This window comes from Nicotiana tabacum, chromosome 22 (assembly GCF_000715075.1).
Source record: "Nicotiana tabacum cultivar K326 chromosome 22, ASM71507v2, whole genome shotgun sequence".
In the NCBI taxonomy this organism is placed as follows: domain Eukaryota; kingdom Viridiplantae; phylum Streptophyta; class Magnoliopsida; order Solanales; family Solanaceae; genus Nicotiana; species Nicotiana tabacum.
In genome coordinates, this window is record NC_134101.1 from 141122203 (window position 1) to 141194291 (window position 72089).

Below are 72089 nucleotides of genomic sequence, written 5' to 3' on the forward strand. Positions count from 1 at the left end.
GAATGCCCTTGTTTGAGATATTCAATTTTACAACTTTTGGAACATAAACATATTTCTCTAGGAAGACTCAAATCTCAATAGTGAACAAAAAAGAAAATGATAGAAAATCGGCAGTTATTTTTTGATATTTTATTCTTTTTTTTTTTGTTCAATTGATATTCTATTCTATACTAGTGATGGTTAGCCCGTGCTGCGCACTGACCCAATTTCAGATGGTTGACTCTGTCTTTGCAAATTTAGATATGATTAATAATTTTAAATTTTTGATTATGATCATTAGAAAACTCAAGATAATGTCTATTTTGCTATATTTTTAGTTTCTTTTTGAGAAAGGTATCTTTATGACATTTGTATATAAGTTCAAAAGTTATTCTCTCGTTACCAAACTTAATTATTACCTTTCTAAATGTTAGCTTGTTATTTTAAATTTTAAATTTTAATTTGATTTCTATGTATTCATAAGTTAACATAGTGTAATACATGATATAACAAACATTAATTTTGGGTAATAATAATAATTTCATGATTTTTTCAATATCAAAACTTAAAAACCTATCCGCCCTTTAAAAAAAAAATTACAAACCTTTTCAATATCATTAGAAAGAAAGTGGGAAAACGTTAGAAATCTGTTTTTCAACACTCCGCAAAATCATGAAAAAAGTGGTTCAACATTTATAGTACCAAAAACTTCTTTCTACATTAAATGTTATTTGTATCTTGAACAAAGATAAAAGCAAAGTTTTACTTTGCTCTTCAAAGTCAAAGATGTAAAGTTTGTAGTTCATATGCTTTATGAGTTTATTAACCTGTATTTGTTTTCCAAATTAACCACAGGCAAGACCGGCAATACTGACTTTAAGAATGTAGTTAAGACATAGGTCTAACTTTGAAATCTTTTTACAGATGAGTAAGACAACTTTTAAGCAACCAGCTTAAGTAGAGATGTTGACTCTAAAGTAAAGTTTTACCTATTTAAATATTTTTTAGATGTACTCATTACGTATTAATTTTTCTTATGTAAAAAAATATAATTCTGCAATTATTTTACTCCTTTCACAATTTTATGAGTATATCTTGTCCCATTATATGCACAACTAAAAATCATGACTACAAAAGGTGAATCATTTTCCTGATTTGTAAAAGGGAGTCAACTTCAATGAGGAGTAAATGCTATTCAATGATGGGGTAGCAGTTCCCGGGATTTTTCCTAGTAAAGTTTTAACGAGACACATTATCTTTTAATGAACATCTAGGGAGGGATGTTATAAATATATATTATATTATGGATGTTCATTTAGTACTCCGTTGTAAATAAGCTTCATGAAAAAGTTTATTCATATGGCACTCCGCCGTAAATATGGTTATCTGTTTAGTACTCTATTGGAAATAGGCTGAAGAAGCTTATCATTTCGGTACTCCGTTATGGATAAATATTACCCCCGGTAAAAGATTATCTATATCGGGTACAATAACAACTTACACAGCAGCTTGCAGTAGCAGCTTACAAGCAACTTACACAACAACTTGCAGTAGCAGCTTACACGGCAGCTTACACAACATCTTGCAGTAGCAGCTTCACAGCAGCTTCCTTTCTTCTATAAATAAAGGAGGTTTCAATTCATTATGTACATGAATTTGAAGTTGAATAATAAATCTCTCTCCATACTTATCTTTGATTTCTTTACTTTAAAGTCTTTATATTATAACAAATAATAATATAAGAAACAAGAACTTCTTTCTTAAACATAGTCATACTATCAGACCCTACACGATTTACGAAAAGATATCACGGAGAAAATCTTGATATTTCTATTAACTCAGTAAAGAGTACAACATTATTATGCACCATACACCACCCTTAAGCATATTGCTTAACTAAAAGCTCAGCTGAGCATCATTTTTACCAAAATACCCTGAATTACCGAAGCTCTCTCTTAGCCACTTCTATAATAGTAGTAATGTAATGGATATATTTATTTGTACAAAGAATATAAAATTCACATTCTTGTAACAAACGAGTGTCACCGATACTCAAAGGTAAGCTTTATAAAGCGGTAGTTAGACTGACCATGATGTACAGGGCTGAGTGTTGGTCTGAAACTCACATATCTAGAAGATGAAAGTAGCTGAAATGAGGATGTTGAGGTGGATGTGCGGGCACACTAGGATGGACAAGATTAGGAATGATGATATTCGGGAGAAGGTGCGCGTGACTCCCATGATGACAAGATGCAGGAAGCGTGGCTCAGATGGTTCGGGCATATACAGAGGAGAAACCAAGATGCTCCGGTAAGAAGGTGTGAGCGGCTAGTTGTGGAGGGCATGAGAAGAGGTAGAGAACGGCCTAAGAAGTATTAGGGAGAGGTGATCAGGCAGGACATAGCGAGGCTTCAGATTTTCGAGGACATAACACTTGATAGGAAGATGTGAAGGTCGAGTATTAGGGTTGTAGGTTAGGAGGTAGTTGGGTCTTGCATTAGTTTGTTCCGTTGCTAGAGTAATCTTGTAGGGTTTTGTCTAGGTAACGGGTGGCAATGCCGTGTCTTTCTATTTTTTTTTAGTGCTGGACCTATTTACTAGTTATCGTTTTTGTTTTGCAGCTTTCTTCTGGATTTTATGTTATTCCTGTTTTTCTTATATTTTCTTATGATTTCTGTGATAATATTAATACTGTTTCCTTTTGTCTTTTATTCTTCTTGAGCCGAGGGTCTTTCGGAAAAAGCTTCTCTATCCCTTCGGATAGGGGTAAGGTCTACGTATATATTACCCCAGACCCCACCGGTAAGATTTTAGCGGGGTGTTGTTGTTGTAGTACTCAACTACCACGTAGGCTCCACTTCCAGCTCAGTTTCAATACACATTTTCAAATTTCCTCTTCATTTTCTTCTTGTACCATAGCTGGTAAGTATAATCGCTTAAGCAATAGGGTACTTACAATAAGCTAGTATGATTTCATACGCTAGATTATATAGAAACCCGAATCTTCCCTCCCTAAGATATTTCCCGGCAACATTTTAAACCCTAATTTTCTAGTTGTATAACATTATTCTCCCCGCAGAGACCTAGGGTTTTTCACCGGAGCAATTTCTACTATAATAATGCCATCCCAACCGTCGCCGGGGAAAATCCACCGGCTAGAACTAGAAAACTTCAAATCCTACAAAGGCTTTCAAACAATCGGTCCATTTTACGACTTCACAGCAATTATAGGCCCAAATGGAGCCGGAAAATCCAACCTAATGGACGCTATCAGTTTCGTCCTCGGCGTTCGCACTGGTCAGCTCCGTGGTGCACAGTTGAAGGACCTTATTTATGCCTTCGATGACCGTGAAAAAGAGCAGAGAGGTCGAAGAGCTTTCGTGAGGCTAGTTTATCAGCTTGCTACTGGTACTGAAATTCAGTTTACTCGAACTATTACTGGTGCTGGTGGTAGTGAGTATCGGATTGATGGTAAAGTTGTCAACTGGGACGAGTATAATGCCAAATTGAAGTCCCTTGATATTCTCGTCAAAGCACGGAATTTTCTCGTCTTTCAGGTTCCCCTTGCATTTTCGTTTCATTTTTCTTGTGCGGGTTATTTATATTACATGTAATTAGTGTTAAAAGTCAAATTTATTACCTATTGGAATGGAACGAGCACAATTAGAGCGGAATATTCATATAGATGACGCCAAGTAGTTTAAGGCATAGTAGTTGAAATGGTTTTATGAATTAATGCTGCAGATATGATATTGAAATATCAGCAAGTAGCCGTTTGTATGGTTTATGAAAAGTTCTGTCAGTCCTGCTTGCAGTTTAGAACAAACTGGGGAAAGAGAAAGATAAGAAATATTATTCCCGCCGTCCAATTTTATATGATGGTATTTGAGTGGGCACATAATTTAAGAAAGAAAGACTTTGAAATTTGTGGTCTAAACAAACAATATGTATTTGTGTGGCTATAAATCATCTCATTAAGAGTAAAATAGTAAGTTTAAAGTTGAATTGTTTATAAATATAGGAAGATGTCATTCTTTTTGGGACAAACTAAAAGGAAAGAGTGTCATATACAATGGGACCGAATGAGTGGTTAATAGTGCAATTGCACCCAAGGGTGTGAGTTAGTTGTCAATTAAGTGATTGAAAACCGTGGATGAGCATAGTTATCCACTACCCGTGGTTGTGGGAGGTTGTGGGAGGTAGTTATTCAGTAGAATATTCAGGTGCCCGCAAGCTGGCGGGGGCGGGCACCACTGTTATTAACAATTGAAATATTACGGGAATTTTGTGTATATTTTATGGACTGGAATTCAATATGACCCTGATGGGGTTACTTCTTTGTGTTCTGTGTTTCTTAAGGGGTGTTGAATATTTAATTGTGTGTTGCTTACGTCCTCTTTGGGGTTTGGATGCTTTTTTAGTAAATTAATTTCCGTAATAAAAGGAATTTTTCAGAAACCATCCATTTCCGAGTATAAACTGCAATGGTTATCGAGAGGATACTCAGAATGACATGGATTAGCACATAGAAGAACAAGCAACATTATACCTCTAAAGTATTTATATAATTTAAGAAGCATGTTTTATGGCTCGTCTAAGTTTCCCAGCAACTATTTTTAGGCTTACTAGTTGCTAAAGGAATATTATTTTGAAAATAAAAGATTAGGATCTTTCAATTTAAAATGCTTATTTTTTTCTGGATTTAGTTAAAGAAAAAGTCAGTTTCTACCTTGTATGTAAATAGACGTCTCTTCTCATGATGACTTTTGATGCAGGGCGATGTCGAGTCAGTTGCCTCTAAAAATCCAAGAGAACTTACTAATCTTCTTGAGCAAATATCTGGATCTGAAGAGTTTAAGAGACGGTATGAAGAATTGGAAGAAGAAAAGGCAAGAGCTGAGGAGAAGAAGGCATTGGCTTACCAGAAAAAGAAGACTGTAAATATGGAGCGGAAGCAGAAAAAGGAACAGAAAGAGGAAGCTGAGAAGCATCTTCGGTTACAAGAACAACTGGTATCAGTTTTAATATATATGTTTTGGCTGCAGCATCTTTTGTTTTTATCCAACTGTAAGACTACGCTTCTGGTTTTCTTGATAGATTCCTATATGCTTTTAAGTCATGCCCCTGATGATTTTGCTTTTCCTGAATATTTGTTCTTCAATAATGCTTTTTCATATGTTTTTGGTTGGTTCATGAATTGTCTTTGAATTTACCCTTTTTCCTATGAGATTAAGCATAGCCTCTTTTTCTCAAAACTAGTTAGTCTATTATTTTTCTGCATAAAAGTTGGGGTAATATTTAAAATGAGAACTCGATATGTCTTTTTCCCCTATGAGCTGCCATTATACATACTTCCGTTGGTATAATTTTCCTGTTATAATAAGGTGAGAGTTTTATCTTCTTACACATCCTTGTCTGTTTTACTTTCTATTAGTAAAAGGGAAATCGGGCCTCAAAATTTTGAATTTTTGGGGATATACATACATGCGTAAATACATATATGTATTTGTGTGTGTGTGTATATACGTATGTATACACGTGTGTATATGTATATGATAAATTAGGGAGGTACCATATCTGGTGGAATAGTCAAGGTGCGCAAAGCTGGTTCGGACCCCACTATCATTAAAAAATGAAAAAAGGCCAAATATACCCCTCTACTTCCAAATATTGTTTAAACCTACCCTCCGTTTCACTATCTCGTTGTCTGAGCCCCTAGTGTTATAGGATATACTATGGATCAAATTTGCTCTTATTTTTGACGGAGGGGCACATGGCAGCGTAAAAGATCCACCCCCAATTTAATCTACCTGGATCCATACTAACCCGTCCGGAACCCGACCAACCCCCAACAAGAGAACTATTCATCTAGAAATGAATCTAAGCTGGCACTTGTGCTATAAGCCCTTCTAATTGTTCTGGTTCTTGGCATGAGTTGCGCACAAGATTGAGACCTATGTAAATTCAAGAATTGGGGACCAAAAGGAGCAGTGATTTAGTTCAATCTTCCGATGCAATATTGAATCAATGTTTTTGATAAAGTGGTAAGCTCCAATATAGTAATCCAAAGCTAATCTTAGCAGCAAAGTTCTGTGAACCCAAAACTTTCGAACCAAGCACCAGCAACATTTTCTACTATGAAGTTAAGCTTGAATCCACTTAATACAATGATACCCAGCTGAATTTCTTTAACAAACATTCAGTGCTTTGAAAATTTTAGGTCCAACATTCAGTAACCAACAGACCCGAAAATCCTCAAACCCAAAAATTCTCAACAATGTCCTTCGTGGTTCTTCATGAACCATCTTTGAAAATTCAGACAGATCCATCCTAAAACTCCTCCAAACTTCCTCAAATATGATATTTGAGCTCCGTAGAATATACCCAATATTTTAGAATACCCAATCCAAACAAAACAACTATTTCGAAAACCCGAAATTCAAGTTCGAAGCTCCAACTTCTTTAATGGAGTTTTTGTTTTTCAAACCTGCCACCTTCAAGCAATGGGTAACCACGATTTTGGAGCATAAAGATTTTTTTTCATTTTGAAACTTCTTCTTTCTTCAATTAGTAATTTTCGAGCTTCGTTACACACCCAAGCTCAGATTTCACGAACACCATGTTTTAATTTCAAACCTAAACCAGTCACAACAGTAAACTGAAGCAACTGGATGCGGTGGTGCCAGAATGGGACGAGCGGCAGCGGCGTTCACTTCAAAAGGGCGGCGAAAACAAGGGAAAGGAGAAGAGTCCATAAGGGGTGGGTTTCTTAATAAGGATTTGGGTCAGGTTACGGGCGGGTTAGTATGAATCTGGGTAGATTAAATTGAGGATGTCTTATAGTAAGGAGCTGCCACGTGGCCCTCCTTAAAAAATAAGGTTAAATCTGATCCATAGTATAACGATAGGGGATCAGACAGCCAGATAATGAAACAAAGGGTAAATTTAAACAATATTTAAAAGTAGAGGGTATATTTGGCCTTGTTTCGTTAAAAAAAAGAATGCATATGATAAATTAGGAATATTTTTATGAAAAGTATTTATAGGGACGTATTCTGTCTTCCCTTTTCCAGTAGCTATTCAGGAGAAAATGTACTTGTTTGATAGAAGTTGGTGGACAAAGTTTAATTGATGTTTTGGTGTTTCTGATTTCCTTCCACATTACCAAGTTCTCAAGATTTATCTAATTTGCCGATCCTTAAATCACTGTTCCACATAGGTATTCCATGCCTTGCACTTCTTTTGATTATTCAAACATGTCATTTTATTGAAAGAACCAAGTTGGTGCCAAAAGTTGCATTGCTTCCAGTACTTGCCTTGAGCTTCTAAAAAGTCTATCCAGCTATCTACACAGAAAAGTGTACTATTATCTTAACACCAACACCACCAACAACAACAACCCAGTATAATCCCACTAGTGGGGTCTGGGGAGAGTAATAGGTATGCAGACCTTACCCCTACCCCGAGGGGCAAAGAGGCTGTTTCCAGGAGACCCTCGGCTCAAGAAAGCGACAAGAGACGATATATTAGTACTATCCATAGATTCATAATAAAATAACATAAAACAAAATAAAATAACATACCATAACATAAAATAAAAATAACAACAGTATAAAAAATATAGGAAGTACGAAAAAATGGAAGATATAATAATATTCAGCAGATAAAGCCCTACATCACTAATTGACCAGTAGCATCCTAAGACTAACTCCTAACTGGTTAGTCTCACTTTAGTGCGCTGTAGAAATACTCACACCTTCCCCCTAGCCTACAACCTTAATGCTCGACCTCCACAATTCCCTGTCAAGGGCCATGTCCTCAGTAATCCTAAGTCGCGTCATATCCTGCCTGATCACCTCTCCCCAATATTTCTTAGGTCTCCCTCTACCTCTCCTCGTGCCCACCACAGCCAGTCGTTCACACCTCCTCACTGGTACATCAGTGCTCCTCCTCTGAATGTGCCCAAACCATCTGAGTCTTGCTTCCCGCATCTTGTCCTCCATGGGGGCCACACCCACCTTCTCTCGAATATCTTCATTCCTAATCTTATCCATCCTTGTATGCCCGCACATCCACCTCAACCTCCTCATCTCTGCTACTTTCATCTTCTGGATGTGTGAGTTCTTAACCGACCAACACTCGGTTCCATACAACATGGCAGGCCTAACCACTGCTTTATAAAACTTACCTTTTAGTAACGTTGGCACTTTCTTGTCGCACAGGACTCCCGATGCTAACCTCCACTTCATCCACCCCACCCCTATACGGTGTGTGACATCCTCGTCGATCTCCCCGATCCCCTGAATAACTGACCCAAGGTACTTGAAACTATTCCTCTTAGGGATGACTCGAGAGTCAAGCCTCACTTCCACTCCCGCTTCCGTCGGTTCAGCCCCAAATTTGCACTCGAGGTATTCCGTCTTCGTCCTGCTCAACCTGAAGCCTTTAGACTCAAAGGCCTGTCTCCAAACCTCTAGCCTCTCGTTGACACCGCCTCGTGTCTCATCGATTAGAACTATGTCATCAGCAAATAGCATGCACCATGGCACATCTCCTTGAATATGATGAGTTAGTGCATCCATCACCAGGGCAAATAGGAAAGGGCTGAACGCAGACCCTTGGTGTAACCCCGTAACAACCGGAAAATGCTCGGAGTCGCCTCCTACTGTCCTAACCTGAGTCTTAGCTCCATCATACATGTCTTTAATCACCCTAATGTAGGCTGCCGAGACCCCTTTAACCTCTAAGCAGCTACATAAGACCTCCCTAGGAACCCTGTCGTACGCTTTCTCTAGATCAATAAACACCACGTGGAGATCCTTCTTCTTATCCCTGTATTGTTCCACCATCCTCCTCATAAGGTGGATAGCTTCTGTGGTAGATCGCCCCGGCATGAACCCAAACTGGTTGTCTGAAATAGACACCATCTTTCGCACTCTCATTTCTTCCACTCTCTCCCAGACTTTCATGGTATGACTCAGTAATTTGATACCCCTGTAGCAACTACAGCTTTGGATATCGCCTTTGTTTTTATACAACGGAACCATTGTACTCCACCTCCACTCTTCAGGCATCCTATTAGTTTTGAATATAACATTAAACAACCCAGTAAGCCATTCCAAGCCTGCTCTACCCAAACACCTTCAAAGTTCAACCGGAATTTCGTCTGGCCCGGTCGCTCTGCCCCTTCTCATCTTATGCATTGCCTCCATGACCTCATCGACCTCAATGTCCCTACAATAACTTAATTCATGGGGACTGTCGGCATTCCTCAATTCACCTAGTACAATATCTTGATCCCCTTCTTCATTTAGAAGTTTATGAAAGTAGTTCTGCCATCTCCTCTTAATCTGGTCATCCCCCATCAAAACTTTGCCGTCATCATCTCTTATGCACCTCACTTGGTCCAGATCCCGAGCCGTCCTCTCTCTCACCTTAGCGATTCGGAATAACTTCTTCTCCCCGCCTTTGTTCCCTAGTTCCAAAAATAACTTCTTAACACCAAAAATACATAAAAAACACAAGGGAGCTCTTGATCTTCCATGTCTTGTACCTTTTCAGTTAGCATGCTGCTACCTGTACTGATAAAAGGCAATCTACTCTGTATGTTAACCTGCAGAGCTGTATTTGCTGATGTCTCTGATTTCCTTCTTTTGTTTTATGCACCACATGTAGTAAATGATCTGTGTATTTACCTTCTTACTTTTCTGGTCAGCTTGCTACCCGGTGATCGGAATGCCATCATCTATCTTGCTACTTCCCCCCCCCCCCCCCCCACACACACACACAAAAAAAAAAAAGCAAAGTTAAAAAAAAATGATCTACTTTGCGCTATCTGTTATTCTGTGCTGGCTTTTCCAAACGGTAAGTCACAGTCCTGCTTCTGTTGTCTTTATTGCAGAAATCTTTGAAGCAAGAATACTTTCTATGGCAATTATTTAACATAGAAAAGGATGTCACAAAGGCCAATGAGGAACTTGACGCTGAAGAAGCAGTTGTCAAAGAAATTGTGGAGAAGCTGGGGGAATATGAAAGTGCATCTAGCAGCCAGAAGAAAGAACTAAGTGGATATATGAAAGAGATTGCAATGTACGAAAGGAAGATTACTGATAGAAAGAACAAACTTGACAAGAATGTAATTTCTTCAACCTTATTAATCTTGCTTTTATAATTGTTATTATGCCTGATGTTAATGCCTTGTCATGTGTGCCTGGGAGTTGAAGCTTCAAGTTACATTTCAAGTTTTTGTGCATGATACCCTGCATAACTTAATGTCACATGGACCAGATTTACTGCTATTAAATCTTCGAAATTATGATATTCATCACTTGTGTTTTGGGGGTAGAGTTATTGAAAAAGGGAAAGGATGCAAGCTGATCACCAATCTTGGACTGGGTTTTGAAGTATAGGTTCCCATATAGCACTCATTTTCAAATTTGACCATGGGATGGACTCTGTAGGATTTTGGCGGGGGGGGGGGGGTTCGCATCACCTCTAATCTTCCAAGAATATAATCTTGATGCCATCACACACCTTAGAGCTGGTAATTCTTCAAGAGATGTTCTATCTTGTTTTACCCACATTTAGATAGCCAAGATAGCCAAAACTGGAGAGTGCAAAATAAGCCACAGCCTATTGGGCTTTAATTGCTAAGCGAGATTAAATTATGAGTTTTAGTGAAGAAAGGAACTAATGAAGAAAAAAAAATGTAATGCAAGGAAAAATAGCTATTAACACAAACAAGACTATATGGACCAAAGAATTGGAATAACTATAATTAAACAAAATATGAAGTAAAAATCATATCAATCAAGTTTATAACCCTTTACATTTTTGACTTAGATGATAGGATGTAGCTTTATGTTCTTTTGAGCTAGTCTGTTTATGCTAAATTTTTCTGTTTCTTATACCTAATCATTAAAGATTCAGTCATAACGTTTTTTAGCAGTTAATGTAGATCATTATACTGACTATTTATTGTCTAATACTATCTTCTTAAAGATAGAGCCAAGGCCAAAGCTCACAACTTGGATTTAACTGAGCTTAAGGGCTCAAGGGTGCCTAAAATGAGCCTTTAACAACATTTCCCACATCATGTATTTCCCTTTCTTTGACTCAGTCTATGCATGCACTGACTTCATAAAGTATTACCATATTGTGTTAAGATTAATGAATTGCCTAAACTCCAAATAGATTAACCGATACACAGACTCTAGATTCTAGGGTTGATGCTTATTTGTTGCATAATTTAGTGCTAACATGAAGGATGATGACAAATCCAATTAATTTTCTAGTTATCAGAATGTATAAACTTAAAGGATAATGAGAACAGTGGAAACCGTCTATGTTGGTGATGGCTAAAATGATTGTATATTTGTATGTCAATTTGGTGTTTCCATTGATTTCCAGGTGAACTGTGGTCCTGTATCCATTATGGAGCATCATAAGCAGTTTGTATGTGGTATTCTTGTGAGAAATAAGGACATGAGAGAAAATATTATTAGAATCTGTCAAGATAGCTCATATGCCGAGTCCTTTTTATATGTTTTCCTGATGTAGGACGCTAATATTAGGTATAATATTATCCACCTTAAGTGTGTATGTAAAATATATAACACTCCCTTTCAAGCCGGTGCATACAAGTCGGTTGTACCGAGCTTGTTACAAATGTAACTTATTCGAGGATCACTAAGGAGCTTGGTGAAAACATCTGCAAGTTGATTGGTTTTACAAATTCAACCGACTCTCGATATGTTTAGTCCTCTCATGAAAAACCCATTTTGATGCAATATGAAGAGCAACTTGACTATCACATACGAGTTCCATCCAAGCCAGTTCAGAAGTTGCCACAAATATTGTTTGATATTTTGCTTCTGCACTAAATTGAGCAACCGTGTGTTGTTTCATGCTCTTTCAAGACATCAAATTCCCTCCAACCAGGTCAAATTATCTAGATGTGAAACATCTATTAGAAGGTAGTCTTTCCCAATCTGCGTTTGTGTATTAACAATCTGCTTATGACCTCAATCCTCAAAGAATAATCCTTTCCCTAAGGTTGTTTTAATATATTGAAAATAAGGTCAACCACATCCCAATGACTGTCACATAGAGAGCCCGTAAATTGACTTACATTATTCACCAGAGAGGCAATGCCAGGTCGAGTTACTATGCAGTAATTCAACTTAACAACCAATCTACTATACCTTGCAGGATCAGTAAGGGGCTCCCTTGATTTTACAAAAGCTTAGCATTTGGAGTATGAATGGGTCTACAACCTGTCATTCTTGACTCCTCAAGAATGTATAAAGTCTACTTCCATTGTGAGATGACGATACCTTTTGAATTGAATGACCTTAATGCTAAAAAAACTACTTCAATTTGCCCAGATTTTTAGTCCAGAAGTGTTGAAAAAAGGGGCGCTTCAATTTAATGATACCATCCTGGTCATTATCACTGTAACTATATCATCAACATAGACCACCAAGTAAATGAACAAATATGGAGCAGAATGTCGTTAGAAAATAAAATGACGAGTTTCACTAAAAGTTATGCCAAACTCTAGAATAATCATGCTGAACTGACCAAACCATGCTCAAGGAAACTGTTTCAGATCACATGATCAGTGCAACCAACATACAAGACCACTAGTATCTCCCTGAGCAACAAAACCAAGTGTTATATTCTTCATCCTCAAGATTTTCTTGGAGATAATTATTCTTAATGTCTAAAGAGGCAATGGTGAATATTTGCCATGGATTGATAAGTATTTGCCTAAATATTTTTGTTTTCCTTATAAACAAAGGAGGCCAATGGCGAACATTTGCCATGGATTGAAAAATATAGCGTATGCAATATTAGCCACAAAAAGAGAAAGTATAACTGTAATCAAGTCCAAATAATTGAGTATATCTGGCAACAAGATGCACCTTTAGTCGAACAATTTTACCATCTGGACCAATTTTGACTGCATAAATGCTCTGAGAATCTATAATATATATACGTGGAGGTAGAGTGACACGCTCCAAGGTACCACCAACATGCAGAACAATTATCTCCTCAATGATATCTTGTTGCCATCCCGAATGAGAGATGGCTTCCTTTTTATATCCACACTGTACAATGTACGTAATCATGTTTTCTGGATGTACAACACTAACACCAAGTATAACTATATACAAGTTAACTATGTACATTAACTATCTAACAATTCTATTCAGTTGCATCACTAACATTAACAGATGTTGCTCTAGATAAGCATTTAGAAGATTATACGGGTTTCAACATTTTGAAGGAGTTCTATTCATTGGCTTCCTGAGTGACTTGTTTTGGTCTCACAACTACATCGCTTTATCAAACATGTATGCTTATGTATTTGATTATTATTCTATTTTAGTTTTGTGTGGCTACTATAAAGCTTGAAAAAAGGACAGTGTGATGTACCCTACTGAGTGAGCTCGTTAGAAGTAGCCAAGGTATCTGATCTTTTCTCTATGATAGAAAGAAATGGATCCAAATTATCATTTAGTAGATGTACACTTGTTTCACAATTACTCTGTCTTCCCTATCATTGTGAACTATACATATTTCTAGGTAGTTGATGATATGGTTACCTAATGGTTTATGTTTTCCGTCCATAGCAACCTGAAGTTGTAAAGTTGAAGGAAGAGATGAATCGGATTGCTTCAAAAATAAAAAATACGACTAAAGACCTTGATAAGAAGAGAGAAGAAAAAAGAAGGCATGCGGATGAGGTGAAGAAACTTCAGAGTGACTTGAGGGACATTACTAAGCAGCTTGATGAAGTGCGTCAGAAAAGTCAAGAAGCAGGCGGAAAACTTCAGTTAGCTGACAGTCAGTTAGAGACATATCACCAAATGTAAGTCCTTTGATCATTGAAAAATTCTTATTTACGTGTACAAGTGCGAGTAACTGTAGTTGTTCAAAGTTGATCTGGTGCTTTTTTCTGGTTTTGAAAAAAATCTTTGGGTAAAATAGTTTGAGCATCTAGGCAGGAATTATCTTTCCAGTTCTCTTATTATCATCCTTTATTTTCCCACTCTATTTCTTATTATAGTTGGAAATTACAGCATCCCACGTTCTGTCAAATATGGAAAAAATCTGCTCTTGTAGTTGTCTGAAGTTGGTCACACCTACAACACTCTACCATGTTTGTATCACCTTTATTTTAAATATTCTTGGATTGTGCATCACCTTTATTTTGAATGACTAACTAAAGTTAACAAATGTAGTAACTGAAACTCAGATGACAAGTAGATGATGGTTGCTTTTGTATCAGTTGAATACAATTTCTCCAAGAACCACTTTTACATGCATATGCTCTTTATGGCCTTTGTGAGCATGTTTGCACCCAAAGTTCCAGTCCGTTGCATCTCTATTCCTCGGTGCCTATTGAGGGTTGGACAAGATATTATAACATGTATGCAGAGGTCATTTCCTATTTGCTTTGGTTGTTTATTAGATGGGCTATCATGGGTTCAGTTTTTTTTTTGCTTTCTCTGTCTGTCTCTCTCTCCCCGTTTCTCTTTCCCTCTCCCTGTTTCTCTTTCCCTCTCTTTGTGGCTGCCCTGGTAGAGGATAAGAGGAGGATGGCATCAAATGCTATGCTTTATCAATTATTATTTCATTAGAAACACAAATGTTTTTTTCCTTTACACATGCTTGCTATGTTGCTATCATTGTTGATCTTTTAGTTTGTCGTTTCTGAATAGATTTGTACATCCATAAAATGAGTAAAGGACAATGGTTTCATTTGATGAAGCGATATGAATTTGATTTTACAGTAAAGAGGAGGCTGGCATGAAAACTGCGAAATTAAGGGATGAGAAGGAGGTTTTAGATAGGCAGCAGCGTGCTGACATTGATGCTGAGAAGAATTTGGAAGAAAATCTTCAGCAATTGGAAAATCGGAAGCATGAGCTGGAGTCTCAGGAGAAACAGATGCAAACTAGGCTGAAGAAAATTCTTGATGCAGTTAAGAAGCATGATGAAGAACTGAAACGGGTGAATGAAGAACAGCGTGAGATGAAAAATAATCTTAGACGGTCCAAGTTAGTCAGATGGAGATTTAACATATACTGCTGAATGACATGATTTCTTCTTAATTTATATGCTTGTACACGTTACATATGCAAGTGCATATAATGGCCATTTGCATTTACTTATATTTATGTACATAATGTGGAATCTCTTCTTTCCACAGAGACAAATATGACAATTTGAGGAAGCGAATGGATGAAGTAGAAGATCAACTTCGTGAACTGAAGGCTGAGAGACATGAAACTGAGAGGGATGCCAAATTTTCTCAAGCAGTTGAAACTCTGAAGCGTTTATTTCCTGGTGTTCATGGTCGGATGACTGATCTCTGCAGGCCAACACAAAAGAAGTATAACCTTGCTGTAACTGTTGCAATGGGCAGATTTATGGATGCAGTAGTAGTTGAGAACGAACAAACAGGAAAAGAATGCATCAAGGTTCGTATAATAACTCTATCTAGCATGGCAGCGACGTGTCTAATGCATAGTAGCTCAGAGTGCTAAGTCTGTTTTCTTTTTCCACAATTTAATATGGATCTTGCTTGTGTTCCCCCCTATGTGTTTGTTTTTTAGAATATGCGGATTTCCTAGTTTGGCTCTGTCAACTTGGATGATGGATTGGTTATATTGAATCTGCTGTTTTGGGTATTGTTGACCTATAAATTAAGACTTTCGGAGATGTAGAAATGCTAATAGTATAGATGGTTAAATTTTTGATTATGAATAAACTCTATAGAAGGGGATCCAATGTCTATCAGGCCTTTTTCACGATTCTCTACTTAATTGTTTTCTTCTTTTCAGTAATTGGTTGAAACATATAGACGTTTCCCATAGTTGTTCCTGGTCTTTTGGAGGGGAATAGGTCTTTTCTTTTCTTTTGGTTGATAACTAGAAACTTTCACCAATAGCACCCAGGCGTAAGATATTCCCTATCGTGAATGTCACTCAGGCATAGTCATCTGTCAAGTTGGAAATGACATCCTAGCTTGTTCCAGTGACTCAGTTTTGCAATTTCAAAGTAGCTTCTATCTTCATTCATTGTATGATGTGTGATTACAGGATTGTCGAGAACGTGGTCATCAATAGGTGCTGATTAGTTTGCAGTTTCTGTTTTGAAGAATTTTTTGAAATAATAACTTAATGCAGGGACCACTAGTATCGTGCATAAGCTATAGTTGAAATTTTATGTGTTACTGCAAAAACTATTTTGATCAGAAATCGTTATTGTTAGGGTTTTGAGCTTGAGTTTGTGATAGTACTAGATTTCTTGTTTTATTCGACTGTGTCTATAGGTTTAAATTTAGGCTACAATTTACTTGGAAATAGGGCTAATTGTGTCATCAAGGGAACAGTACAGAGGAGATTAGCATAACCCATGCTAAAGGATGATAAACACAAATCAAGAAATGGTTGTTATCAAGAGAGAATGTGGGTTTAACAGGTCTTGTTTTCTTGATTTTATTAATGGGATCTTGATGTGATGTGACATTATTTCCTGCCTCAGCCTTTGGAATGCTTGTGCAGTTTTGAATACGTTTTTGAGAAATCCATAATTCATCAAAGAAAGTTGTGTGATCTGATGGAAACATATTGCTACATTGTGGTTCTGCATCAAAATAAGGACAGAGGTGCAATAGTTATGTGTGCTTCTTTAGTGTCCTCTGGATGAAATGGTTCATAAGTTGGTTTGAATCCTGAGATGCTTCCGTGTGCTAGGGAATTCTATTAGTGCTTGCATGATGGGTTGCCATGCATTTGGTCCAAGGTGAGAAACAAGTTTATGCATTTGCTGGAATGCTGATCTGCAGTTCTCCTCTCAATCCTCTGCATCTCTTGTCGATGGACTTGTCTCTATTTTCAATACTTTCCTCTTCTCTTCATAGGGACTGCCATGTATATGGTTTCTTTTATTAGAGAAAAAGGTTAGAATTTTTTTTTCCGTAGTAGAGTCGTGTAATTCTCTGCAATGTTATTTTATGAGGTAGAAAGGCTAAGTTTGCTATGTAATGCTCAGTGATCATGCTTTTTCACTTCCAAGTAGATGAAGCTTCACTGACTCTTGTTTTAATTTAGTTTGGATAACTTCTAATTTTGCAAAATAACAAATTGGTCATTGCAATAACTATTCTCTGCGGGCTTCATTTGTGTAGTATTTGAAAGAACAAAGGCTTCCTCCTCAGACATTTATACCTCTTCAGTCAGTCCGTGTAAAGCCAATAATAGAGAGGCTGCGTACCTTGGGTGGAACTGCAAAGCTCGCTTTTGATGTCATACAGTATCCTGTCTTGCCATGCTAATCAATGTATCTAATATTTTGATTATCTATGACTCTTCACCTATGAACAACTAATTGCAAAACCCTAGCAGATGCTATTAGTTTTGTTCTTAACAGTAAACAGATTTGATCCCTCATTGGAGAAAGCTATTTTGTTTGCTGTTGGTAATACCCTTGTCTGTGATGACCTAACTGAAGCTAAGCATCTTAGCTGGAGCGGGGAAAGATTTAAAGGTAAGTTCTACGCTGTTAACAAACACAAAAGGCACTTCCCTCGTTTCCATCTACTGGTTACTTTGGATTAAAGTAGAAAAGGTATGCTCTTCTTGTACTTACAAAGAATGTATGAGTTTCTTGTAGTTGTGACTGTTGATGGGATTCTGTTGACAAAGTCTGGTACAATGACTGGTGGTACTAGTGGTGGCATGGAAGCGCGTTCGCATAAATGGGATGATAAAAAAATTGAAGGTTTGTGGAATTCATTATCTATGTTACTTTGGTTGGTTGCATGGTTCTGAACTTTTCGTTTTGTAGGGCTTAAGAAGAAAAAGGAAGGTCTTGAATCGGAATTTGAGAAGCTTGGATCGATAAGGGAGATGCAGCTAAAGGAGTCTGAAGCATCCGGAAAAATCAGTGGACTTGAGAAAAAGATTCACTATGCGGAAATCGAGAAGGTCATTGCTTATCTATTCATACAAATTTGTGAACAGAATCTCCATCCTTTTAGTTCTTAAAGAAACTTAAGGCAACCGCAATTTAATTGGATCAATCTTCCAATTAAGACACTTGGATCTTCTTATCTGACAACCTAAAAATAAAGCTCATCTCTAAATGCTAGGATTTTAAGAGAATTCCTGAAAGTTACTGGTGATGTCATGTCGATATTTTTGTTAATTATTTATATAAATTATATAATATATAATACTCCCTCCGTTTCAATTTATATAAACCTATTTCCTTTTTAGTCCGCACCAAAAAGAATGACCCTTTCTATATTTGGAAACAATTTGCCTTTATGCAATGATTTATAGCCACACAAAATATATATGCCTTATTTTATACCATAAGTTCAAAAATCTTCTTTTTTTTCTTAAGCCCTGAGCCCAGTCAAATAGGTTCACGTAAATTGAAATGGAGGGAGTTTAAAAACTTGAGATTTGTTTTTTAAAAATATATTTTTGATTGCTAATGTATTATGTCATTAAGTTGGTAAATCAGATGTTCCAAGAACCGAAGGGATTTAGTTGACTGCAGATAATTTTGGAAAAATTGGTTTATTTAATTGTTCAGAGTTGAAGGACAAATTGTTCTTTGGCTCATTACCTAGTTTGCTAGTGTCTTACTCTCTTTTTGCATTGCTTTGATTCACGTATCCTTTAGTTTAATGACCGAGGAAAACCTTCACTTCAGGTGAAATAAGAAATTTAATCATTTTGATATAGAGTCAACTTCTGTTTGATGTGGAGTCCACTGCATAATTTAAGTCCTAGATTTTCCTACCTTTCACTCCTTTCTCTTGGAACCAACTTCTGTACTGTAGGGGGTGGGACAAAATGTTGAGAGTGAGCTAGAGATTACCGGAGGAGGCAAAAACCTCAGTAGCTCCTAGGATTGTAAGTTTTCCATCCATGATTCCCAGGGTTTTTCCATAATGTGTTTTGTCTCTGACTCTCTGTTGTGCTGTGATTTTAACCTTGACTTCCAAGGTGTGCACCCATTTCATTGACCACTAGGCCTAGGGGTGTGCATAGTGTGGTAAATACTGAATTACCATACCGAAATTTTTGACTTTGGCATTATGGTATTTTGTTTCAATTTTTTTGGTATTTATTACTCCCTCCGTTCCAATTTATGTGAACCTGTTTGACTGGATATGGAGTTCAAGAAAAAATGAAGACTTTTGGAATTTGTGGTCCTAAACAAGTCAAAAAGGTGCCCCGAGTATTTGTGTGGTTATAAAAGCTTCTCATTAAGGGTAGAATTGTAAGTTTAAGCTAAATTGTTTCCAAATTTAGAAATGGGTCATTCTTTTTGGAACGGACCAAAAAGGAAATAGGTTCACATAAACTGGAACAGAGGGAGTATAACATACTGAAATACTGAACCCCTTACCAAAATGTTTAATTAGATATACAATCCATTATATTATATTATTATATAGCTAGTATTAATTTAACCAGTTCAAATATAAACTACTAAAAGGCCCAAAATCCTAAAATCCATTGGGCTCAAAGCTTCTTGTCATTACTATTATGTATAAACTAAATACTTAATTACATGTAGTCATATACAATACCGATTACTCAAACTTGAGTGTCATTTCTGGCCACGTCTAGATAATTTTAGTTCATTTCAAGCATGAGAGCCCACCACTATCGAAGTCATAATTCTCCACTGTATGTAAGTCGAGTCGAATAAACCGTAGTTACTGACTTACCGTACCGCACAAACCGAAACTGAAGTTAAAAAATACCGAACTTACGAACTAATTCGCTATGGTTATGGTAGAACATTTTTGAAAACCAAAAACCAAAATTACGGAACCGAAGTTTTAAAAGCCATACCATACCATACTAGGCCTAGGCCACACCCTTGGGTGCTACTTTGCCTCGTACGTAATGGTTTTATTCTTTTGTGTAGTTACCAAATTCTCCTATTTTGCTGGAAGGTGAATATAGTCCTACTTTCTTCCATTCAACTTCTTCAAATACTCTTTGTATACTTAATCAGAAAATTAAAATGAATATAAATAAAACTAAGAAAGATTAAAATAAATAATTAGAAATAAAGCTTGAAGGGACAACAAAAACCTTTTCATCTATTTTCTAATTTTATTTATATCTTTTCGTTTTTATTCTCCATCATTGTTACGTAGGGATATAGTTTAAAGTAGCGGAGTGACGTGAGAGAATTGAATAGTGCATTTAATAAGGTAGTCTTTTATGATAATTAAAAGAATTTTACCGAGCCATCTGCTCTACCCCCGGTGGGCAGGATTATCTTAGCACCCTGTGCTTGTGGGTTGGACTCGCCAGGTGAATTAATCGAGATACGTGTAAGTTGGCCTCTACACCATTATAAAGAAAGGTATTGTGATGAAGAACAATAAGAAATAGGTGCAGATTATGAGAGGATAGGAGCTCAGTCCTAATAAATGCAATAAAGCTGAGAAAGTCTAACAGATTGTCTGTGTCATATACATTTATAGCAATTTACCTCAGAAGAGAAAAGATACAAGCATATACATGAAGCTTTTTGACACGTTCTGCTCCTCGAAAATCAGAAGAAAGATTGTATAGGCAAACTTTGACTGAAATACCCCATTTCTCGGATGCTTCCACTTTAAGGAATCAAAGACTCCTTAGTTTCCTCCCTTTCTTGTCCGTTTAATATCTAGGTCATCCTTTGAACCTCCGAATTTTCACAATTTGTTTTGAAAGTTAATGGCCATAGTTTTGTGATATATAGAAGTCTAGGCTATAGTTTCATCAATTCAATGCAAGAGCTAAATTTATTTGGGAATAGGGCTGTAAGTGGATGGGTTGTGCTAAATTTTGCTGGGTCAGAAGGGTTGAATCAACAAAGCACAAATGATTTGGGTCATAATCCCTCGAAAGTTTGCTTGTGTCAAGATGAGCTGGTCAATTTGGGCTAAATAATGGGGTCATAGCCCAAAGTCCAAACTACCCAACTCAAACCAACTTTTATCTTTGTGTTTGTTTTCTTATAATTTGTTTAAGTTTCAAATAAAACTAATACTCCCTCTATCCCAATTTACGAGGCACTTTTCGCTTCTCTAGATTTAAACTATGTGAACTTTGACCAACATTGAAATGTAATTATTCATCATACTGACATGAGAAGATTTGCAATTTATAGTACTTTTCGCATAATTTTTGAATATCTAACTTTTAATTTTAAAATATTGAGTTGATCAAATTGACTCTAAAGAAGTGAAAAGTGCCATATATATGGGACGGAGGGAGTAAAACTTTTTCTCTTTATTTGTGATAGGTTATTTTGAAAGTCTTTTTATGGGTCAAAAAGCTTCGTTGATTAAATAATATTCGCCTTTGATAACATTGGCCCCTACTGGTAATCCTAGATAAGCTGTGGAGAAAGAGCCCACACTGCACCCTAGAAGATTAGCAGGAGTTTGACTATTCTCAACTCCATTTACAGGGAAAACAGCCTCGTTGATTAAGTAATATTCAGCCCTGTTATTGCTTCAAAGAACCAAAACGACCCTTAAGAAGATCAGTTGCATCTCATTAGCTTCATAGAAATTAATCATTTTATCTACTTGCCTTGTTGGGTTTTTCTCTTTCTCTATATATGCATCTTGTAATACTGTTTGAGTTGTTGCTTGCAGAAAAGTATTGAAGACAAGCTTCTAAATTTGGAGCGTGAAAAGGGTGCTATTGCTAATGAGATTGGACAAATCCAGCCTGAACTTGAGGAGGTATTACGCTTCTTGTGTTTATGATCTGATTCTGGTGTTCATTTATAACTTGGTGCACAATTTGGGTTTCTGCAGTTGAAAAGAAACATTGATACGAGGGCACGCGAGATCTTATTACGAGAGAAAAGGATCAATGACATTGTTGACAGAATATATAAGAAATTTAGCGAATCTGTTGGGGTGAAGAACATACGGGAGTATGAAGAAAACCAGCTCAAAGCTGTTCAACAAATGGCTGAAGAAAGACTTAACTTGCATAACCAACAGTCAAAGCTAAAATCTCAGTACGTGTGCCTGCTGATTTAAGCATTCATTGTGCCATCATAAAAGCTAAAATAAGTTGATGATGTACTGAAACTGTTAGCTATCTGAGACTCAGATAATCTAGTCTTTCATTTTTTTGAGAATGGTAAATCAATTTTCATATTTCTGTACGCCCTCCTTGACAAAATGAATTTCCAACATTATTTCTTGGATCATCACAAAGTATTTTCCACCTTTTCTTGAATTTGAAAATTATGCTGCTTATTGTGCTTGCCTCTATCAATGTCGTTTAACATCCAGAATGTCACATCTTCCTTAATTTCAAAGTTCAAAATTTGCACTGGCTTTTTTCTTCTTCTTCTCTATTTAGAAAGTAAGTTGTGGTTCTCTCCTATTTCCACATTTTGCATTAAGAATACAGATTTGAACTTCCATATTACTTTAGGAAGTGCTACGAGTAAAACCAGGATGTCTAGATTCTGGCGAAGAAAATTATTAGCCATCTTTTTACAGTAAGTGTTTTGGGAGCCATTGGTTGACTAGCAATTACATCCTATCTTTCTTCTTCAACATGGTCTGCTGAATGTTAGCTGGACAAACAAATCTGGTAATAATAATTTCCATTTAGAATGGTGATCTAGATAACAGTGGACATGACTTCAAGTACAGACATCTCGCTCTCGCTGTTGATGATTTTGCTGTTTTATATCTTTTAATTGGTAATTAATACCCTTAAGCATTTTTAAAGGGTGTGGTTCCTTGATGCTTGTAGCATTTTCTGTTGTGCTTAAGCTTAACATAATGCTTGTAGCAATGGAATCTCAAGTTGTGTGCAATTCTCTTATTCCTCGAGACACTTTCACTTGGAGTATTATGCTTAGAGCTGCATTCTGAGCAAAGTTTTGGGATCTGATGAGTAGTCGTGGGTCTTTGTGAAAAGAAACCGTTAAGCTAGATTGTCAAAGTCTAGAAAAGATCAACAAGAACTGATAACCTAGAATTCATTGTGATTTTTGTTGGATATGCAGTCTGTTCCTTTGTAGGCAGTAGGATGAGATGGTAGGCGTCAATGTATAGAGGAATACGATCATATATCAATGTTATGCAGGGGGGTGGCATTAAAAATGATATCCACTGAAAAGGTCTCCTTTTTGCATAGAGGGACTTAGATGGCAATCTAAAGTCTAAATAACCCTTTTCCTGTTTAACGAATGGTGTTTGCTGCTTTCCTGTTTTATTTCTGAGCCTCGCCTCACTGAGGTGCTGCGATTTTAAGAGATCGAGGATAAGAAGTATGAGTTGTCCTTGCATCTCTCGAGTTGCCAACTCCGAAACACATAGAAATGTTTTTTCTTTGTTGTTTAGAAGTTAGAAGTTAATAATTAGAGTTTGTTTAGATTTTGAAAGTTATATACTCTTTATTTCAATGACTTAACTAACTTCTTCTGTGCTAGAGATGTTTACATAATTCTGCTACTCTAACCTTATATTACCTTCTTCTAATACACTGGTTTTGCCATCACATGCAGAGTTATTTTCTAGACTCTTTTGATTTAAAAAATTTTCAAGTTTGATTTCTGCTGTGTCAATTCAACTGACCTTTTTCTTGTAAAACATTATGTTCTCTAGTTTTTGCATAGTTTGAGTCCCTAGCACTCCCTGACTTTCATTATGTGACAGGTTGGAATATGAGCAGAAGCGGGATATGAATTCACGTATTGTGAAACTGGAATCAACTCTTGGTAACTTTAGGAAGCAATTGGAAGAGATTGAGGGCAAGCAGGTGGCGCAGAAGTCAGCCATGGAGAAAGCAACTGAAGAGATTGAGGGTTACAATGAAGAAGTGTCCGGTAAGTTTTTTCAGTATTATTTTTGAGTTTAAGTTGTGCCAACTTTTCAGGTTGGTCGGACCAGATGTCAGCTTTCATTTCATGAATAGAAATTCAATGTAAAAAATGTCTTCCCTACTCAGAGAGCTAGATCAGGGATAACATGCATTCTTGACTTGGAGAATTGTTCGTGTTAATGAGATGTTAATTTTTTATATGGATAAGTGTAGGCTTTTGGTGATAGGAAGTTAGCAATAACATAAGTGAGATGTTAATTTTCTGATTCAGTGTAACATTATTTTTATACAGGACTAATTAAGTAATTTTTAAACCATTTTTCAAATTGAATAGTGAATCATTTTTGAGTTACTGAATATGGGGTGTTAGCATGCTGTCTCTAACAAAAGCTATTAGTTTACAGTGTCAAACATTTTCCAGGATGTTGTACCGCATTCAGTCCTTCACCTTCTGGTACAGCTTTGGATAAGGCCTTTGGGGGCCTTTGTTTTTTTTTTTTCCTTTTTTATTTGGGGGGTGGGGGTGCATTTCCTGGCAGAGAGGTTCCCTCTTCATTTATCGTCTCTCTCCCTTCATTTCTTTGCCGTATTTTGTTCTGTTTAGTGCTTTTTCTAGTAATATCATTCAACTGAAAGCACTCCACTTGTTTTGTTTTCTCGGACTATAGAATCAATTGAAAAAGACAAGAAATCTTCTCTTCTTTTCTACAGATTTGAGGTCTAAAGCTGAAGTGTGCGAAAAGCATCTGCAGGATTGGCAGAAAAAGATTTCTGCTGAGACAACAAGCATCAGCAAACATAACCGTCAAATTAGGTCAAAGGTTTGTTGCTTAATGATGATTTTTTCAAATAGTTCTTTATCAAAGGAGCATGGGGAAATCCTGAGCCGCCATTCACAACTTGATTTTATAGAAATAGAGATAGTATTAGTAAAGAATTGGAGGATATGATTTGCTTTCCGTCTTATTTTGCAGGAGGCACAGATTGAGCAGCTGAATTCAAGAAAACAAGAGATACTGGACACATGTGAATTGGAGCAGATACCCCTTCCCACTATCTCTGATCCAATGGATACTGGAGAGTCGATGCCGGGCCCTGTTTTTGATTTCAGTAATCTGAGTAAAACTTATCAGCAGAAAAGGAAACCGGCTGAACGGGAGAAGCTTGAGGTGGAATTTACACAAAAAATGGCTGCGTTGACGTCAGAGATTGAAAGGACAGCTCCAAATCTGAAGGCCCTTGATCAATATAAAGATCTATTGAAAAAGGAAGAAGATGTCACGAAGGAGTTTGAAGTGGCCAAAAATGAAGAAAAGAAAGTAGCTGATGAGTATAATAGAGTGAAAGAGGCCAGGTATCTAACTATTATCATGATACTTTTAGGTGAAGCAGGTAATAATCAAGTTCTAAGTGGTCAACTTGGTCAGACGATGACAGGATAGCGTTATGTTAAACTGGAAAACGGTACCCTTGAAAGTTGTTTTTAATCTGTGGAGGCTTATTTATCATTGTTCGCCTTTGATTGAATGCAAGCTTTATAACGGAGAAAAGTGTTAACGAGATGTTTCAGGATTTCTGTTTTATTGTACCCCTTGTCCACTCAACAGATCTCTATTTATTAGCTCAATAATGGCATGAATGCAGCTACTTTGAATGGTCATTTAAGGGAACTGTGGAAACAGGCATGCGTGAGGCAGTAAAGAAAACCTCAAAGAAGGATATGATGACCCCTTTATTGTTTATAAACATTTTGAAACTCTTGAAACATGTTCTTGATTGCACCTTTCTGGTTATATTCTTGATCATTATGATAGGCACATTATATATTGTGCTGCTGTTCGAGGTTCCCTTTTCGTTTTCCCTTATTCAGCTCTTGGCTTATGCATTGCTTTAATGAGATGTAGGATAATTCCGTTATATGCTCACCCTGCTAGGATAATTAGCAGAAGTATCTGTTAGCCTTCTTTGTACAGCGTTATAATTTCTTGATCTGAACTCTGAAGTCTGCATATTCTGCCTGCAGGTATGAATTGTTTATGAAAGCTTTCAATCATATATCTGGCAATATTGACAAGATATACAAGCAACTGACAAAGAGCAACACTCATCCCCTTGGTGGGACAGCCTATCTCAACTTGGATAATGAAGATGAGCCATTTTTACATGGCATTAAGTTTACTGCTATGCCCCCAACGAAGCGTTTTCGGGATATGGAGCAGCTCTCAGGCGGAGAGAAAACTGTTGCAGCACTTGCCTTGCTTTTCGCAATCCACAGGTAACTTTGTGCCTAATTAGTGATTCATTGTAGTAATGGAAATTAGGATTACTTTTATATATAAAAATTTCTGACTTTTGTGCTGCACTATCTTATCAAATATTCTGCTGTTTGGGGGGTTGGCTATTTCTGTTAATGGAGTATGTACACGTAACCAACCATATTACTTCTATTTTATGTGCATAAATATGTCATCGTGAGCACATTGTATAATGCTGTCAAAAGATGCAGTCTGTATTCAGTGAATTTTATTGCATTCATTCTATTTCCTTATGAGAGTCTTGGCTTTGCCAAGACCATGTTTTCATTGCTATTACCGTGTAATTTCAGTTTTAGGCCTTCTCCATTCTTTATATTGGATGAAGTTGATGCTGCATTGGATAATTTGAATGTTGCCAAAGTTGCTGGATTTATCCGATCAAAGTCATGTGGAGGAGCTAGGCTTAATCAGGATCCCGAGGAAGGATGTGGCTTCCAAAGCATTGTCATCTCTCTCAAAGACAGCTTTTATGACAAAGCCGAAGCTTTGGTTGGTGTTTACAGGGATTCGGACTTGGGGTGAGCTTTTGCGTACTATCTCTCTTATCTCCTACCCGTCTCCCTTTCAACCTTCTTGGATTTTGATGTGGCATGCTTTCTTTTTTATTCTTTCAGTTGCTCGAGGACATTGACATTTGATTTGACCAAGTATCGGGAATCATGAAAGGCCAATTAGCTGCTGTTTGAGATTTACTCACCGTATGATTTCTTTCCAGATTGTATATAGGTGCTATTTGTCGTTGTAAAGCATTTAGGAATAATCGTACGGACATCTGGGAAAATTGGTTCACTACTAGTTTCCTCGGTCTTTTTGAAATTGATTCAGTTTAGTGCTTTAGTATGAGTTAGTTCGTCATGTTAAAGTACTGATGTTGGTGTTAGTGATGTGTGGCTTATTTCGGTTTTCACCAGATGTGAAAAGACCTGCATATGGTGCTCCATGGCGAATGAGTATGCTTGAAGGGGTGGGGTCTCTATAATATCTCTTATGTAGACTTCAGAAAGTGTTCATGCTTTAAATTGCGGACACCGGTGGTCACAGAAGTCTCTTATTATTGTTATTTATTTTGGCAATATAGTGAAGCTTGTGGCATTAGATTAGAATTTATCCAGAAATAAACTAAATTTCTAGGAAAGGAATAAATCCTTGCTATGAAAAATGAAGAAATGTTTCATGCCACATGCTTGACTATATTTATCGGAACTAAATGGAGGTCATTGAAGCGCCGGATTTTGCGAAAAGATTCATTGTACATGTTTACCTAAAAAGTCTCGTCAATCAATTCTTCGTCAAAATATTGCATATATTATCCAAACGAGGAAAAGATAGATGCTATGATTCCCTTTTTTAAGTAGGTCTATAGTCTCAAAAGGTTTACTTTTAGAAAACAGCTAGGACATCTTCTAAATTTAATTGAATTGTTGTTTACGTCGAACAAGAATAATAATGATGGAGGACTTCCTCTGTCTCATTTTATCCGTGTGGTTTCTAAAAATAATTGTTTCAAATTATTTATCATTTTAAAAGTTTAAGAGTAAATTAATTATTTGTTTTCAACTCTACCCTTAATATTAATTATTTTTGAAGACTAAAAATACTTTAATTATGAGTAAGTACTAAATGAAGAGAGATTATATCTTAAAATATAAATAAAGATAAAATAATCAAAAATCTTTCCATATTAATTTTTTTTTAAAAGCGAGAAACATTATAGATAATTTAAGATGGAGGGAGTGCATGGGTTGTGGCCCCTTTGGACACAACTATTTATAACACCAAGAAGTCAACTACTGGCGTTGTTGATAAAATAAAGGGATACTAACGTGCTTGTGACTAAATTTTAAGCTAATACGAATTACAACTTATCACGACTCTATTTATATTATTAAATTTTATTTTGTGACTCAAATATTTATAAAACATATATGTTGGTGTTGATTGTTCATCTTTATAGGTTAAGAGTGATAATTTTAAATGCCAGTGTTAAATTATAAATGTGTAAAATGGTATCTACGTTCTATTTAACAATAACCTTTCTTATCGTTTAATTTCTATAGTATACTTAATTAATATTTCTGAAATATGAAACGTTTGCATATTTATTACTTTGCACGTATATACTGAAACATAGACTCTCAAGAAAGAAAGAAAAAAGATCCAAAATCACCCTTCCTCGTCTCTCCTCCAAAAAGTCAAATTAATATGGACGGGATTCTTTTGGAATATCAGACCTTTAAACCAAAATAAAAAAGAAAAAAGAAAAAAGAAAAAAGAAAAAAAAATATCTAGAGGGTCATCAAACATTTAATATTTGGATGGCGCCCTCAGCTCCAATAATACTAACGGTTGAAGCAATAGTTTTTGACATTATTTTTGAACAACAACAACATATTCACATCCTCTGGTTTTGGTTCCATAAACCAGAGGGAGAAAAGACGCTTTAATTAATTTGCTATGGCCTGAGCTGTAAAAAATCCAATAATAATAATCTTGAAGAATGCGGGAGGAAGCTGTTGTGCCTGTGGATATAATTGATGATATGAGCAGTGAAAATGATGATATTGATGATGAACAACAACATATCTCTGATCAGCCTGCAGGCCAATTAGCTTGTCCTCTTGACCTGAAATCTTCAAGAATAAACGCTTTGCTTAGATTACGATGTAGGGTTGAAGACGCCATTCTTGGTGGTTACATTTACGGCAAAAATAAACACAAGTCGCTCTCTTCCAGATTATGTATTACAGAAGATTTGAGGGACATTTCTTTATGGGGTGTTCCTTTATTGCCAAGTAAAGGGAACCCTAGCACGGATATTGTTTTGATGAATTTCTTGAGAGCCAAGGATTACAGCGTTTACGACGCGTTCAAGATGCTGCGAAAGACGTTGAGATGGAGGAGAGATTTTAGGGTTGCTGATATTCTTGAGGAGAAATTTAGTCCTGAGCTTGAGAGTTTGTGGTACACAAATGGTAAGGACAAAGAAGGCAGGCTTTTGTGTTATAATGTGTTTAGGAATATAAAGAATAAAGAATTGGAAGAGGAAATTTGGGGTAGGCATCATCACCACCAAGAATGTCTTAGGTGGAGAGTACATATTATGGAGAAAGCAATTCAACAACTTGATTTTAAACAAGGAGGGGTTAATTCCATTCTTCAGATTATTGATTTGGGAAATTCACCAGGAAATTCATGGAAAGAGGTTCGTTGGATTAATAGGAAAATGATGAGCTTGGTTCATGATCATTATCCTGGAATCATCTACAAGAATGTAAGTGGAGTAATTTATTTGTTCTATTGAATAGGATTAAATTAATGAAATGAGAATTTGCATGGAAACTAAAATTTGTGATCATAATTAATATTGCAGATATTCATTAATGTTCCTGTTTGGTTTTCAACGGTCCATGCACTTAACTTGAGAATGATCACACAAAGAAGCAAGAACACGTTCATATTTGTGAAGCCATCAAAAGTTACAGAGACCCTTCTCAAGTAATTAATTAGTGAAAATTCTTTTAATTTGCCCTAAGATTTGTGTTTTTGTTGTCTTGAATTAATTTTCTTGTGTCATGTGTGTAGGTATATTAGCCCGGAAAACTTATTGGCTCATTATGGTGGACTCAAAACAGAGAATGATGTTGAGTTTTCAACTGATGACAAAGTTCTAGAGATAAGCCTCAAACCATGCTCTATTGGCCTCATTAAAATACCTGTCAAAGAGGTACGCAGTATATAGTATAGTAGTTTTCATTATGTGATTTCATTTCAATTTATGTCCATGTCATGTATAGGCACATGAAGCCTACCGAACTCAATGTTTTGGACACAGAATACACATATATAATCATTAAAATTCAACAAATATTATATTCTAAATCCACATTTACAAAAGTACGATAAGAATATTAATGGTCATTTTGTTTACAATTTTAGTTATTCTAGATTATAGTGCAAGAATTGTTTCAATTGTTAATGTAGTAAATAATTATACAAAGATTGCTATATAAGAATTTTTTAATTAAGGCACTTTTGTCTTTAGTACTCTTATTTATGCGTTGCTAATATGCGTATGCTTATTTCATTTTTTATCCTATGTAAAATATAATTATAAACATTGCATAACTTAGTGCATTTCAATACTAGTAATCAAATGATGTACTTATTAGTTATACCGGATTGTACTAGTTATGCAGGATTTTATACTGGATCTAAGCAATATACAGTCAGACCTCTCTATAACAGCATCGCCATATAACAACTATTTACTATAAAGGCCAAATTTTTATAGAATCAATTTTCATGCTATGTCATAATATATGTTCTCTATAACAATACTTAGCTATAACAGTAAAATAAAATCCGGAACAAATGAGGCCGCTATAGAGAGATTTGACTATATAAGTAATACGGAATTTTCTACGGAAACAATTCTTATACTTCCAACCCGACCACCTCAAGATTAACCATCAAATATAAATCCATGCAAGCATATATTGTCTCAAGAGATGAACACTGATCTCAATTCCTTGTCTCTTGCCATAATGTCTTATGAATTATAGGTTGAAGTGACCATAACATGGGATATGATGGTGGTGGGAAATGAAGTTACTTACAGAGAAGAATTCATACCAGATGATGATTGCTCATACGGAGTTTTGCTTCAAGAAGAGAAGAAAATGGTGGACAGTGTACGCAATTCCTTTCATATTAGAGAAGAAGGGAAGATTGTGATCACTATTGATAATCCTACGTACAAGAAGAAAACAGCATTCTACAGATACAAGACTAAACCTAGTGTACCCATTTATATGTACCTAAAGTAACTCACTCTTTTCCTATTTAATTACTACTTCTTTTTTTTAAGTTTCTATACTCCGATTTTCTTATACTATATGTTAACATGGATTTCATTCCATTTGTAAAAGAGAAATCTTTAATAAACAAAGAAAGAAATCGTTTACATATATCCAACCTTGTGTAGTGTTACGTTTTTTTCTCCAAAAGTCTTAGACTCGTACAGTTGTATTAGTCACAGGCTGATTTGTTTGGAAGGAAGAATGTTGTGCTTATGCTTATGCCTGTACGTATGTTTACCCGGAAAATGGTAATTACAATTATATTTGATTTTGTGGTTCCAAAAATACGTGATCTATTTTAACACTAGTTGTTAGGCAATAAATGCTAAGTGTAAGTATAGAAAATAAGAAATGCAAACTAATAGGGTCACAAGGCTAGGTCTCGAGCTGGCTGGAGCAGAGCCTCGAGGTCTAGATGGGGCCAATAGTAATGAACAATTGATGAAGAATTAATGACAACGCGGGCCTCAAAGACGGCCTTTTGTGATTAATAGCGAGCAATAAATGAAGAACAATAAATGAACAATGAATGAATAAGCAATAAATGTGAAGAACAATTGTGTTAGCAAAGAGCAGAGAATGTTGTATTGTATTCAATATGTTATGTAAAAATCCGAATTCGCTTACAAGATGACAAATGTCCCCTTTATATATGAGGGGGAATCCCAACATAGTACAAGTTTAATAATAACGAGGAAATGCTACTGGTACAGCTGTATAATGACTTAGTACGGATTAGTACTATTCTTTGCAGACCTGGTCAGCTCTAACCACGTGTATTTGGGAATTTTCCCACCTCTCCATGACGATCATCGATTGTACTGCTCCGAGGTCGACCACAGTGAGCCCTTCGATATGCTCCCTCGAGGGACACACCTCGCGCTCTGCTTCGGGCTTAGTAGCCCCAGAATCGAATTCCACAATTTTGGCCATATACAACGTACTATCGGTTTTTTTTTTAATTTAAAAATTGGAATAGTTGAGAGCACATTGTACTAAGATGTTCGCACGTTTATGTTGGTGTTTTCTCCCATCTGAAATAAGATTAGAGCTGTTTCCTTTATGAACTTCAATACGAGCTTACGAGTGCGAAATTGATCAAAAACGTTGAAGACAATGAATACAGTAGGTAGAGATCAGGGTACACTTTTGGTTATCTGTTAGTATCCAATTCGTGGAACTATGTACTCTCTCCATTTCATTTTATGTATCATTATTTTTTTTGCCCCAGACTCCACCCGTTGGGATCAAATTGAATTTTTTGTTGTTGTTGTTGTTGTTATTGTTGTTGTTGTTGTTGTTGTTGTTGTTGTTGTTGTTGTTGTTGTTGTTGTTGTTGTTTATCATTATTTTTTTGGAAGAATGACATATTTTTATATCTGAAAATAATTGAACTTTAAATTTTCGAATTTTCCTTTAATGACATGCTTTTATATATAGTAGCCACATATATCTCAGTAACAGTGGACATTCCAGCAGTTCGGGTTGAATATGAACATTTCGGTTTATATTTTTTCGATTTTTGAATTGAAGAAATTACAATCCAAATAAAATCATGCTGGACTGTATTTTGTTTAGTTCTGTGACAGATTAATTAGATTGAATATTTCGGATTTTTGATTTGAGCTGATAAGTTGAGCTTCTTCGTCTTTCTTACAAAAAAAAAAAAAAGGTACATCCAAGTAAATTGCCTTAATAATTCCACATTCCTACCATAAAAAGTATTTACGTAAGCAGTGAAACCATTATTAAAGAAACACAACAGAAGCATTAATAAACAACTTAACAAATCAAACATAGTAAGGCCATGCCAAATTACATAGTAACGCGACTTCAGCCTTTAGTGTTCATAAATGCATAAAACGAAAACTGGCTTGCGTGAGAATGAAAAAAAATCTTATATTTGATTTAGTATGGCATTTGATATTGAACTTAGAATTTGGATATATCATTAGGGGTACTGAACTTATTAGGGCATTTGATATTGAACTTAGTAATTGCATGAAAAATGGGTGTTTAATGGTTAGGGCTAAATATATAGTATGTAAATTTTGAATTTTGAGATATCTAAAAAGGAAAATTATCAGCTATGTCCATTTATAGGTAGCTCATTACAAAAATTGGCCAATTGATAAAATATTACTAATATTAGTCAAATTAGCCAATTATTTATTTGTAGCAAAAAATTATCAAATTTTTGCTTTGTTTTGAGTTGGTGTTATTAGAATAGATTGGGCATAACTTAAGGAGCTTGAATATCAGTTTTGGTATGATTTGGTGAATTTTTGAGGTGGTTAGAATTGAAAATTCGGTAAAAACTGAACATGAAAAAATGATATGTGTATCACACTGTGTATCATTTGTGTATCATATTTGTATCTATTGTGTATCACATGTATTTCCATGTATACATGTGTGTAAGATACATGCGTGATACATGTTTGATACATGTGTCGCAGAAGACTTTTTTGAACTTGATTTAATTACAAATTTTGATACAAAACCAGTCCAAATCATCTCAAATCTTCCTCAAATTTTGTATATTGACTTATCTATATATTTACAATGAATTTCAACTATACCCATTGAAAAAGTTTCTTTTTTGTTTAGATTTTTGGAATATTATATATATTTTTTGTATTTCATCATCTTATTTGCTACCTCATCCATAAAATTTCCTTTCCGTCTTGTATCTAGTGTTGCTAATCACGTTTAAAAATATGGAAGGTGATTTTTGCATGTGATTCTTTGAGAGAAAGAACCCCATTATTTGGTTTTTCAATTTTTATTGGCTAGTTTTGGTAATTAATGGCTAGAGGTTGGTAAGTTGAGATTTATTTGAGACATTTGTGTAAGTTTCCCATCTAAAAATCCGAAGTCCCAGATTCAAAATTTAATCTGAAATCCAAATTTTAAAAAATTAAATTCAAAATCCAAATCTATAATCCGAAAATTAAAAAATTTCAGATTTGTCCAAACTATGCTCACTGCTAAATCTCATACCATGTTTTATACTATAATTTTTTTTTTTAAAAAAATTCTTTCTTCTTAAATTCTAATCTTTATCAAAATATGGCAAATAAATTAAAATAGATGGTTAGTAACGACAAATTAATAAATGGCACACCAAATGAAGGGCATTTGGCAACCGTAACTTTCTCGTACAGCCTTATGCTCTCCAAACTATTCACACAGTTAATTCTTCTCCTCTCTTGAATCAAAGCCAGCCTACTTTCCATATCTATTCTACTTAATCAAATCCTCAATCCATGGAAGAATCATCGGAAACTGAACTCACGGAACAAGAAAAGGACCAACTAAATCATAGCATCGACAAATCTAAGGAAGCTATTAGGGGTGTAAATGTTTCGGTTCGGCCGGTTATTTTATAAAATTTGTACCATACCAATTTTTCGGTTATTCTATTATGTATAACCAAAATTAGATTTTTCGAAACCGTCTCAATCATGTCGGTTTCTCTTCAGTATCGGTACGGTTCGGTTAATTTTCGGTATTTTTTTAATATCATGTAAAATTCACCAGTAGAAGTAGAATTGCAATAACATACGTTCTTTTATAGGACTTAGTAAAACTCTCTAAATATTTTAACTGTTTAAAGGGTGATGAATTAAAAAAAAAAAGATGGCTAGAGTATAGATCCATCAACTATTCTACATCAGCGTAAAAGAAATCAAACAAAGGCAAAGAAAATATTAATCACACGAGTTGAAAGATATACTAAGCTGGGACACAAGAATAAAGTCTATAGAAGATTAAATATTCAAAAAGATAAATCTAAATTATATGAAAGGAAACATATTTAATACATTGTAGTTTGCTATTCATAATCGCCAGAATACTTTGTGTCTTGCTAATAAAGATACTTGAAATAACTTAGTTTAAGTAGAAGTAGCATAATAGGTTTTAGGAATTAGTATTTTGAGTTTAATTACTTATTGACTTGTAATAGTTTTCATAATTCCAAGGCTCAAAGAAAATTTAATGCATTATTTTTTTTAAACTTACTAAATAAATATATTTTCTACATGTAAAATTTATTCGGTACGGTTCGGTATTTTTTCGGTTTATTTTTATAAAATAAAAAACCTACCCTAATTATCGGTGTGGTTATATATTTATATAAAAACCTACGGTTTCTTAAAAAGAAACCTAAAAATCGGTTCGGTTCGGTACGGTTCGGTCGGTTTAGTCGGTTTTCGAATATCCATTGACACCCCTAGAAGCTATAGATAAAGATACAAAAAATAGCACTCAACCTCTCAACCCACTCAAAAGCAAAGTAAGTTTTCGTGACACACTTTCCCCACCCCCTCCTCCTCCAATCAACACCAGCCTAGAAGCCGATTTTTTGAAAAAACTTATCATAGATGATAAAAACTCAAACTCCTCTAATCATCCTTTTTTATCCCAATTTCCTCAAATGATAAGCTAAAACTTTATAGCCCGTGACATCAAGCCATTATCATCAAACTCTTAGAAAAAAAAATGTCCTATACAAATCTCAAACTTAAACTAAACTCATTATGGCAATTAGATGAAATCCTTCAATTAATAGATTTAGGTTACGAATATTATCTAATCAAATTCCAGAATATTGAAAACTGTAATAAAATACTCCAAAATGGACCTTGGTTCATAGGATCCCAATATCTCACTGTACGTCAATGGGAACCCAAATTCAATCTAGCCTTAGCTCACACAAACTATGCCACTGTGTGGATCCGTCTACAGAAATTACCCAGTGAATACTACGATATGCAAAATCCTCAAAAAAATAACTGCTTTTATAGGAACACTCATAAAAATTGACACATGCACAGTTCATACATCCAGAGGCCGTTATACCAGACTTTGTATCTTAGCATTACTAGGTAAAACCCTCCCATCCGAAATTCTCCTTGGTACACACATTCAACCAATATACTAAGAAGACTCAACTATAATCTATACCAAATGTGGATGCTTAGGGCATAACCTCCATTATTGTCCAAAATTTTCAACTCCCTCCACTTCGAAACAACAAAAAAAAACCCAAACGCATCCTCCAGTGAAGATGGCCAAAATAGCCAATGGAAAACTGTTAACTATACAAAGAATTACTAACCCTAAAGACAGACAATCTACCCAAACCACCTTCCATAACCAATACCACCCTCAACAACCAAACCTCCATAACAAAAATTCTATGGACCCACTCACCCCACATGACTCCACAAAACCAACCAATAACACCACACTACGAAATCAATTTGAACTACCAATTCATATCCCTACACCGGACCCACCCCATACAAAAAATAATATCACACATGACAACCCTATACCACCTATAACACAATCAATCAACCCTACCTCTAACACGTCCAAACCATCATTATCACCCCCCATCCCTCCCAAATTCCCAACACCTACGCCTACAATAAACCTATGAGAGGAAAATAATCATTTTAGATCACCTCCTCTAATTCGTAAAATAATGTCCAAACGCTTACTTCTAAAACATAATACCAACAAAAAACTATCTAGGATAGTCAATTATAATGACCCCTACTCTCAACTCCCAAAATCAAACATGCACATGCATGACCACAGCTCACAAAAGGCCAAAGAAAACCTAAATACAACTACATTACTACAAAAAATCATATTTCCTACTACAACACCTAAACCCCAAATTACACAAACTATACCTCAATCATCATCTCAACTATCACACACCTCTGCCTCACCATCATTTCATCCCAACGAAATCCATCCAATAGTACTCCTAAACCTTCAACTTCATTACCACATGGTAAGCCATTGTATGTAAACTTGCCAATTCCCTCAACTAATAACAATGGCCTCTACCCACAACCAATCATTGAAAAATCTACCCACCTCAACCCCAAAGGCTTCTTCAAATACCCCCTAATAAATAAAGCCACTACCATAACTCCAGAACCAACTCCTACTACTCACTGCACTACCAATAACCACCATGTATTGTTCAAACAACCATAGAAATCATCACCATCAATACCGGCACCATAGGTACATCAACAATGTCCAGATCAATCACCACCACCACCACTTCCTCTCCCCTCTCCTTCACCCCCTCCCCACTTAATCATTCAGCACCAACCAAACCATGCACAACAGAGGCCATCACGATACCCTGGATTCTCACTTATACACCACCATCCAATTATTCCTCCACAACAAATGCCACCACTACACCAGTTTTCACCGATAGACCTGCAACTACTACACAATCATGTCACACTCCTTTTGGAAACATCAGAAGATATGGCCTTCACAGTACAAGAGGGAACTCCAAACCAAGCATAAAAAGACCAAGTCTTGAACTTGATCCATCAACAAGATACCATCCTTTGGCAAATGCAAGAGATCATCAATCATTATCAACAATGGCAAGCACAAGCACTCCATCACCCCACCTTCTTGAATACACACCCACAGACCAACTCCTCGCCATGGTTATTCCATCAACATCTAGTAGCAACTGCTCAACCTCCAATGTCAATACAGATGCAAAACCAAGGGATCGCTAACCACATTACCAACTCTCCACCTGCTTCTCCATAGCAGGAGAATCAACATCAAGTAGAAGAAGGCAACGACCTGCCGGAGACCTTCATAGAATCAACGATTTTGAACGACTTCCTGATGATCTCCATGTCAGAAAATACAGAAAAAATACCTCATTTTCATCCCTCCAAACATCCATCAAACTTCCTTGAACATACGCGTAGACCCCTTATCCTTGGAAGAGAAGTATGTGATTCTCATGATTCCAACCCTTCAAGACAATCTGTTACCAGATGCTCTTACATTCTCTGGCACCGGAAAGGAGCACCCACATCATGAAGATTTAATGAAGAATTCTGCCGGAACCTCAGATTCTTGCTCACGTGGAATAATCCTTCCATTCTATACCTTACAGAAACAAGGACAACAGACCACACTGATCTCCTCATGGAATTCAACTACACTGATTTAATCCAAGTTGCACACAAGGTCATTTAGGAGGAATTGTACTTTTATGGCGAGCCCATGACTTGGTGGTCAAACCCAGTGGCAGTCACAAGCCAAGAGATCCATGCTTCTGTCGATGTCAATGATCCACGAACCCAACACCCAACAACTTAGCCATTTTGATGCCATTGTTACCACTACTGTCAGGATTCTGTATTTTGAAGACCCCCCCTTTTTTTGCCTTCGTTTATGTTTTTTGTTTTGTATATGTCTTTTACTTGCATGCATTTAGATTTTGATGTAACTAGTAGTAGCAACTTATTTTCAATCACCCCTTGTAATTCTCCTACTTAACTTATAAATGCAATCCTCCGTTTGAGGAAAAAAAAAAACTTTCTCGTACAGCCACGCAGTGGGCACAAAGCAAACTATTCCGTAGCTTTTTCTAAAGGATGCGGTGTGCTGTGTCACATTCATTCAGAGAAATTTGTCTAATGCCTTCAAAATAGAATGAAAAATAAACAAGTACAGTATTGTATTAGCATCATTATCATAAATTTGGAGCAGTGTACATATTCTTTATTTAGAGTTTTTTCTTCCTCTTGAGTGCAGTGGCGAAGCCAGGAAATTCAATAAGGGTGTTCAAATTCAAATTTTGAACACCCTTTACCATTGGGCGATGCAAGGGCGTTCAAAATCTATTTTCTAATCAATAATAAGTAATAATGTATCTTATTCGGCGAAGGGTGTTTAGTTGACCATTCTTGGGCCAACATAACTTCGCCCTGCTTGAGTGAGGTAATTAATTAGGTTATGATCTTATAATTCAGAATATTTAGGTAACTTTACACCAAATTAGGTCCATCAGAATTTAACAATAGTGCAATGTTAGGCATCACAAACTGACACCTCTAAATTGGCACCTTTAATAATCCTTGCTGTAGTATGTTGAATCCCATATCGTAAAGCCAATAATACAAACAAGCAATTGAATTCGCATACGTCCACGTCATATTTTTCCCAAGAAGGGAAAATGAAGCATCAAAAACTAATTACAGTAACATTTAATCAAACAAAAAAGGAAAAAGAAAAAGAACATAAAAACTAACACAAGTCAGTTTGCATGTAGTTTGATTCCTTCGAACAACCATTGCAATGTGTCGTTCTTGGGCAGAAAAGAAGACAGCTTCACCATGCAAAAGAAAACAGAGTTCAATGCCACACGGTCTTCGTACTTGTTCCCCTCAAACACTATAAGAAGGAGGCCTCAGTTTCCCCAAATCTCATCCCATCTTTGTAGTTAACAAATCAATCCTAATTAGCCATGGCGGTCACCACTAAACTCATTTTAGCCATACTCCTCTCTGCTTTTCTCTTGTCTGCAACAAATGCAGTTAGAGATTATCAGGGTCAGCAAGCTGGTCAGCGGGGTGAGAGAGGCACTCGTCTCACTGAAGCGCAACAATGCCGTTTAACAAGGCTCACTGCTAGCCAGCCCACTAACCGAATTGAGTCAGAGGGCGGCGTCACTGAGCTGTGGGACGAGAACGAGGAGCAATTCCAGTGCGCTGGAGTTGCTCCCATGAGGAGTGTCATCCGCCGCAACTCCCTTTCTCTGCCTAATTTCCATCCCATGCCGCGCTTGGTTTACATTGAGCGTGGCCAGGGATTGATTGGCATTACTTACCCTGGCTGTGCTGAGACTTTCCAGTCTCAGTCCCAGTCCTTCCAGGCTGGCCGAGAGCCAAGGGAAGAGAGGGGCCAAGGCCGCAGAAGTGACCAACACCAGAAGGTCCACCGCATTCGCCAAGGAGATGTCGTGGCACTTCCCGCTGGCGCTGCTCATTGGTGCTATAATGATGGCGAGGAAGAGCTTGTCGCCGTCTCTATCAACGACCTCAACCACCGGTCGAACCAGCTTGATCAAAACTTGAGGGTAAAATTCATTAGTTTCTACAATTTGATGACTTTTTGTTCATGCAATTTCATAATTGGTTGGCTATGTCTTTGGACTGCAGGCATTCTACTTGGCTGGTGGAGTACCAGAAAGTGGAAGGCAACAAACCCAAGCAGGTCAAAGACTACAGAGCAGGCAGAGGTTCCAGAACATTTTCCGTGCTTTCGACACAGAACTGATGGCTGAGGCCTTCAACATCCCAGCCGAGATTGTAAGGAGGATGCAAGAAGAGCAGAGCGAACGCGGACTAATTGTAAATGTGAGGGAAGAAATGAGAATAATTAGGCCCGACGAAGAAGAAGGAGAATTCGAAGAAGAACAAGGGCGATCACGACGAGGACAGCAATGGTGGGAGGAAGCAACCGGAAATGGCTTGGAAGAAAACATTTGCACAATGAAAATCCGCACCAACGTTGAACATCGAACACAAGCTGACATCTTCTCAAGGCAAGCCGGAAAAATTAACCATGTCAATCGCCAAAAACTTCCCATCCTTAAATACATGGACATGAGTGCCTCTAGAGGCACCCTCTATCCGGTAAATCTTTGTTTAATTTTCTCAAGTTGATTAAACTGAAAAAACCTCTATTAGTAATTGATTAAAATTTGGTGGATGCAGAATGCATTGTTGACCCCACATTGGTCAGTGAACGGCCACTGCGTGGTATACGTGCAAAGAGGAGAGGCACAAGTGCAAGTAGTAGACCACAGCGGACAACAAGTGATGAACGACAGAGTAAACCAGGGAGAAATGTTTGTGGTTCCTCAATACTTCGCCTCAACAGTGAGAGCAGGACAGAATGGATTGGAATTTGTGGTGTGGAGGACAAGCAGTGAACCAATGAACAGCCAACTAGCAGGTTACACATCAGTGATCAGAGCCATGCCTATTGAGGTCCTCACCAACGCCTACCAGATTTCTCCGAATGAGGCACAACGCTTGAAGACGAACAGGGGTGGAGAGAGCTTTCTCCTATCTCCCCAGCGAAGGTCCTTTTAAAATGGCTTCTATGTCTATTATCTAGGCATGTGTACTAAGTAGTAAATCGACTTGGCAGACAGAATTACCATGACTTCAAAAGGTGTCTAATATAACTCGATCCAAAGTTTGGCCAGTTACAATGAAACTAGAATGCAACGTGAATTTGCTTTTAAGACCCCATAAAAGATACCCATAATTTTCTCTCAACTGAAAGCGATGCGAGAAAGATGTCAAAAAGTTAATCATTTATTTGCAAAACTTTGTTTCAAAATTATTGAATTTTTTTACAAAATCATAATAAACCCAACTCATTCGACTATAATCATCGGTGAACAACAAAAAATATCAACTTTCACCTAAAAATTCAACACTCATTGGACCACACCTTTTTGGGACTCATCAAGTACTTTAAACAGTTACCTCGTTCCAGACAAATGGTTTGAGACACCACTGTCCATGAACCACACTCCATTAAGGCCATCATTGATAGGAGATTGGGTCATGAATAACTTACTCCCCTCTTCAACTTCCTTTGTGAAATTTGCTTGCTTTTGTTCATCCCTATGCTTGGTCCAACAATTAGCTTCTATGTGGCCCAACTTCTTCAATATCGATAAAACACTTCTCAATCTATAAAAGTTTCTAACACACGCTAATTATAAAATTAATTTTTTTAATCTTGCCTAAAGTGCAAAAAAAAATAAAAAATTATACTTAAATAATTGGATGTACAATTAGGGAAATATTAATAATTTTAATATCATTAATTATTAAAAGTAGGTATCAATAATTACTAGTTAAGTAAAAAAAAAAGAAAAAAAAAAGGAGTCACGTGACAAGCCTAAAGCCCATAAAGGGCTCTTAGCAGGCAAAAGGCGTAAAAGCCTTAGGAAAACAGAAGTGAACATTCTGTTTGCTCAAGAAATAGAGGCAGCAAAATTATTCATGCAGACAACGAAAATTCTAGGATTCTTTACAAATCACTAATTCTTGAACTCAGGTATATAAAATTCTCTATTGTCAATTATCCTAAAGTAGTGGTAGGTAAGAATTGAATAGTTAATTCCCTTCTTTCTCTGTATCAACATTAAATTCTATTTTTAGGTGTGAAACATTGAAATTATTAAAATGCATTGGACTGGGGCCTACATGTTGACTTGAGGAGTTTTGAGGTGAGTTGATATAACCCTTTACTAAAGTGGTTTGACTCACAAAAGCACGCATATAAGGTGTTTGATGAACTGCTTAAAAGAGTTAATATGTACATAATTGGAGTGAGTTTGAAATCAAAACTATTAGATGCTATATCGACTTGTTCTTTTGTAATATAAGGATTTTGCAATTGTGAATTTTTATTCATTCTTGCAATAAAAACATTAAACCTTATGGAATTATAAAATTGCATTTGTCTGTATTTCTTGTTTGTGTTCTGCTTTTCAAGTATTAATTTGATTGTCAGGTTCCTTTATGACAAATATCCTATTAAAAGGTAAGGTAAAAGTTCTTTGAAGTAGAATAAGAATGTCTAGCTATATAGCAATACTATTCAAGAATCTAACATTAAATAACGTTTCCATGTTGCTTTCCCTTTTGCTTTAAACTTCATGGAGATAGTTGATTGTTCTGCCAAATGTGACTGTCTCATGGTATTGTGGAATGTGAATGATGTTTTATACTTCAATACCACACAAGAGGGGATGGGGTAATTTGTGTGGTATCCAATTTTTCGCGTGCACAAATTATAGAAGGACCTGCTTCTTCTACGTGTTCCTTACACTACAATTGCGGAATAATAAATGCAGAAAGTAAAGAACACAAGTATTTTTACGTGGGAAATACCCTGCTCAAAAGGTGAAGAAACCACGACCTACTACCCAGTATGATTTTCTCCAAATACTTCACTACAACTCTGAGCTAGCAACAAAGTTTACCAACTCTTGCAAACCTAAGGATTAACTCTAACCCTTATAGCAACCAGCCATAGGCTGTTGCGAGTGCTTCAAGTTAACTCTAACTTGAACAATACAACTCGAGTTTAAAACCTCTTGCAAATCTAAGAATTAACTCTAACCCTTATAGCAACCAGCCACAGCCTGTTGCGACTGATTTAAGTTAACTCTAACTTGAACGATACAACTCAAGTACCTAGTACAATTTGCTTCTAATAAATCCGAAAGGTACAACTCAAAACACATACTACACTTTGAACTAGAAATAAAGAAATACACATGAAACTCTTTATGGAGCTGGTTCTACAATCCGGTTCGTGTAGCTTAAGGATCGCACTCTTAAATTTCACAGGAATTGCTCACAAAATGCCTTGCTATTTTGCTCCCAATTCGTGATTAACTTCAGTATGTTTGCATCACCTTTAAAAGAGAACATAACCGATACATATAGAGTTAGTAAATAAAGATTAACTAGAGTTCTAATGCTTTACTCTTCCTTGGTGGAAGAGTTCTAGTCAACTTCAACTTCTAACTCTTCCCTTATCTTGGATAGAGTTCTCTTCAAGTAAGGAGTCCTGCTCCTTATCAAAGATGCAACCTTTTCGTCCAGGGAAAATATAACCACTTATACTTATCCCTTACACGTGCAAGCCTTTTGCTTGATTCTGTCCGTCACCTGTGTACACTATCCATGGACCTGGTTCATCAATGTATTCCTTTGTCAATCATCAAAACCAAAACTACTCAGGTCAACAAATTTTCCCTTTTGATGATGACAAACTATGTTCTTTTCAAAAGCATGTAACCTATTTTAGCTCAGCTCAACATCAAGTACAATGTCAGAACACTTTCCATTTAAAGTCACAAACCATCAATGACCAGGTTCATTAGGTTATAAACATCACAGTCCAAAGCAAAAGCACTCTTTAGCTTTCCCCTTTTGGCATCATCGAAAAGTTGCATAATTAAGTTAAGTAACCAGATTTTAACAGATATCACTCATGGCCACTGGAGCTACCTTAAATGCAATTATGGATTCAATTTCTCTTTTTCAATATAAGGATATTAGCCATCTTAGAAATATCAACAAATAATTAGAGCAAAAACAGTGAATTTCATTGATTGATAAGATCCTACCACAAGGCATAAGAAGAAATAAAAACATAGAACCATGAGAAAAAATAGAGAAATCTCACTTGGGTCACTGGTTACAACTGGGCTAGGAAGAATTTAGGACTGGGAAGGATCGGGTTCTTGGTTCTTTGCTTGAAGCAGTTTTAGCATATTTTGAAGAATACCATCATTCTTCTCCTTTTACTTTGCAAGCTCACACTTGAGATAGTCTTTCTCAGCCTCTACTTCAGCTAACCTAGTCTTCAATCATTCAATCTCAACATCCTTAACCATTTTCTTTCACTATTTGAGCCTTCTTGCTCCTTTTGGTAGACCTAGTTCTTTTAGACATAATTGAACTCTATTTCTCGAGAATTCTTTTGAGACGTCTTTCTTTTTTTGGAACTAGGTGTGGGTACTTCCACATCCTCATATTCATCTTCAAGAACCAGGTTCATCTCCTCAATCTGGACTACTCCACTTGGCTTACCAGCCCTTTTTATAAGGCGACTTTCTTGGCATTCTCAGGTAAGGCCCTTTTTACATTGGCCTCACTCTGCTTCTTCTAGCTCTTTATAGTTCTTTCTCTCGTGGGAGGAGTTGCTACATGGATAGAAGGATCACTCTTTCTCTTAGTGCCACCCATGTAATTTCCTGTAGTCTTTCCAACTTTGTTCTTCTTCTTCTTCTTTTGATTGTAATTATCTGTCACCTTTTGCAGCAGATCAGGACTCTTGTCTATTTTAGCAAAAGAAGAAACATGTTTATTAAATCGTTTCCTTAACCTAGCCAGCCCATCTGCTGTACTTCTATAACCAAAACCATCCTATCTCCTGTGATTCTATCCCCATACTTTCATTCATAGTCTCATCATTATCACTAATCTCTTTACTTAATACAATCATTGCTCCAACTTCTTCAGCCAAACCAACAAGAGGGGGTGAAAGAGATCCAACCACTCTTTCTTCTCCCTTTCACCTCACATCTACTTCAACACCCTCACTCTTGTTATTTTTCTTTTTCATTTTTACCACCAATTTTTTTAGACTCACCAGTTTCTACTCCAGCAATCGTACCAACCGACACAAACCTATTTTCAAGATTCTCAGCAATTTTAGAAGCAATATCAGAAATTTTTAACCCAGAAGTTACCTGCTCAATTTCAGATGAAATTGGTTCTTCCCCCTCAGTTGTATACTTGAAGGACTCATAAGATTTTTAGGGTTTTTCTGCTTGACTGTCTTGTAGCATCTCACTCAATTTCTTAGCTTGTTCTCTACTGGCCACTGTGTTGCGTGCAATCATTTTGATATGCTTTTTCTTGGGGGTTTGGATGGTTGAGGAAGGGTTTTCAGTATTTTTGGGATTCTCATGGGTATTTGCCATTTGATCAGTTCAGAAACTTAAGAGAAATAGATAGAGTTTTGAGGTTTTGGAGATTTTGATCTTTCGAAAAATGTTGAGACAAGAGGGTAAGGTCATATTAATTTAAAGAGGGAAATGTTGAGTGTATAACGATACCTTTTGAAGTCTAGAAGTCTAATCACATTGGAAGTTTCAGTTTGAAAAGACGTTTGACTCTTCCCCAAATATTTCTGCAATTATGGCGCGTGGGACTCTTGATGAAACTGGTTCGTTTGTAACTAACTGGTTCAAAATTAGTTTGGAATAAAGTGGGACTCTATTCAGTTCATGATCCATATGCAATTATTTCAAATTATGCGGAGTGTAGAATACATACTTTATAAGCTCGATGAACCAGGTTCTTCACTAAAAGTTTCTTGCATAAGACTGATTTTTTCCAAGAAAATAAAGATAATATCATTAGACATCTGTGAGATATTTTAGCACATGGAACAAGAGTATACTAATAAAAGTATGAGACTGAGACATATCTAATCTAATTATTCACAAAATTCACAAATTATCTAACCAATCATTGAGTTAGAACTGGTTTCTTTTAGGTGATCTTAATCATCCCTAATTCAGACCTGTTCCTTTCAAAGTGATCCCTACTCAAAGATTTTGTGAAGATATCAGCAGTTTCCTTATCAGTAGCACAAAATTCCACAGTAATCAGCACCTCTCAAAATTATCCCTTTGAAAATGATGCCCAACATCTATGTGTTTTGTGATCAACCGGGTTCTTGGTCATACTAATTGCACTAGTATTATCACAAAAAATGTGGATAAAACCAACATCAATTCTAAAGTTCATTAATTGCTGTTTGATCCACAACAATTGAGCACAACATAAGGAGGCAACAACATACTCAACTTCAGCAGTAGGTAAATGTAACACCCCAAAAAAATCTCGAAGTACTTAAGCCCTATTAATAAAGTTGACGTGCGCTAATTATATTATTTTGTCTGCAGACGAGGACTAGTAATATGATGGATATCAATTGGATATGATAATAAGTGTACGAGTCATATTATAAGTGATTTGGGGTCTAAGGAGAGGCCTAAGTCCAAGCCAAGTTGAAAAATTTCATTATAGATAAAAGTTTCAAATGAGCACGCACAAGACCAAATTTTGGACGAGCATATCTACATATATATAAGGAGTTATGTGATGAAAAACCTATCAAATTAAATATCTTCGAGTCTAGTTTCTAATGCTTCAAACAGTTCATCATTTGAACACTCATACAAGACGTTATGACCAAATTACCAAAACCTGATAGAATTTTACAATATCGTGGTGCCTCACGCAGCGCCCGGCACAACACGCCTGTGGGAAATTCCAGAACATTCCGAAATTTCATTTTCAGACACATTTTGCACAGCTGCCTCGCACCCCGTGGCGCTCCACACGCCGTGGATGTACAAAAATGGGTTTTTAAGACCCGAACCCCATTTCATTTAACTCGATTGGGGTTCATTTTTGGGGGAAATTCTGGTGCTTTTAGAGAGAAGGGAGAGCAATTCTAGAGAGAGGAAGAAGCTCAAGTACCTTGTTCATCAAAATATCTTGTCCAAGCCTTGAAATCCAACAAGAAATCCCTCAAGTTCTTCATTAAAGAGGTAAGGTTTTACACCATGGTCTTCAATTTTGTTTTTTGGGTAATTGTAGAGCAAGAATTCATGTGAAAACTTGAGATAAGTCACTTGTGGTAATTGTTAGTCAATAATATGAGATTATCATCGAATATCCCGACTAGATTACTTATTTTTGGGGTTAAATTCAAAGGTTTGAGCCTTGAGATTTTAAAATTTGATTGAGGATTTGGAAGTCGAATTGATGTTGGAATTTGGTAAAATTTTTATGGTTGGACTCGTGGTTGGATGAATGTTCATATTTTGTAACTTTTATCGGATTCCGTGACGTGGGCCTCACTGACGATTTTTGAGTTAATTTCGAATTTTTTTGGAAAATTAGTATTTTCAAATGGAATTAATTCCTATAATATGTATTGAATGAATCAAATTAATTGTGAATAGGTTCAAGGCATTCGAAGGCCGATTTGCGAGGAAAAGGCATAGCGAAGTAAAGAATTACACGGTTTGCGATAAGTAATTCTTCTAAACTTAGTGCTGAGGGTATGAAACCCCAAATTACGTGTTATATTATTGGTATTGAGGTGACGCACATGCTAGGTGACGGGCATGTGAGTGTGAGCACATAATTTTTGCCCTATATGAATTACTCCCATAAATTCAAGAAAATAAAATTTTCCCCATTATTTGCAATTTTATAGATTTTTTGTAGAAATTTTATTAATTATTTGCATTTTTGTGCATTTTTAATTTCCATTAAAAATCAAAAATACCAAAATATTATGCATCACATTTAGGATTTATTTTTACATTTTTAGGTTAATTAGTAAATTAGTTGCTTTATTAAAAAATAAAAATCACAAAATTGGCTTACTTTTGCATCCTTAGCCTTTTAAGTTTAAAATTGTAATTTCCTTTTAATTTAGGAGTAATTAAATTTTGTAAATATTATAGTAGATAATCAGCTTAATTTTTCCAAGATAATTATTTTTAGGGGTTTTAATTTAGGTTTTAATTAATTGAAAAGGAAAAGAAAACAATTATAAAAGGAAATAAAAGAGAAGGAAAATTGAGAATTTGATTTAAAGATCCGAAATTGGGCTAGTTCAATGAAAAACCTAAACCAATCCTTCTACCCGCCCAGGCCCAATCCCTAACCCGGTCCAGCCCCAACCCCAAGCCAAACGACGCCGTTCCATCGTCTCCCTATCCTGGTCGTTGATCCTATGTGATCTAACGGGCCGGAACTGATTACCCAACCCATATAAAAATATCTGAAACAAGCCCTACCCCCTAATCGACCCCCTCAATTCATCTTCTCACTCAGTTCCTCTCTATGAATCTTAGATCCGCCGCCCTAAAATTCCACCATCCCAGCCGCCGGCGCCTCCTTAAAACTCCACAAAATAGCCCCAAATTCCTCCTCCACAATCCCCACACCCCGTTGAATATGAATCCAACACAAATTCCCCCGAAATCCCCACCCTTTTCTTCAAATCCCAAATCTGACGCCAAATTCGAAAACCCTAGTTTTGTTCCCTGTCCAGAATTTAAGCGTGTTGGTTTGATAATGAGTCAAAACTCATGCCAATCGATCGTTCTTCCTAAGAATAATCGATTGTCATTAATTTCGATTCGTTTCAAAAGCTCACCGTGTTTCGACAAACTCCGTCAAAAAGATGCCTTTCACCAAGTCACTCATCTGTCTCCGGTGACTTTAGTATGTGCTTTCCCTTTGATTGCATGTTCATTTCTTCTCCTTTCATTTTAGTTGGATTTTCGTTTAACCTAGATCGTTTTGAAAATATAATTGTGGTTAATTGCATTAAAGTCGTTTTGTTCGCTATTTATTCGTTGCTTGACTCATTTGTTTAGTTTCATCCGGTTTAGTTTATAGGATTTGAATTATTGCAAAAAATTGATCAAGTATTTTCTGGTTTAAATTACTTGTGTTCTCTGTGACCCGATTCTTTCTTCCTCCTGCCTTTTCTTTTCGTTTGACCTTAGTCAGCCTGGGTCACCATTTGAGCTTCAATGCTCATTTTTGATGGTCTGAAGTTTCAGTTTGGGCTGTTAGTATACAAGCCCATGGGTTTGAGCTGGGTTTTGGGTTAATTTGACCCAGGTTTGCATTTTGAATGTAAAAACAAGGCTGTCAGGGGGTGTTTTGGGTATTTGAGTGTAGGGAATCATTTTCTGTTAGGAGGAAGCTTCTAGAGCATAAATTTAGAGCTGGTTTGTTAAAAGATAAGGGAGGGTCAGATATATTGAAGGGTTAAAAGGGGTAAAACAACCAAGAATTCAAGGGGTAAAAGGGGAAATGGTTAGCTAGGCTAGGGCTGCCTTAGACATGCCTATATAAAGACCTCTTTCCCCTCATTATAGGCAGCCATTCATACTCTAAAAAAACAAAAAAGGGTCTGCAACATTTCGACTGAAATTAGTTTTGGAATTGCATCTTTGGCTTTACTATTAGCACTGACTTAAAGACTTCAAAGAATTTTGATTCATTCTTGGGTTTAAAATGATTTAAACAAGCTGGATACTGCTGCATTGATTTGCTGACCTACTGCTTTTGTTGAAATCCTCACTCTTTTGCTTTGTTTTGACTTCCAGGTATTCTTTGGCTCTTGAATAACATGTGAAGTGCAAATGTGAAGTGATGTAATTAAATTGGAGATTCAATGACCAATGCTAGTATTTTTACTGAATAATGGCCTTTTTTCTTTTAGAATTTATCCATGTTCTGTATTAACTTAGCTTTATCATATGTATTCATACATGTCATGATGTTACATATCATCTTAAGGTTGGATTTGAGGTTATTAGTCTGTCATGTTGAATTTGGCTACAGGAAGAACATCTCCTGTACGGGTGTTGTTTAAATATGTTTGGTTTAAGGGCTATTTCAGACTAGGGTAGTATATATATAAATTGAGGAAGTGGACTTTGCTAGTTTGATTTGTGATTTACTGGATTTTGAGAATGCTTCTAGCCATTATGATTAAGTATTTGTAAAGTTAGTTTATTCTGTGTTTGTTTTGTACAAGTAAGACTCAGTTGAAGTTTTTTTCTCCCTTTAATTAACATGTCACCATGCCCAATTCAATAAGCAATGTTCCAATGGCCTATATTATTGAGTTCAGTATGTTGATCTCCAATTAGCATTGTGTGTGTGCCTTCAGTTTAGAATTGGGCCAGATGGGTTATCCTATATAATATGAGGCCCAAATGGATCGAACTCGATTTCCCATTGAACTTGGGCCCAATTTTAGGCCCAAGAGTCTTCAGCCTTGGCCCTTTCTTTTTTGTGTCTTGTGCCTTAAAGAATTAGTTCATAATATAGAGCTTGTTGTATTGCTGGGTTTGTTCTTGGCCTAATTTCACCGCTAGAAAGTTTGGCTCTTTGGTTAAATGGTGGGCTCAACTCTGGGCCCAATCTTGTGTGCTGCCTGCAAATCATCAACGAGCCTGTTGTAGGCTCGGTTTTCTTTTTTTGAAATAAGCAAAGGTCTGTTGGTTGGTCTCAATGCACATTTGCGATCAGTAGGCTTAAATTGAATCTTGCGTTAGATTAATTCATTTTATTTGTAACGCAATTCTCCTCTTTAAAAACAGAGTGAGGCGTAACATGTAATTATACCACCATGACCCTCACAAAGGTTGCATTATTTATTAAGAATGAATATTCGTAGAAATGACCTTTAGGCACTTTTAAAATAATATTGTGATTATGTATACGTTCGCGTAACATAATTACGGTTCTAAAAACCAATTCGGAGTATGCGTTCGCGCAACTTCGATCAAACCTTCTTAATAATAAAATTGGTTTTCATAGGCTACTAATTTAATTTAGTTTACATAGTCCGAGGTGTGCCATCCACGATTTAATCAAACATGGCCCTCATATTAATTTTCATAACTTAGATATAGCAATGACAAATGTTCGTAGAGTTGCTTTAGGCCCGTTTAATATATCATCGTGATTGCGTACACGTTCGCGTGATATAATTACGATTCTAAAAATAAAATCGGAGTATGCGTTCGCGCAACTTTGGCCAAACTTTTCTTAATATTAATAAAACATTATCAATTGTGGACACGTTCGCGTGACATGATTTTTGACGCACCAAACAAACGGGTACACGTACGCGTGACCTGTTTAAAGATAATTTCTTAAGTAAAAGAGGCGAACGTACATAGGTTCTAAAATCAGTAATTAAACAATTTAATAAGCCAAGTATGATCAAAGCGACCATGCTAGAGCAACAAAACTCGGAAATGCCTAACACCTTCTCCCGGGTTAACAAAATTTCTTACCCGGATTTCTGTGTTTCGCAAACATTAATACAGAGTCAAATTTTCTCGATTCGAAATTTTAAATCGGTGACTTGGGACACCATAAATTATCCCAAGTGACGACTCTGAATTTAATTGGAATAATCTCGTTTCGATTGTCACTTAAATTGGAAAAAACTCCCTTATACCCTTCTCGGGTGTAGTAAAAAGGAGGTGTAAAAACTCTGGCGATTCTGCTAGGGACAAGAACCTAGAACTTCTAGTTCAGGGTTCAAGAATTCGAGCTTGTTTTATGATTTTTACTTGGCTTTATTTATTGTTCATCTTACTATATTATGTGTACCTTTTGTGCTAAATGCTATCTGTTTACTGCTTTAATATTGTTTGAATTATATATAATTGTTTTCTTATGCCACCCCTCTGAGTCTTTTAAAAATGGTGCACACGTTCGCGTGACCCACTTTTTCTATAGAAATTATACCAAATAGAACGAGGCTGGGCCAACAACAAGGCCAGGTAGACTTTAGTGCTCCCTGTACGTTGCCCCCTCTTCGGCTCCAGTTGTCCGCTCGGGTAAGTCAGGTCTAGAACACAACCCCAAGATTTAAACCTAGAAAAACAAAGCCTCATGCTGGATCCCTAGTAGGAATGTTTGTTTGCATCATGTGCATTTGACTTAGGGGACCCAACACAGGGGTTGGGTCCGTCTAGGACAGGGGTATCCAAAATAATAGACCAACCTGATGCATCCTATGTGCTACATGTTGTATTTTTTCAAGGGTAAAAGAGTCATTTGGCGGACCAATGATAATTGAGGGCAAATGAAAAAAGAAAAAAAAGAGAAAAAGAGATGGTGAAGTGTGAGGATAAAGCGAGTAGGGACCAATTATGTTTTCTGTCACATTTTGTAAAGAAAAAAAGAGCTTGAAAATTCAAAAAAAGATTTTGCCTTTTTCATCATTTTCCGTAAATCAGAAAATCAAAAAAAGGGAAAAGAAAATCCAAAAAGAATTTACGTGTTTCATCATTTTTCTAAAAAAAGAGACAAAAAAACTTATTTTTCTATAAATTAGTTATTTTTTTAATTCTCGCTCGTATCCAATCTGCCCGAACTATGCATGCCTGATTCTCGTGTTTTGGGGCGTGATACGTAGGCAACCCACATATGATCCGGTCTTCCTAGTAAATCTTAGGTTCTTGTCTTTGCGGGGTCTTAGCCAAAATCTTGCACTTCTAGCCACCTTTTGGCTACATAAGCCATTTTGCAAAAATAGCCTCAACCATGTCTTGCATGTATCTAATAGGGAGTGTTATTGTCTCACATAGTATTGGTTAAAGTTTTCTCATACAGGTGTGAATCTACTTACCGAAGTTTGAGCATGATAGACATCCCAGGACCATCCAGTCAAGATCTCTCATTTAGGAGTTGCTTAAGGAATTTTTTTTTATTTTTATGTTTTGAGTCTGTTTTTTTATGTCGTCTTTTACAATCTAAAAGGCTGAATACATACGGAGACACTTAAAGTTGGCACGATTTTTTATTTAGACACCTAAACTCAAGGGTGTTCCTATTGAGCACTTATACTACTCGAAACTTATTTCAATTAAGCACTTTTTGCTTACTTGGCACATAAAGTGAGTTTCACCCGATATAGGCGCGTGAAGACCCCAAAAACATTTTTTTTATTTTTTTTCTTTTTATTTCCTTCTTCTCCTCCCTCAAAAACAAAACAGATCTGGTAGCTAGCATTGATAGGAAGAACCCATCGTACCTACAACAATCAAGATTCAAAATCAAAAAAGTCTGATACTAATAAAAGATGAATCTTAATGGGAAAAAAGAAGTAAAAGATTAGAAGCGTGACCACTTAAAATCAACACCTGCCATTGAAGAAAAAGAAAAGGCGAGGTTTCTTTAGAGGATGGTGCAGACAGAACTGGTGAACTGAAGAAGAAGAAGAAGCAACAGTAACAACACTACTATTCTTATTAGGTGGCGTTTGGCAGGCTTAATTTTTATAGAAAAAATAATTGTGCATGTATTGTTTTCTCCAAAATATAGGAACCGTCATTTTTATTCTAATGGGATTGGAAAAAGAAACAGAGCAAAGCAGAGGAAGAAGAAGAGAGTAAAACTGAAATGATTCCGCGTTCTTCATTTCAAATTGAAACATCATTAGTGGGGTCTTTAAAAAGCTTGAAGGTTTAAAATGAGTTACTTGATTTGATGAAAGTTTGGCAAATTAATATTGGGGTTGTCTTCGGGTCGTCATGGGGAATCTTTAGCTGAAGTTATAATAAATTTGGAGGAGTTTCTCTAAAAAATTTGAATTAAAATCGTGCTTGGAACAAGAACACACATGAAAATAGTGAAGAATACACATGAACATATAGTGAAGCTGCTGAGTTAAGTAGTGTTTTTAGGTTTTTTCCTTTTTTTTTACTCAAAATAATAAATGTTCTTTTTTTATCCATCATTCGCCACATCAGTAGCGAGTGCATTGCACAAACGTTGTAAGTTTGGCTGATTGTCAAAGAAGTGCTTAATTGGAATAAATTTCGGATAGTATAAGTGCTCAATAGGAACACCCTTAAGTTCAGGTGTCTAAGTGAAAAATCGTGCCAACTTTAAGTGTCTCCGTATGTATTTAGACTTCTCGTTTTGTACAGTAATGTCGAGTCTTTTGTTATTGTATTTCCTATTTTGTATTTGAAAAAAAAGATGTGTTATAAATCAAAAATCAAAGAAAAAAGAGATTTTGCGTTTTTATATTCCGTTAGAAGTTTTCTTTAGAATACTGATTCTAGGAATTAAAAAAAAAATTCATTTGAGGTGGTTTTTCCTTTAGGCAATCAATATCTAGAACTTAAAATAAAAATCGTTTTTATATTTCCTTTAGTATATTAGGAATAAAAATTCGAAAAAAGAGAATTTTCTTTTAGTACCTCTTTAAAGAGTTTTCTTTAAGGTATTAATTTCAAAAATACAAAATTTTTTTTGAGGTTCTTTTTTAGGAAACTAATGAAAAATGAAAAAAAAAAGTTCTTTTATTTCCGCTAGAACTTTAGGATACTGTACATAGAAGAGAAAAAATACGTACTTTATATGTTGTTTATCTTTAGAGTTTTTTTCCTTAGGTAATCAAAAATTGAAATCCAAAATATCTTTTTATCTTGTTCATTTCTCGTTTCGAAGTTTTTTTAGGGATATCAAATGAAAATTTAAAATATTTTTTTTCTTCCTAAAAAAAGAATCAATTTTTTTTATTCTAAGGGTTTTTCCTTAATAATTTCTCATAGAGTATTTGTTTCAAAAAGAAAAAAATATATGCTCGTTTAAGCTTGAGTTTAGAATAGGTTATAGAACATTCAGTCTAGAAAATTCAAAAAAAAGAAGATTTGCTTCTTTTATTTCTCTTTTCTCATCAGAGTAGTCATTAAGGTAAAAAAAAGAAAAAAAGAGAACGTTAGTTTATTTAGTCTATTCTCGATTTTTCCGAACTACGCAAAGATCTGATTCATGCGACGTCATGATACATACGCAACCTACATATGGTTCGATCGAATTATTTTTTTTATTATTAAAAGAAAAAAAGAAAAAGGAAAAAAAGAAAAAAAAAGAGATGAAATTATGGGGTGTGAGAAATGAGAGGAAAGAAAAGAGTGATAATTAGAAAAAAAAGGAAGGAAAATGAGCAAGCAAGTGCTAGAAAAGCAAAGAAAAGAGAGGATTGAAATGAACAAATTGGGATGATGCCAAGTGACCTTGTGACCCTCGAAGTCATTCTAGAACCGTTAATTGTTGCTAGGTGCATTACACGCAATGTGATATTTTTGGCTGTTAAATGACCTAATGCTAACAAGATGTCCCTATTTTGTTCCTTTTGTTATCTTCATTGAGCAGAAGAGTGGTTGGTTTGTGATTTTTTTTAGGTAACTCATCCATACAACACAAGGTCAAAGATCAAGGTAGCCATGGCTAGCAAAGACGTGGACACAGGGGTTATTGATCCGTCTAAGGGAATTGTTGAATCAGAATCTGAGTTGAAAGAAGAGGTCTTAAGGTTGAAAGGACAGATGGCCGAAATATACCAAGCCTGGATTAGTGGGCGTCCTCCACCATCAGTTCCCACTAACTACATTGAAAGCCTTGTCACCATTCTGCCACTGTCACAAGTCCAGGATATCTCCCCACAACCTTTTCACACTCCACCCCCTAGAACCACCTCATATCCCGCTCCTTTGACCACTCATGTTTTTGTAGCTAATCCACCTGCTACCTTTCCTCGATCCTCTAGCGAGACTGTGTTCAAAATCCCCGATGCCCAACACTGTGCTCCAGAACCAACTTTCAAGGTCTCGGGTCCATACTCTTACGCTCCTCATTTTGAGCCTCCCGGCGAGGCTGCAAAACCTGCTAAGACAGTGGAGCAAGATGAGATATCCGGAAAGTTGAAAGAGTTTAAGATGCCAAAGTTTAATTTGTATGACGGACGTGGAGATCCCATGGCCCATCTGAAGGGTTATTGCAGCAAAATGAGAAGTGTTGGCGGGAAAGATGAGTTGTTGAAGGCATATTTCAGTGAGAGCCTAACTGGGGCAGCTTTGGAATGGCATACTCGTCAAGATGTCGGTAAGTGGCATACATGGGATGACATGACTCAAGATTTTGTGCGACACTTTCAGTACAATATAGACATTGTCCCAGACCGCTCCTCCCTTCATTGCGACATGATTACACCTATTCCTCTAAATTATATAGACCCGCGTGCGAGAAGCTTTGACCCTGCTAAAAGGTGTGAATACCATTCCAATGCCCAGGGGCACAATGTTGAAGATTGTCGTGCTTTGGAAAAGGGAAATAGAAATAATGATTCAAGAAGGAATAATTGTGGTCCAAGGAAGCAATACCCCAAGTGTCACACATAATCCTCTACAGGTACATGACAATGCACAAATTGTTGGGATGTTTTGCAATGACGAAGGTTTGGTCAAAGGATCCAATGAGACACTTGGTGAAGACAATATAATTGAAGTTGGTGAAGGTCCCAGTGATATTGATGTGGAACTCAGTGGCTAAGATGTCGAGCTTGGTAATTGGAAAGACGCTCCATCTCTTGGCTAACCGGGGAGGAGTCTTGGTGGTTTATTTTGTTGTCATTTCTGTTGTCCGGCTTATTTTCAGGGTTGTAATCCGGAAATTGTCTTGTGACTCAAACCCTTATATCCTTTTATTTTGCCTAGTTCATTTATTCGTAGTACCCTTTTTAGCGTTATTTAGGTTTTTCCAGGGTCGTAACCCCAATGTGTTTGTTTGTCTCGTTGTTCAAACCCTTTCACTGTCTGTCTAATGCAATTTTCTGCTTTATGTTATTTCTAGTCATTTTTTGTTTAGTTCTCTTCTCCTTTTTATAGTTCTTTCCATGCTGGCCCTTGTGACATGACATGCACGCATAATTCTAGGCCTTGTCTTAAAAGTTAGTTTAATCATGAAGCAATGAAATAATTTTGAAGATGATAGAGACTCTTGAGGGCAATAAGTACAGATTTGGACATTTTGAGATCATTTGAAGCCCAAACTGTGTGAAACTGGGTAGATAATTTGGGAAGTTAATAGGATGATAAGGATTCGTTAAAGGAAAGTGCATCCCAAACAATTTGAAGCGAGCAGTTTTGAGTTCACGTGCACCTCAACTTACAAGATAAAGTCAAGGGTGTTTGCTCCAAGCAGACGGAGGGTATCCATTATGAAGAGAAAATAACCCAACAAGAGTTCGTACTTGACATGGCACTAAAAAAGTGGAAGGCTTATTAGTGATATCAATGCCGAAGCTGCAAAAGAAATATTGTGCAAGATCTTCTTTTCATTCTCAAGTTGCATGTGCTATACTTTGTATTCTTAGAGATTGGGAGACCCTCTTTCAGCTATCCAAACACTTTATACCCTTTGGTACCCCTTTTGAGCATGTATTGATTTCTTTGACCTCCCCTCTTTTGGAATCAAGTTAGAGTCATACGAAAAAAAAAAGTTCATGACCCCATAGGTTTTTTTAGAGAGTTCATTCCGGCGGGAAAAGTCAAAAAAAAAAGAAGAGAAAAATAGAGATAAAGAAAAATAAAAGAAGGAAAAAAAAGAGGAAAAGAAAAAAAGAAGGAAAAAAAAGAAAAAAAGAAAAAGGCAAATAGTAGCAAAAAGTAGTTGTGTGAACTATGTTTGACCTGATTCTTGTCACCACAAGATACGTAGGCAGCCTTACAGTTCGGTCATACCAAATAAAATATTTCATAATCCCACAAAGTCGAAAGTGGGGCAGTCTTTCTTAGAAATTCCATCTCAAAAAGAAAAAAAGAGAGTCAAATTCCCTTGTTTCAGAATTAGGGCAAAGTTTTTAAAATGGATTCCAAAAGTTGTAAATAAATTAACCCTATTATCTTAGTTATTTTGAGCCTTTGTGATATTCTTCCTTTCTAACCCTATCCAAAAGCCACATTACAGTCCAAAGACCTCCCGAATAATCTTTGAGAGTGCTGAGTTTATACATGCCAAGGGTATATGATGTTTTTACCATGGTTAATGCCTTGTCATCTGCAGAATCAGAGGAAATAAGAAGAAAAGTACAAAATGAGAGAGTCTTATTAGTGAAAACCTTCACAAGCACCATAAGGCGATGGTGAGTTGAGAGAAAGAACAAAATGAGAGAGGCTTGATGGTAAAAACCCTTCGGGCACTATAAGTCGAATAAGGATCGTGAATCAGAGTGGATAATCGGAGCATTGAACCCCAGTTTCACGTTTTAGGGGTATAACAAAAGTTTAACATCAAACTTGCTTGACAGATTAGGCCACTTAATCCAAAGATGGATGTCACGGTCATTAGAGTTGGTATCCACATCTAATAAGTTTATACTTTGTAGTTTCCTTGTTAAGAATCATCTCTTTCCATTGTCCTTTACTCTGTTCCTTTTGTCTTGTTTACTTCCTCTTCCTGAGTCTGTTTGGTCAGAACAAGTGAGAAATGACTTCAAAATTTGCCACCAGCTTTCCAATTGCACAAAACGGGATCTGGCTAGCACATCAAAGCGGCATAAGTCAGGAAAGAAAAACATGCTCACTAAGTTGGTAACAATCAACGTGCTTTGGGATTCATGTGAAATACAAAGGTTTGGTATATGTCAATTCATGAACAATGCAACATATAGAGGATGTTGGGTGAATGGATCAAAGGTATTTTCTGTGATAAGGTTGACAGAGAAAGTGGTTAACCAATAACAAGCAAGGTCTTCCAAGCGGAAATCAAAGTTATCGTGGAAAGTGAAGGAGTAATAGACCTCAAGGCCACGACCAGTGCTTTAAGTCAGGAAAGAACAACATGCGCACTGAGTGGGTGGCAATTGACATGCTTTGGGATTCATGTGAAACATAAAGGTTCATTATATGTCAATGCATGAGCACAATGTAACAGATGAATGGTATTGGGTTTGAACGGATCAGAGGTATTTTCCGTGATAAGGGTGACAGAGAAAGTGGTTAGTCAATAAAAAGCAAGATCTTTCTAGTTAAAATCAAAGTTATCATGGGAAGTGAAGGAGCAATCGCTCTTAAAATCAAGGCCACAAACCAGCCACCATATCTATAAACTCATAAGTTTTCTTTGTTTGAAACATGGACGAAAATTGTGTCCAAATCAAAGCTTAGAAGTTTGAATTTTTTTCAAGTGTCGTGCCCAAATTTTATCAGCACAAAGGCAGTTTGAGAAGGGGAAAGAAAAATTTGTTCGATCTGCAGGAACCCTCCATGAGGAAAGGCATGGTTCAGGGGTAAGGAATTTTGTTCGTTCTGCAGAGATCCTCTAGGAAGAAAGCATTGCTCAAGTAAGTTCATTCTCGGCTTTTCAGGACCCTCCTGGATAATGGTATTTAGTCTTAAGTGTTCAGGACCCTCCTGGATAATGGGATGTAGTTTTAAGTTGTCAGGACCTTCCTAGATAATGGGATTTAATTTTAAGTTTTAGGACCCTCATAGATAATGAGATTTAGCGTACTTTTTACCGTTAGGAAATAGAATTTAGCTTTCAAGTTTTCACTCTTAAGATAAGATTTAATTTTCAGGACCCTCCTGGATAATAGGAGTTAGCTTTTAAATTCTTAGAGATTTTGGATAACATGATTCGGTTAACACTCTCAGATGTTCCCAATATCAAACTACGACAGAAAAAATTCTTTTGTTTTGTCTGTTTTGTTGCAATCAGGCTCCCACTTGGAGAAACAAGGGAAGATGACACAAGTTCAAAGGAAAGCGAGTCAAGCTCAGTAATCAGGATCCCACCTGGAGAACAAGTGTTACAACCCATATCCACATGTGTTAGTTCATGCCATATATTAGTTAACTTAAATCCAAGAAGGAATTATCTTTGAGATGATAAGAAGTCAATCCTATTGGTCTTAAGTGATACAAGAGTGTATAAGGGTGATTAACCAGTATTAGAAGTTAAACGAATCAAGGATGTTGTAACTCGAATTTTCAGGTAATCTAGCGGTGCTTAATACACTCAAGAGGTCATTTATGAAGGTATTTTAATCATATAATATCCGTATAATAAGTCTTGAAGTCAAACGAGTTATGAAACAAAAGTCGACAAAAGTTGTCGCAACTTAGGTTCATAATTTTACTTAAACATTAGGTCAAATGTTTCTAATCTTTTCTCATAATTTACAAGGAATTACGGGGTTATCTACCAACAAAATTAAAGATATATGAGTCTAGTTTACAACACATTAAACCATTCATCGATATGATCTCGGAGTAGAGAGATATTCGCGTTTTCGCGAGACTGCGCCAAGCACCTCTCTATGGGGCCCACTAAGTCGGTTTAAGATATTTGGACCTATATAGGATGACTCCAACCCGTTTTAAGTCATTTCTTTTCACTATTTTCAGACCTTATAACCCTAGGAACATCCTCTCAAGGTTCTCTCAAGATTCAAGACCCAAAAAAGGGCAAACAACACAAATCAAGTGTCGGGAATTCCGTGGCGCTAGTAAGTCTCTTGTTCTTCTTGTTGTTGCTCATTTTTGTGTCGTTCCAGCTCGTGTGGGAGGTGGTTTTAAAGGGTTTATGTTCTGTAAATACTCCCTCATGTTCTTAATATCAATCCTAGGTGATTTCAGGCCTTCTAAAGTGATTCTAGTGCCGAAAAACACTAATTGATCGCTAGTTTCGCTTTGTTGTTGTTGTGGCAGCATTGGAGGGATATTTCATGGAAATTTAAGGTCAAATTGGAGTTGTTCTTTCTGTATAAAGGTAAGGAACCTCTTACTCTATATGTATTTAAGATTATCCAAGTTGCGGCTAAGCCATTGAAGCTAGAACTTGTGAGATATATATCGAAAGGCTTGGTAGTAATGTTATTGTTTTGTGGACTGTTTTGCGTTGTTGTTGGGCTGTGTATTTTACTACTATATTGTGGAGTTTTGGAGGAGGAAGGGTGTGGAGAAACACCATATATATGTAGGTTTATGGGCTGATAGTTATTCGTAATATTTCCAGGTTGTTTGACACGACTACGGTGGTCGTCGTATGTATGGAGTGATTAGGCTATGTGTGGACTATTTTGGGAGGCTCAATATGTTTATTATTGATGTTGTTTGGGCTGTTTGGTGACTGTTTTGAATGGTATGAGGTCATATATATAGGGGAGGTGCTGTCCGTTTCATCGTAAAATAGGTTGTGGTCGATACATAATAGTTATGACGCTTAAATGATAACGATAGTATCGTTTCTCTTATTGTAGACTAAGGAGTTTTGACAATTGCATAGCTTGAGATTGGGGAAGTATATACAAGGTATGTGAGGCTATCCCTTTCCTTCTTTTGCACGACTCCGATTGTACATAATGTAATGAACGAGCTTCCAAGATACTCTACTCTTAGAAGCTAGCAGTACTTACATTGTTTTCCCTCTTATGGAACGATTGATGTTAATGTTGCTTCTCTTATTCTTATGTTATCAATGTTGTTGGTACTTCCTAATTCTTATAAGGTTCATAGTGAAGAGTTAGTCCTAATAACGTGTATAGAGGATACCGACCTTACGTCACTCTGAAAGGTTTAGAATGTGATTCCATGAGTCGAGCATGCATTATATATATGTATCTATTTTACTCTACCGAGCCACGCTATAGTTGGCCGGGTACGGCACCTATTGTGCAACCACTGATCAGTTGGGTTTTACCGAGCTCCACGTGGTCGGGTACGATTCTACCGAGCCTATTATAGCCGGGTACGATATGATGATAATGATGCCCACAGAGGCGAATGCTTTAAAGGTTTATATATTTATACATATGTATCTTGCATTTCATGTAAGTAGCCCTCAGAGGTACTAAGATGTTACAGGTTGTATATTCTCTATCCTTGCTTACATTACTGATCGTATTTATGGTTCCTTGCCTTACATACTCAGTACTTTATTCGTACTGACGTCCTTTTATTTGTGGATGCTGCATGTCGTGCTGCAGGTCCTGATAGACAGGCAGGTGCAGCTCCCCCACCACAGTAGACTGTCTAGTTCAGCGGTGATTGGCGAGATCCCTTCTCCGGACTTGCCTTGGTCTTGGTATGCAATTTTTGTTATAGACATTATGGGTATGTCGGGGCCATATTCCGGCTATGTTGCAACACTTATGTTCTTTTAGAGGCTCATAGACAGGTGTCGGCTCATGTATAGTTTGGTATGCCTTGTCAGCTAGTTTTTGTTGTATAGTCTTTCATAGTAGCGTGGTAGCTCATACCTTATACGTAGTTTCTTGATTGTCTGTTCATCCCCTGCTATGTATGTTCATGCCGTCATATTTTATTGTTGGTTATCCATGATCTAGGTATACCATTTATATTGATCACGTCAGCCTTAAAAGATAATAATGAAGGTTAGATGAAATGTACGTTAGTGCTCGGCAAGTGTGGTCGGGTGCTAGTCATGGCCCTTCAGTTTGGGTCGTGACAACAAGGGAGGACAATTTAAGTTGCAAAAGAGAACGGTGCGAGTTCAGCAATCAGGCGCCCACCTGGAGAACAAAGGGAAAACAATTAAAATTTCAGAGGAAAGGAAGACAATTCAAATGTTGGTAATCAGGCCCCCACCTGGAGAACAAAGGGAAGCAGTTCATGTTTCGAGGAAAAACAGTTCAAGTGTTGGAAATCAGGCTCCCACCTAGAAAACAAAGGGACGCAGTTCAAGTTTCGAGGAAAAACAATTCAAGTGTTGGAAATCAGGCGCCCACCTGGAGAACAAAGGGAAAACAATTCAAGTGTCAGAGGAAAGGAAGACAATTCAAATGTTGGTAATCAGGCGCCCACTTGGAGAACAAAGGGAAAGCAGCAATGTTCAAAGGAAGATGGTTTAAGTTCAGCAATTAGGTGCCCACCTGGAAAACAAAGGGAAAACAATTCAAGTTTCAGAGGAAAGGAAGACAATTCAAATGTTGGTAATCAGGCGTCCACCTGGATAACAAAGGGAAGCAGTTCAAGTTTCGAGAAAAAACAGTTCAAGTGTTGGAAATTAGGCGCCCACCTAGAAAACAAAGGGACGCAGTTCAAGTTTCGAGGAAAAGCAGTTCAAGTTTTGGAAACCAGGCGCCCACCTGGAGAACAAAGGGAAAACAATTCAAGTGTTAGAGGAAAGGAAGACAATTCAAATGTTGGTTATCAGGCGCCCACCTGGAGAACAAAGGGAAAGCAACAATGTTTAAAGGAAGACGGTTCAAGTCAACAATCAGGCGCCCATCTGGAAAACAAAGGAAAAACAATTCAAGTTTCAGAGGAAAGGAAGACAATTCAAATGTCGGTAATCAGGCGCCCACTTGGAGAGTAAAGGGAAAGCAGCAATGTTCAAAAGAAAAGCGGTTCAAGTTATGGAAATCAGGCGCCCACCCGGAGAACAAAGGGAAAACAGTTCAAGTGTTGGAAATCAGGCACCCACCTGGAGAACAAAGGGAAAATGGTTCAAGTTTTGGAAATCAGGCGCCCACCTGGAGAACAAAGGGAAAGCAGTTCAAGTGTTGGAAATCAGGCGTCCACTTGGAGAAAAAAAGGAAAGCAGTTCAAGTTTTGGAAATCAGACTCCCACCTGAAGAACAAAGGGAAAGTAGTTCAAGTGTTGGAAATCAGGCGCCCACCTGGAGAACAAAGGGAAAACGGTTCAAGTTTTGGAAATCAGGCGCTCACCGGGAGAACAAAGGGAAAGCAGTTCAAGTGTTGGAAATCAGGCGCCCAACTAGAGAACATAGGGAAAGCAATTCAAGTGTTAGTAATCAGGCACCCACCTGGAGAATGAAGGGAAAACAATTTAAGTGTTGGAAATCTGGCGCCCACCTAGAGAACAAAGGGAAAACAATTCAGATGTTGATAATCCAGCACCCACCTGGAAAACGAAGGGAAAACAAGTCAAGTTTGGAGGATGTACAATTCAAATGTTGGTAATCGGGCGCCCACCTGGAGAACAAAGGGAAAGCAGCAATGTTCAAAGAGAGACAGTTCAAGTTTAGCAATCAGGCTTCCACCTGGAAAACAAAGGAAAAATAGTTTAAGTTTCAAGGAAAAATAGTTTAAATATTGGCAATCAGGCACCCACCTGGAGAACAAGGAGAAGACATCACAAGTTTCAAGGGAAAACAGTTTAAGGTAACAAAGGGAAGACAATTTAAGTTTTGGTAATCAGGCACTGCCTGCAGAATAGGGGAATACAACTTAAATATTGACAATCAGGCGCCGCCTGGAGAATTAAGGAATTCATTTCATAATGCAATCCAAATCAGCAGCAAAGGAAACTCACCTGGAAAGCAAGTCAGCAGGGCAACAGAAACTGTGAGATCAAATTTGAAGATATAGATAGGATTCCTGTAATTCATAGGTCATAGCTTAGTCCAGTTTCTTTTATTTTGTCTTGATATAATAAGGGGTTCAGCAAGCAGTAGCAGCAGTAGTAACAGTGAAATCACAGCTTCCTGGTAGTTCCAGCTACCGAAACTTCCCGAACTACACTGACCTGATTCCTTTATAGCCAAGGATATGTAGGCAACCTCAGAAGCAAGGTGTGTTCAAATCTTTCAAAAATGCTTCCCACGGAGTATTCAAACGGGCAAAAATCGCTCGTATCCGCTCACTTTATCTTTGTACGAAAACTCATCGTGTTTCCGAGCAAAGAGGGGCAGCTGTGAGCACGTGATTTTTGCCCTATATGAATTACTCCCATAAATTCAAGAAAATAAATTTTTCCCTATTATTTGCAACTTTATAAATTTTTTGTAGAAATTTTATTAATTATTTGCATTTTTGTGCATTTTTAATTTCCATTAAAAATCAAAAAATACCAAAATATCACGCATCGCATTTAGGATTTATTTTTACATTTTAGGGTAATTAGTAAATTAGTTGCTTTATTAAAAAATGAAAATCACAAAATTGGCTTACTTTTGCATTCTTAGCCTTTTAATTTTAAAATTGTAATTTCCTTTTAATTTAGGAGTAATTAAATTTTGTAAATATTATAGTAGATAATCAGCTTATTTTTCCAAGATAATTATTTTTAGGGGTTTTAATTTAGGTTTTAATTAATTTAAAAAGAAAAGAAAACAATTATAAAAGAAAATAAAAGAGAAGGAAAATTGAGAATTTAATTTAAAGACCCGAAATTGGGCCAGTTCAATGAAAAACCCAAACCAATCTTTCTACCCGCCCAGGCCCAACCCCTAACCCGGTCCAACCCCAACCACAAGCCAAACGACACCGTTCCATCGTCTCCCTATCCTGGCCATTGATCCTATGTGATCTAACGGTCCGGAACTGATTACCCAACAATATAAAAATGTCTGAAACAAGCCCTACCCCTCCAACCGACCCCCTCACTTCATCTTCTCACTCAGTTCCTCTCTATGAACCATAGATTCACCGCCGTAAAATTCCACCATCCCAGCCTGCGGTGCCTCCTTAAAACGCCACCAAACAACCCCAAATTCCTCCTCCACAATCCCCACACCCCATTGAATATGAATCCAACACAAATTCTCCCAAAATCCCCACCCTTTTCTTCAAATCCCAAATCTGATGCCAAATTCGAAAACCCTAGTTTTGTTCCTTGTCCAGAATTTAAGCTTGTTGGTTTGATAATGAGTCAAAACTCATGACAATCGATCGTTTTTCCTAAGAATAATTGATTGACATTAATTTTAATTTGTTTGAAAAGCTCACCGGATTCCGACAAACTCCGTCAAACGATGCCTTTCACCAAGTCACTCATCTGTCTCCGGTGACTTCAGTATGTGCTTTTGCCTTTGATTGCATGTTCATTTCATCTCCTCTCATTTCAGTTGGATTTTCGTTTAACCTAGTTCGTTTTGAAAATATAATTGTGGTTAATTGCATTAAAATTGTTTAGTTCGCTGTTTATTCGTTGCTTGACTCATTTGTTTAGTTTCATCTGGTTTAGTTTATAGGATTCGAATTATTGCAAAATATTGATTAAGTGTTTTCTGGTTTAAATTATTTGTGTTCTCTGTGACCCGGTTCTTTCTTCCTCCTGCCTTTTCTTTTCGTTTGATCTTAGTCAGCCTGAGTCACCATTTGAGCTTCAATGCTCATTTTTGATGGTCTGAAGTTTCAGTTTGGGCTGTTAGTATACAAGCCCATGGGTTTGGGCTGGGTCTTGGGTTAATTTGACCCAGGTTTGCATTTTGAATGTAAAAACAAGGCTGTCAGGGGGTGGTTTGGGTATTTGAGGGTAGGGAATCATTTTCTGTTAGGAGGAAGCTTCTAGAGCATAAATTTAGAGCTAGTTTGTTAAAAGATAAGGGAGGGTCAGATATATTGAAGGGTTAAAAGGGGTAAAACAACTAAGAATTCTAGGGGTAAACGGGAAAATGGTTAGCTAGGCTAGGGCTGCCTTAGACATGCCTATATAAAGACCTTTTTCACCTCATTAAAGGCAGCCATTCATACTCTAAAAAAACAAAAAAGGATCTGCAACATTTCGACTGAAATTAGTTTTGGAATTGTATCTTTGGCTTTACTATTAGCACTGACTTAAAGACTTCAAAGAATTTTGATTCATTCTGGGGTTTAAAATGATTTAAACAAGCTGGATACTGCTGCATTGATCTGCTGACCTACTGCTTTTGTTGAAATCCTCACTCTTTTGCCTTGTTTTGACTTCCAGGTATTCTTTGGCTCTTGAATAACATGTGAAGTGCAAATGTGAAGTGATGTAATTAAATTGGAGATTCAATGACCAATGCTAGTATTTTTACTGAATAATGGCCTTTTTTCTTTTAGAATTTATCCATGTTCTGTATTAACTTAGCTTTATCATATGTATTCATACATGTCATGATGTTACATTTCATCTTAAGGTTGGATCTGAGGTTATTAGTCTGTCATGTTGAATTTGGCTACAAGAAGAACATCTCCTGTACGGGTGTTGTTTAAATATGTTTGGTTTAAGGGCTGTTTCAGACTAGGGTAGTATATATATAAATTAAGGAAGTGGACTTTGCTAGTTTGATTTGTGATTTACTGGATTTTGAGAATGCTTCTAGCCATTATGATTAAGTATTTGTAATGTTAGTTTATTCTGTGTTTGTTTTGTACAAGTAAGACTCAATTGAAGTTTTTTTTTCTCCCTTCAATTAACATGTCACCATGCCCAATTCAATAAGCAATGTTCCAATGGCCTATATGACTGAGTTCAGTATGTTGATCTCCAATTAGCATTGTGTGTGTGTGCCTTCAGTTTAGAATTGGGCCAGATGGGTTATCCTATCTAATATGAGGCCCAAATGGATCGAACTCGATTTCCCATTGGTCTTGGGCCCAATTTCAGGCCCAAGAGTCTTCAGCCTTGGCCTTTTCTTTTTTTGTATCTTGTGCCCTAAAGAATTGGTTCATAATACAGAGCTTGTTGTATTACGGGGTTTGTTCTTTGCCCAATTTCACCGCTAGAAAGTTTGGCTCTTTGGTTAAATGGTAGGCTCAACTCTAGGCGCAATCTTGTGTGCTGCCTGCAAATCATCAACGAGCCTGTTGTAGGCTTGGTTATCTTTTTTTGAAATAAGCAAAGGTCTGTTAGTTGGTCTCAATGCACATTTGCGATCAGTAGGCTTAAATTGAATCTTGCGTTAGATTAATTCATTTTATTTGTAACGCAATTCTCCTCTTTAAAAACAGAGGAGGCGTGCCATGTAATTATACCACCATGGCCCTCACAAAGGTTGCATTATTTATTAAGAATGAATATTCATAGAAATGACCTTTAGGCACATTTAAAATAATATTGTGATTATGTATACGTTCGCGTAACATAATTACGGTTCTAAAAACCAATTCGGAGTATGCGTTCGCGCAACTTTGATCAAACCTTCTTAATAATTAAACTGGTTTTCATAGGATACTAATCTAATCTAGTTTACATAGTCCGAGGTGTGCATCCATGATTTAATCAAACATAGCCCTCATATTAATTTCATAACTTAGATATAACTATGACACATGTTCGTAGATTTGCTTTAGGCCCATTTAATATATCATTGTGATTGCGTACTCGTTTGCGTGACATAATTACGATTCTAAATAAAACATTATCATTTGTGGAAACGTTCGCATGACATGATTTTTGACGTGCCAAACAAACGGGTACACATATGCGTGACCTGTTTAAAGATAATTTCTTCAGTAAAAGAGGCAAATGTACATAGGTTCTAAAATCAGTAATTAAACAATTTAATAAGCCAAGTATGATCAAAGCGACTGTGCTAGAACCACGAAACTCGGGAATGCCTAACACCTTCTCCCGGGTTAACAAAATTCCTTACCCGGATTTCTATGTTTTGCAGACATTAATACTGAGTCAAATTTCCTCTATTCGGGATATTAAGCCGGTGACTTGGGACACCATAAATCATCCCAAATGACGACTCTGAATTTAATTGAAATAATCCCGTTTCGATTGTCACTTAAATTGGAAAACACTCTCTTATACCCTTCTCGGGGGTAGTAAAAAAGAGGTGTGACAGTGGGCATGCACCCTGTGAATTGTGACTCTATTGTTTCCATCACATTGTATAATGGCCCTATCTTGTTGTTATTTTTTGTTTTCACCATGTGATAAAGTAACTGAGCTGTCAATCATGCTAGATATCATGTTTAGGCTTTATGCTGATATTGTTGGGACCCATAGTGGTCGTTTCTTGCTGTCATCTCATAGATTTTATTGATATTTCGTGCTCAATCATATTCATGCATTCATATCATATCTCAGTCTCAGTTGTTACTTATTGATGCATTATATCATTGTTGTCGGGCTAGTTTCATGACATTGTAAGCCTGTGAGTGAGACTGGAGAGATGGATGACTAAGTGAGGTCGAGGGACTGAGTGAGAGTGATATTATGAGACGGGCTGCACATTGCAACATGTTATATTGATTACATTTTTATGGGATCGGGATGCACGCAGCAGCGATATAGCGCTTGGGCTGAAGGAGCCTCTCCGGAGTCTGCACACACCCCCAATGAGAGCATCCGATTCTGTATATATATATATGGATCGGGTTGCACGCCACAATAAGTCTTATGGCTATATGTATATGGATCGGATTGCACGCCACAACAAGCCTTATATATATATGGATCGGGTTGCACGCCGCAATGAGTATTATATAGTACTTAGTGACTGAGTGTGATGAGTATTAAGCACGATAAGAGATAATGCGAGACATTGAGATTGAATACTCTTAGAGTGTGAGTACATAAGTTCATCACTGAGGGGCATTGCATTTGACATGCATACTTGAGATTCATGCATAGAGATGCATTTCCTTTGCTGCTGGTTTTGTTGACATTCATGATTTTACCTGTATCTTGACATGTAGGCATAGAGATGTACTTTCCTCATGCTATCTGAAATTGAAATATTTACCTGTTGAATTTTTTTGGGAAAGATTATAATTTCAAACTTACTCATATTTTGACGATTTTGGTAAAGGATTTGGGTTTTCACTGATATACTTGAAAAACGGAACTGTTTTTGGGAAACTATGAAAAGGCTGGGCATTTTATCTCTGATCTACTTTTTATTTACTTGCTTTACATTATTATGAATTTCTATTGGTTATTGGTGTTGGACCCGAACTTGTTCCAGCTCGTCACTACTTTCAACCTAAGGTTAGGTTTGTTAGTTATTGAGTACATAGGGTCGGTTGTACTCATACTACACTTCCTGCATGTTGCGTGCAGGTTTCAGATGCTGATATTGCTGTGCATGGCAGAAGCTGGATTTGAAGGTGTACCTGTATCCCTGTTGTAGCTGCCTCTTATTCATGGTAGCCTTAGATCTATAAAACTCTGTTTATGTATATTTCAAATAGATGATGTATTTATTTCATACCAGCTTTGTAAACTCTATTCTTAGAAGCTCATGATTTGTACTACCAATCCTTGGGAGGTGTATAAGAGATCATTTATTTTTCCTCAGTAAGTTATATTTGTATTGGACTTGATGAGTTGGCTTACTTAACGGGATGGGTTAGGTGCCATCACAACAAGTTGGATTATTGGTCGTGACAATAAGGCCACAAAATTTTGCTTTTTGGTAGCCCAAGATACAAGATATGAACCAAAAAAGTGTTCCATACCTAAGGTGCTCTTTCTATCAACAAGAAATCCTACATAATCAGCATCAACGTATCCCACTAGGTTGAAGTTACTACCTTTTGGATACCAAACGCAAATGTCAGTGGTGCCTTTCAAATATCTCATGATTCTCTTGACAGTAGTTAAGTGAAACTCTTGTAGGTTTCCCTTAAATCGAGCACAAAGGCCTACATTGAAAATAATATCAGGTCTGCTAGCAGTGAGATATAACAAAGAGCCAATCATTCCCCTATACATCTTTTGATCAACAGATGAACCAGGTTCATCCAAATCCAATTTTGTGGATGTTGCAATAGGAGTGTTAATTTCTTTGGATGTTCCTTCTTGATTTTGTTACTGAGGAATAGGTTCATGGACAAGTTCCTTCGAGGTTTGAGGATCAGTTCCTCTCTAGTCACTTCCCCCTGTCAGGTTGCCCTGAGTGGAAGACTTGTTCCATCACCTGTTCCTTTCTGTGATGCAGCTTCAGGCTGGACTGTGGCTTTATCATTTGAGTTTCTTGTCAGTCCAATCTCTTTATCATCTTGTTCTACTTGTCAGAAAGAATGTTAGTTTCAAAAACAACATTACACTTTCTTCTACACACATAGTTCTTTTGTTATATATCTTATAAGCTTTACTATGTGAAGAATATCCCAAGAATACTCCCTCATCACTTCTGGGATCAAACTTACCTAGGGAGTCTTTTCCCTTATTGTGCACAAAGCACCTGCATCCAAATGCCCTAAGGTGGGATATATTTGGCTTTCTCCCTTTAAGTAACTCATAGGGATTCTTCTTAACAAGAGGTCTAGTCATGCAACTATTTATGATGCAACATGCAGTGTTCAAAACTTCTGCCGAGAAGCTATGAGGCAATTTACTAGCAAGTAGCATATTCCTAGCCATTTCCTCTAATGTCCTATTTTTTTCAACTACTCCATTTTGATGTGGAGTCCTAAGGGTAGAAAAGTTATGACCTATGCCATGCTCATCACACAATCCAATAAATTTAACATTCTCAAATTCAGTACCATGATGAGACCTAGTTGATGCAAGTTGATTACCTAGTTGTTTCTTAGTTTTTCTAACAAATGAAATGAACATGTCAAATGCTTCATCTTTAGATGTTAGAAATAGTGTCCAAGTAAACCTAGAATAATCATCAACAAACACCATAACATATCTCTTACCACATCTGCTCAATGTTCTCATTGGTCCACAAAGATCCATATGGACCAGTTCCATTGTCCTGGTAGTACTTACCATTTTCTTGCTTTTAAAATAGGATCTTACATGCTTCCCCCTTGCACAAGCCTCACAAATTTTATCTTCCTTGAAATTAATGTTAGGCAGCCTATCATCAAGTCCTTGGTTTTGTTGAGTTGGCTTAGACTGGCATGTCCAAGTCTCTTGTGCCAAAGGAGGGGATCATTATCCAACACACATAAGCAAGTGAGTTCATTATCTGAAAGTGTGGATAGATCTACAACATATATTTTGTTCTCTCTTTTTTCCTGCAAAACTATCTTGTCAGTGATAAGATTAATCACAAAGAATTTACTAGAGGTGAATGCAACCATGCTACCTCTATCACACAATTGTGATATACTTATTAGACTGTATTTCAGTCCATCAATCAGGTAGACATTCTCAATAGAGTGATAATCATTCTTACCTACCTTTCTAACCCCAATGATCTCACCTTTCTTCCCATTTCCGAAGGAGACATTACCTCCTTTAAGGTCCTCAAGTGAAAGGAATTGGTTCTTGCTTCCTGTTATATGCTTTGAGCACCCGCTATCCATGTACCATTTTGGCTGATACCCTTCACTTGGACCTGCAAAAGGAAATCAGGGGTTATTCTTAGGAACCCAAACTAGTTTGGGTCCCTTTCTATAGGCAAAAGGATGAATTAAATTCTTTTTAGCCCAACTTGCTAGCCTATTTTTCCCTAGAACAATTTTTTTTGTTTTTTTGACTTGCCTTTTATTTTGTAGCACATTCATTCTTATAGTGACCCGTGTTACCATAGTGTGTGCAAATGTTATTCTCAGGGAG

The 72089-nt window shown here is 36.7% G+C and overlaps 3 protein-coding genes, 1 long non-coding RNA gene and 1 other non-coding gene across 5 annotated transcripts; all 5 read left to right on the forward strand.

The window, feature by feature from the left end:
- The first annotated feature begins 2889 nt into the window (after positions 1-2889).
- Positions 2890-27122, forward strand: LOC107831210 (structural maintenance of chromosomes protein 1). The gene is made up of 18 exons (XM_075244969.1): positions 2890-3536; positions 4755-4991; positions 9881-10114; positions 13617-13855; positions 14781-15047; positions 15200-15470; positions 17183-17307; positions 17432-17541; positions 17668-17775; positions 17842-17981; positions 21680-21769; positions 21845-22053; positions 23714-23883; positions 24591-24700; positions 24854-25233; positions 25903-26154; positions 26485-26712; positions 26809-27122. Exons 1-18 carry the CDS (start codon positions 3099-3101, stop codon positions 26855-26857), a joined length of 3657 nt encoding a protein of 1218 aa, XP_075101070.1. The 5' UTR covers positions 2890-3098; the 3' UTR covers positions 26858-27122.
- LOC142176939 (U6 spliceosomal RNA) lies at positions 16349-16453 on the forward strand. Its single transcript, XR_012705734.1, has one exon. It is a non-coding gene; the product is annotated as a U6 spliceosomal RNA (small nuclear RNA).
- A 1415-nt stretch (positions 27123-28537) lies between the features above and the next one.
- On the forward strand, positions 28538-31161 carry LOC107767005 (patellin-4-like). Its single transcript, XM_016585927.2, has 4 exons — positions 28538-29465; positions 29565-29689; positions 29777-29918; positions 30757-31161. The coding sequence occupies exons 1-4, from the start codon at positions 28692-28694 to the stop codon at positions 31018-31020; spliced, it is 1305 nt and encodes a 434-aa protein (XP_016441413.1). The 5' UTR covers positions 28538-28691; the 3' UTR covers positions 31021-31161.
- A 7898-nt stretch (positions 31162-39059) lies between these two features.
- Positions 39060-41102, forward strand: LOC107767003 (11S globulin seed storage protein 2-like). Its single transcript, XM_016585926.2, has 3 exons — positions 39060-39988; positions 40071-40547; positions 40629-41102. The coding sequence occupies exons 1-3, from the start codon at positions 39377-39379 to the stop codon at positions 41007-41009; spliced, it is 1470 nt and encodes a 489-aa protein (XP_016441412.1). The 5' UTR covers positions 39060-39376; the 3' UTR covers positions 41010-41102.
- A 724-nt stretch (positions 41103-41826) lies between these two features.
- Positions 41827-49990, forward strand: LOC142175717 (uncharacterized). Its single transcript, XR_012704779.1, has 3 exons — positions 41827-41991; positions 42096-42163; positions 49670-49990. It is a non-coding gene; the product is annotated as an uncharacterized LOC142175717 (long non-coding RNA).
- The last annotated feature ends 22099 nt before the right edge of the window (positions 49991-72089 follow it).

What these genes read in the sequence shown, in the direction of transcription:
- LOC107767005 (XM_016585927.2), top strand. Translation starts at nt 28,692, where the DNA reads ATGCGGGAGGAAGCTGTTGTGCCTGTGGATATAATTGATGATATGAGC. An exon ending in CTGGAATCATCTACAAGAAT is followed by an intron (nt 29,466 to 29,564) that starts GTAAGTGGAGTA and finishes TTAATATTGCAG; the next exon opens with ATATTCATTAATGTTCCTGT. An exon ending in TTAAAATACCTGTCAAAGAG is followed by an intron (nt 29,919 to 30,756) that starts GTACGCAGTATA and finishes TATGAATTATAG; the next exon opens with GTTGAAGTGACCATAACATG.
- LOC107767003 (XM_016585926.2), top strand. Translation starts at nt 39,377, where the DNA reads ATGGCGGTCACCACTAAACTCATTTTAGCCATACTCCTCTCTGCTTTT. An exon ending in AGCTTGATCAAAACTTGAGG is followed by an intron (nt 39,989 to 40,070) that starts GTAAAATTCATT and finishes TTTGGACTGCAG; the next exon opens with GCATTCTACTTGGCTGGTGG. An exon ending in CTAGAGGCACCCTCTATCCG is followed by an intron (nt 40,548 to 40,628) that starts GTAAATCTTTGT and finishes TGGTGGATGCAG; the next exon opens with AATGCATTGTTGACCCCACA.
- LOC107831210 (XM_075244969.1), top strand. Translation starts at nt 3,099, where the DNA reads ATGCCATCCCAACCGTCGCCGGGGAAAATCCACCGGCTAGAACTAGAA. An exon ending in TTCGGTTACAAGAACAACTG is followed by an intron (nt 4,992 to 9,880) that starts GTATCAGTTTTA and finishes TCTTTATTGCAG; the next exon opens with AAATCTTTGAAGCAAGAATA. An exon ending in CAGTCAAAGCTAAAATCTCA is followed by an intron (nt 22,054 to 23,713) that starts GTACGTGTGCCT and finishes ATTATGTGACAG; the next exon opens with GTTGGAATATGAGCAGAAGC.